At 46.6% G+C, this 71,611-nt stretch overlaps 1 protein-coding gene across 5 annotated transcripts; it reads right to left on the bottom strand.

Annotated features, from left to right (window-relative positions):
• Window positions 1-12,048: 12,048 nt before the first annotated feature.
• Window positions 12,049-57,299, bottom strand: ST6GAL1 (ST6 beta-galactoside alpha-2,6-sialyltransferase 1). Of its 5 annotated transcripts, none has more exons than XM_066556884.1 (8): window positions 57,197-57,299; window positions 42,430-42,596; window positions 27,773-27,898; window positions 25,993-26,658; window positions 22,379-22,476; window positions 17,473-17,574; window positions 16,099-16,273; window positions 12,049-13,488 (listed from the first exon to the last, which is right to left on the bottom strand). In XM_066556884.1, exons 4-8 carry the CDS (start codon window positions 26,615-26,617, stop codon window positions 13,247-13,249), a joined length of 1,242 nt encoding a protein of 413 aa, XP_066412981.1. In that variant the 5' UTR covers window positions 26,618-26,658; window positions 27,773-27,898; window positions 42,430-42,596; window positions 57,197-57,299; the 3' UTR covers window positions 12,049-13,246. The 5 variants fall into 5 exon arrangements, with proteins under 5 accessions (XP_066412981.1, XP_066412982.1, XP_066412985.1 ...); XM_066556885.1 differs by having other exon boundaries at window positions 57,153-57,230; XM_066556888.1 differs by lacking the exon at window positions 57,197-57,299 and adding an exon at window positions 57,113-57,179.
• Between the last annotated feature and the right edge of the window lie 14,312 nt (window positions 57,300-71,611).

Here is a 71,611-nt window from a genome sequence, read left to right as displayed (position 1 = left end):
TTTGCACCATCTATATGTTTTAGGAATCCTTGAAACAGCTTTTTCTATTTTGAAGGACAAACAGCCAAGTATCTTCATTTTTTTTCCAAAACCAGGGCAGAGTGATCTTAAGCTATCCAGTTCAACAAACCCTTCTTTTGCAAGTTGCTGTTGGTCTGCAAATTGGAGCACTGAGATGCCTTCAGCAATCCCCATCCTGTCCTGAGCAGTGCAGCACGGAGAAGGCAAGGCTGATTTAAAACCTGGTGCCCCAAGAGCCAGATTTTACCAGGGCAGGTGAGGGGGAGAAGCCCTGGGCAGCTCCCCTGTGCTGGGGGAAGCTGTTCCCACTTGCACACTGTAAAACTCCTTGGGGTGAATCAGCCATCACCCTGCCCTATTGCCATCCCAAACATTCAGCCTGTTTCCATGCTCCTCTCAGGAAGCTGAGCCCCAGGCACACCTCAGACATGGCACTGCTCCCCTTCAGCAAATTTCAGTCTGCACTGCTCATTGCTGCTCCTCCCAGCAAAGAGCAATGGTGGATAAATTAATTTGTAATTGGAAGGGTGACTCAGAGCTGAGCAGAGACATTCAGTCCTGGGAGGATAAATATTAATAACTCTGCCTTCCAGGAAGTATGTCAGAAAATTATAATTAGAAAAAAAAGGTGCAAGAGGGTGTCGCTTTGATTTTTTAAGATTTTCTAAGCCTTCTGATGTGGATATTCTTGTAACAAACTTTTTCACACACTTTTTGTAAATAACTCATTGTTTTGCATTTTTTTATAGAAGAAGAGAAAGGTGATAGAGTGTTAGTCTGCCTAGTGTCATTGGAGAGGTAGCACTGTCACCCTCCAATCTACTGCCACTCTTAGAAAACTATAAATGTTGGAGTCAGAAAATAAACTTTTTTTCCCTCACTTTGAGAACAGCAGTGTGTGCTTGTGTTCTTTCCTGTCCTATAGCCACAAGAGGGGAAAAGCCATGTGCACATACTTAAATGATTGAGATAGAAAGGTAGAGATTTTTTCTCAATTTATTGAAAACAGAGGCACGAGTGTCCTGACCCTGTACAAGAGAGAATCCCATGGAGGAGGGAGCTCTCCTGCCCTGAGAGCCTGCTGGCAGCTGGAGCCACGTCCCTGCTGCCCCAGCAGCTCCCTGCCCAGAGGCAGCGCAGTCCCTGCTCTCCCTTCTCCTCTGCAAGTCCCCAGGAGATGGCAGAATCCAGCACTTGTGGCTTTTCCTCACCATCCATGGTCCAGCTCACCCAGCACTGCAGCCCTGAGCTGGCTTCACTCACCCCAAGGAATCCAGGGACAGGAGCACTTCAGAAATTGAACATAAACTAATGAACTGGGCATAGGAAACTCCCCAAACTTGGACAACTGCTGTTCTGAGGTGACAATAAATTGTTTCACGTGAGAAAAATACAAGGCTCCCGGTATTTTTCCTCAAACAATTCAATTTTAAATACTCAATTCCTTAGCTTTGTCATGAGACAGTTGAAATTGTGCAAGTTTTTATAACTTGTACCAAAGGCTGTTTTAATTTGTGTACTTTACTGTGGGAAGGATCTACTGCAGCTGGAGGGAGGAGGTTGTGATTTTATCCTGTTTGATATATTCAAGCCCTTTTTTTTTCCTGAGTTCTTTCTTTCCAGCCAGGTATCTAAAAGAATCAGACTACCAGTCTTGAGAGAGAAACTGAGGAATAGCTGTGGCAGCAGACATCACAAAGCTGGGCTTAGACTACACTTAGAGTGGCTTTAACAAGCTCAAATACAACAAAACTAAACAGGCAAAGAGCGGCAGTGAAGGCACTGAGCAACCCATGACAACCTGCATGGACTGGAAGCACCGGCCCTGGGAACTCAATTAAGGCAGGCAAAGTTCATTAAACAGCAGCTGAATGAATGAAACTCGATTTTATTTACACACAGCCTTCAGCTGAAGCGTGAGGATCCCTGCTGGTTACACCTGCTCGCATTTTGAAGCACATGCAAATGTCTCCACTTCCCAAATTCCAAACTGTGCCCCATCCTCAAAACTGTTGGGTTAAAAAAAATCCTAAAAATATTTTAAAAAATAGCCTTTAGCTAAACTTTTCTTATACAATCATAAACAAAATCGTTTTTCCTGTAACACAAAAACTGCATTGAAAAAAACCCAATAACTTAAAACTAAAAAAGTACAATAATGTTATACTAAAAAGTGCATAAACAAAAACAAATTAAAAATAATAGTATCCTCTGTCTTCAGTAAAAAAAAAAAATCTCTGTTCTCAAAACCCCTCAGCCCCAAAAAATAAATTTAAAAAAAACCTAGTGTCCCGAAAATAGAAAACTGTTACTTTTTTAAAACTAAACAAAACATCCTTAAAAAAACCCTAAAAACAACTCTAATCCATGCACAATAATAAAAACACTAGACATAAAAAAAAAAATCACAATAACAAATGTTCTCCAAACAGTACCACATAACATAAAACCACAAAAAAATTTCAATTGTATTTCCTAAAAGAACCTATAATAAAAAAAACCTCCTCTCTTCTTAATAAACTAAAAGTCAATTATCTAAAAAGTAATAACTAAATTAAAAATCTAAAATTCTATTTTGTGTAATAGTAGAAATTAAAAAAAATTTTAAAAAAATTTCATTTTAAGTTCTGTATATTCCTTTTTTCCTATCATAAGTTCATAAAATTCTTTCCTTTATTCCTAAACTAAAACCTACTTTACTCTATTTCTAATCACATCTCATAACAAACATTTAAAAAAATATCTTTTCATAAAAACACTAATATTACACCAATATCAAACTATAACATTTTTGGTTATTAATTTTCCAGTATTTTTTCCAATACTGGAAAAGCCTGGAATGCTTCTATTTTGTGTAATAGTAAAAATTTTTTTAAAAATATTTTTAAAATTTCATTTTAAGTTGTGTATATTCCTTTTTTCATATTATAAGTTAATAAAGTTCTTTCCTTTATTTCTAAACTAAAACCTATTTTACTTCTAACCACAACAAACATTTAAAAAAATATTTTTTCATAAAAACACTAACATTACACCAACATCAAACCATAACATTTTTGATTATCAATTTTCCAGTATTTTTTCCAATACTGGAAAAGCCAGGAATGCTTCTATTTTGTGTAATAGTAAAAATTTTTAAAAAATATTTGAAAAATTTCATTCTAAGTTGTGTATATTCCTTTTTTTGTATTATAAGTTAATAAAGTTCTTTCCTTTATTTCTAAACTAAAACCTATTTTACTTCTAACCACAACAAACATTTAAAAATATTTTTTCATAAAAACACTAACATTACACCAACATCAAACCATAACATTTTTGGCTATTAATTTTCCAGTATTTTTTCCAATACTGGAAAAGCCAGGAATGCTTCTATTTTGTGTAATAGTAAAAATTTTTAAAAAATATTTGAAAATTTTCATTCTAAGTTGTGTATATTCCTTTTTTTGTATTATAAGTTAATAAAGTTCTTTCCTTTATTTCTAAACTAAAACCTATTTTACTTCTAACCACAACAAACATTTAAAAATATTTTTTCATAAAAACACTAACATTACACCAACATCAAACCATAACATTTTTGGCTATTAATTTTCCAGTATTTTTTCCAATACTGGAAAAGCCAGGAATGCTTCTATTTTGTGTAATAGTAAAAATTTTTAAAAAATATTTGAAAATTTTCATTCTAAGTTGTGTATATTCCTTTTTTTGTATTATAAGTTAATAAAGTTCTTTCCTTTATTTCTAAACTAAAACCTATTTTACTTCTAACCACAACAAACATTTAAAGAAATATATTTTCATAAAAACACTAACATTACACCAACATCAAACCATAACATTTTTGGTTATTAATTTTCCAGTATTTTTTTCCAATACTGGAAAAGCCAGGAATGCCCCTTGCTGCCACTCTTGCTCACACAGCCCTGCTTCACTCTGCGGTTTTGTGCTTCTTCCCCTGCTGTGTACACATCCACATCCCCTGGAAAGCCAGCAGGGTCCCAGGAGTGCACCAAGAGCTCCAATCCCACTGAGCTTGCAGAGCTCTGGCACAGGGGGAAGGATTCCAGCCCTGCAGCACCAAGCCCCTCCCTGCAGGCTCCTCACCCAAAAACCCCAGGGAGATGCTCCAGTTGTGCACCAGGCAAGGACCTGGTCACATCTGCAGATGCAAAGTTGCTGGGGCATTGCAGGATTTCTTATGTGTGCCTGTGAGTTGGTTCAGTAAAGGAGCTTAAAATATTTATAATGCAGCAAAATCCCATTGACTCAGGCCACTCGTGACTGCCGAGTGGGAAGGTGCCTGTCAAGTGCTTTGCCATATTTACCATATGCTGCTGGGAAGGTCGGTCTGGGGCTTTTGTTTTGTTTTTTAAATACAATTTCCTGAAATCAATTGCACAACTTTTCCCATTCTCACCCAACATGCCATTTCCTGGTTATTTTCCCTGAGGATTAGTAAGTTTTGTAATTGTTTGGCCATGAACAAGTGTCAAGTGCTGCTCTTGGTAGAATAATCACCTTCTGACTAGAAAGGAAGAGCTGGTTTTAAGAGCTGTGTTCCTGGAAACACTGCACTCAGTTCTGCCAGATCATTATCTTTATGAATCAAAGCAAAAGGTCCATTAGCAAACAAACAGAGAGGAAATTTTTAACTTGACCAGGTCAGACAGATGTCACCAACTCTGTGTTTTCATAAGCACTGCAATTCTCAGGCTTGCACTGAGCAGTCACTGGAGGCTTATTCCTGCTTGAAAGGAAAATGTAAAGTGTTTCTGGCATTTGCTGATCCATGGAAGAGCTTTGAAGTGCAACTTCATCACAACTGAAAACCTCAAGCAAGATACCAGGTGTTCCCAAGGGCTTTGGGGAGTTGGGAGGGATTAAGCTAAACTTTGCAGTCCAGGGATTTTGTAACAAAACACTTGGCACAAAACCAGCTGTATCCACCTCCATTTGTACCAGGGATGCAAAAACTCTGCCCTTGGAGTGTCCTTGTGCTGAAAGCAGCGTGGTGCTAAGCTCCCACACACACTTGGTACAATGCTGGTGTCTCCTCCTCGGTTCTGTAAAATTCCTTCACGGCTGCATCCCTCTCCTCACCCTCAATCAGCTTCTTGCTGCCTTACACCCTCAGCTGCAGCACAGCACGAGGCTGAACTTTGCTGTGTTTATTGTTTTTTCTCTAAGCAGCTCCCCTGTAAGAATCCCCCCTACACACACAGTGACAGCTGGGCACAGAGGGAATTTGAGCCTGCTGACAAATCTCACTTTGCAGAAAAACAAAGCATGACTTCAGGTGATGGGATAGCTCAGCTGCTTTTAATCTGTGTATCAGCTTTTCCAAAGATGCTTTACTGCTTACACTGGCAGATTAGTGAATAAAAGCACCCATGTCATGCTGAGGCTATGGAAATATCAAGCACAGCTCTACAGAAACCATCTGCTCCCAGGAAGGGGTGGATAGAGAACAGGGATGGGATCACACCACAGGTACACAAGGCTTGCAGAAAGAAGCACAGAGGTTTCATAAAGAACAAACCCACAGCCATCACTGCCCCTTTCCAGCCCTTGGAGAATTTTTGGGGCAGGGGAAGGTGCAGTGGGGGGGACACAGCTGCATGGAGCAGGAATCTGGGTGCCAGCGTGGCCATTGCAACACAAGCTTTGTTTTAATATTAATAGTTATTCAAGAGAACTGAAGATTAACCAAGCTTAAAACTATTTCCTGCACTGTTCATTTTATGGCAAACAGTGGTAAAAATAGCTGATTTCTTGACACACCACTTCCTTGTTCACACATACCAGCAGGGCTACTCATTTGCTATTTTTTCCATTCTCTGCCATATATGACAGTGCTGCATTATAGCACCATCATTATATTTCTTTATTAACTAAAAGTGTACAGTTAAGCTGGAGTCAATCAGAATTCCTTCAGGGCACAGGTTTACGTGTCTAGAGGCAGGAAGGCATCAGGCCAGGGACAGGGATGAAACTCTCACCATGAAGCCTGGAGCAGCACAGCCTCACCAAGGCCCAGCTTCCAGCCAGGTGTCCCCCCAGAGCCACTGACACTCACTTATTCTCCCTTGGTTTGCATTGCCCATGACAAGGGCTGAGATCTGCAGAGACCTCCCTCCTTCCTTGGAGGACACAGCAGGGAGGAGATGGTTCCATTGCTCTGTCACCAGGAAAAGTTTCTGAGTTGCATGCTAGTGACAAACACAGAGGTTGGCATTGCTGCAGGGCAGGTCTGCCCAGAGCCCCCCACCTCACCCCAGTGTCCCAGCAGTGACAAGTCCATCCAGCAATGACTGTGTGGGCTCAGTTTAGGCAAACATATCCACTTTAGGGCTCTTCTTTTGCATCCCTCACCAGTAGGGCAGTCAGATGGCAGAGTGCAAAGCACCACTGCCAGCTACAGCTGTGTCACCTCCATCTGGGGGTGGAATGGCCCAGAGCAGGAGGCCCTGTGCCCACCCTGGGACACCTCAGACCTCCACACAAGATCAGCAGAGAAGCTCAGAGGCACCAGCTCAGCTGTGGGGTGAGCTCAAAGACAGCTCAGGCTCTCTCAGAGAGCTCAGCCCTCAAAGCCAGCTCAGCAAGGCTGCAGTGGTTTGGACATGATGGGGCATTTACAGCACCTCCAGAACCCAGCTGGACACAGGAGCTCAGGCTGCTGCCAGGATACACAACTTACCCACACATTTACCCTGTGCCAAAGCCAAATCTGCATCTCATAGTCTCAGTCACTCACCAATCTCCCTACACAAACAAGGTCTAGAACTGGAAGCAGGAAAGAAAAACAAATAAGAGACTGCATATCTTATTTATGCAAATTATAACTCTTATTAAAAATAAGAAAAGAGTTTATCTAACCTATGGGTCACAACTAACTTGGTCAGAGTCAAATTATCTGCCATGACAGTTCAACAAGATTAAATTGCTTCTTGTCAAAACTGCTTTGAGCATCTCAGTTTTAACAAAACAATTTTTTTGTTGTTTCTCATAAATTCTTTGGCTTCAGTCCTGGTTCACACATCCCGTAAAAACAGCCTTAAATTGGCACCTGGGACAAGACAGCATCTTCCAAATTCCCTATAAAACCCTGTTCCCCTAGCAAGAAACTGCTCTGCACTTTGTCCCAGGCACTGGAGGTCCAGCCTTAACCATTTGCTCAGCCTTTTTCCTAAATTCCAGTGCAAACCCCCCTCTCACACACTTACTTAAGGACTGTGTGCCTTTAATGTATCTTTGGTAAATCAAAAAATAATCAAGTAGGATAATGTCTGTGAAGATACCCATGGATAAAACAGGCAGCTGAGAGGGGAGACAGATTCTCAATTCATGAAAATGATTTATAGCTTCCTTGATGGGAGGACACTTCAGTGCCTTATCCCAGTTAAAGATCAGCTTCTGTTTTTTGGGAGTATTTTATGTGGTAATGCAGCCATCTGGCTTTTCTGAATGGGTGTGGAACACTCAGCTGAGCAGGAGAAAACTAAGGAAGTTCCCTCTCTGTATACTTGTTAAAATTAGTGTTTATGTAATACTTCAGGCACCAGAAATAACAGTGATTTTGTAATATACAAACTACACACTGAGCCTGCAATTCTGTTTTCCTATTTTAATGCTGCTGGATATACCTGAAACTGGCTTTTAATGAAATACAGCCTACTTTCACACATATTAGTAATTTTTATTTTCTTTTGGGAAATGAAATGAGTGCTGCAAATGCTGGTATCACTTCCACCATAATTCCACCTGCCTTTCATTTGTCTTTAACTCCCAGAGAAAGCCTCAGCCATTCCCCATTTTGACAAGTCACATTTCTAGACCTGAAACGACCCAGGGCATTTCAGTGTGGCATTCACATTCTCTGATAAAATCCCTTCACCCAGGATTTCTCTCCTGGGAAGCTGAGAGGCCTCAGAGAAAAGGAAAACAATTCTGATCTCATTTGCTTCTCCTGTGCTGTGCTGATGTGGAATGTGTTTGGAGATTGGTTACCCACAGGTGATTGTTCCATTGGATTCTGCTGGGAGTTGTTTTCACTCTTTGCCCAATCAGGGCCAAGCTGTGTCGGGGCTCTGGAAAGAGTCAGGAGTTTTCATGATTATCTTTTTAGCATTCTGTAAGTGTCCTTTCTGTATTCTTTAGTATAATGTAAAATTCTTTAATATAGTATAGTATCATAAAGTAATAAATGAGCCTTCTGAGAACATGGAGTCAGTCAGCTGCATCATTCCTGCCTTCATTGGGACATTCCCAGCAAATACAATAATTCAGCATCACCAGAGTGGTACAAGGTAAGCACCCATGGAGGGCTCTGTGTGAACTGCTGGGGGTTGGAACAGGAGATAACCCCAGCAGAGCTGTCCTGGAGCAGGATTAGCAAAGTTTGGCAGATTTAATCCCCTTGTTACAAGGACCCTTTTGTTTGTCACAGGTTAGAACCAGTGCTGGCCATGGAAGCACCTCGCTGTTGTTTTTGTAAAGGATGCCAGGGCCAGGCAGGAAAAGCACCGTGAGGTATTTGCAGGAATGGAAATAAAGACATTCCAAGTTGGTTTTGTTCCCATAGGCACAGCTTTCCATGCACACTGACATCCAAAACCAGCAGCACATTCAGACCTGGATGGAAACAGCAAGCCAAGCTCACTGGGGTTTGGGAAGTGTCTGTTTCTGCTCCAAGAGATCCAACTTCTGCCAGAAGTCACTCACTCCAAACCACTTTCAGTCCACTCCCTCTGCTCCTGCCCTTCTCTGGCTTTAAGAGACTTCTTTGGAACAAATTGCATTAAACAAACACTTTTTCAAACTATCTCTCATGCCTGATTTTCCCTGCTCATCTTCCATTCTGCTTTTGCAAACATCCATGTATCTTCCTAAAACATATCTTGAACTGAGGAATTTTTCATTTTTTCAAATACTCATTGCTTAATTTTTCTCCCTAATTTTTTCTCCCTAAATCAGTCTTCTTCATTGTACACCAAACACAAGTTAGTGGTAGAGCACTAAGCTTCACATCCAGCTGGCTGTCAAAAGATGCAATTTAAATTAACTGCTCCCTTTAGCACACATGAAGCTACAAGCTAACTGTAACCAAATGAACACACAGATGCAAACCCTTGCAAAACTTGGAGACAAATCCCTGCAGAGGTGACATCCTGGAGGATGAGGAGCAGCAGGAGCCACCTACTTACAGAGGGAAGGATTTCCCTACAGAGAGAAGGATTTCCCTACAGAGAGAAGGATTTCACAGGACCTGGGTGGAAGATGAGAGGTGCCAAGGCTGGCCCCTGGAAGGGCTCCTTCCCCTCTCAGTGGAAGGGAGGAAGGTGCTATGTTAGCAACCTTCTAGAACAATCCCCTGAAAGAAGCCTTGCACACCACTGCCACAACAGCCCAGAAGTTGTGCATGACAGGATCTGAGCATTAGACAGCAGATCCCCTCCAGCGCTCCTGTGCATCGAGGCCACTTTCCAGAGCTTTCACAAGGCAAGGCTGTTTAGCAGCTCACTGAGCTTAGGTCCAAAGGAGAAGCAGCAGTTTGCTTAGAGCTGAGAGAGACACACTTTCACCTTCATCTGCACTTCCAAAACCAAGCTAGAATTAAGCACATCCTCTTCCTTTCAAGTTCTGTCTTCAGAAAGGATCTGTAGCTCCTTCTGAAGTGGGGCACAGTAACAGTTGCCTCCTCAAGCCAGGTCTCATAAACTCTTGGAGGTCCATTACTCACCCAAGATAGCTCAGCTACCTTTGGAGGCATAAAATCAGCAGGATGGCTTCTACTGCAGTGTTGGAAACAAAAAGGTTTAATAAAAGGCAGAATAACAAACTCTTTGCAGGCAAAAACTAATCCAGGTGTAAGAGGTTCTTTCTCCTGGTAATACACCTCACAAAAGCCTTTAGTTTCTTTGTTCTCTTCTTTTCTAGTAAATTGCTTAGGCAGGACTTTTTGGCTCCTGTCCAATTGACCATCCTTAAGTTTGAGGTGAAGTCCCCCAGGTCCTATGAGGTGTCTTTTTACCCTTGAGGAGAGAAACTTCTGGGCTTCTCTCCTTTTTAAGGGGACAAAGGCCAATTTTATCACTCCCTCAACAGGGGCCGCATTCCTATAGGGCACAAACTCAGCTGGGTCTCAGCATTTCCCAGGGAGCTCAGGAGCTGCAGAGGATGCCCTGCTGAAGCAGGTAACCCCACAAACTCCAATCTTCACCTCTCCTATCAATGCACAGGGAGAGGAACAAGGTATGCACACCAATTATCTGCTCCAAAGTGAAGCCTGATGCTTCCATACTGTGCCTTGTGTCATCACCTGCTGAAAGTGCTGCAGATTCCCTGCCAGGTTGGTACAATTCACAAGTGAAATCAGACACCCACAGCTCTGGGCAGGAGTGCCAGACTTCACAGAGAGGAGGAGGATGAGCCATCATGCCTGTGCCCACACCTTCAGCTGCCTGCAAGCACAGGAACAAAGGCTGGGGCAGCTCCTGTTTCTTTTCAGGGAGTGCCACCATGTATCTCTTTAACCATCACTGCTGATTTACTGTGGGTTGTCAGATTTTCCCACTCACCCACTCCATTCTTCTCAGGGCACCTAGGATGGGTGTGTTGACTCAGGTGCATACAGTTTGAATTTCTGGGACTTTTCTCCTCTTTTCTTCAGTGAAAGCAAACCACAAAAACCCACAGGCAGCTTTGTCAGCCCAGACAATGAAAAATCTTCAATGACAACCAAGTCCAGTGTTCCCCTGCCAGTAACATCCTGTCATTCCTTCCACCTCACCCAAACACTTCCTCCATGTCCAGCCATGAACTGCTGACAGTGGCACTCACCTCCTCTGGCCAGATAATCTCTTCCCACCCATGTCCCTGCCTCTCTAAAAAAGCAAAGCCAAAGAGGAGTAAATGGAAATATTTTCCAGCTTTCCCATACAGTTACAGAGCATCCTTCCCAGTCCTTAGTCCTTCAGTGGCTAACAGTGTTGCCCTTTCCCCCTTTCTACATGGACAGAAAGCTGTTCACTCTGGAAGTGGTGAAGACTGCAGGAGAACAAGACTTTTGTTACCATCTAGCTGTTACTGCCCACTAAACTATAACTGGCTCTTTTAAATACCAGATTTGTCATCACTTACACTTTATACTAGATTTCAATCTAGGCAAACAAAAAAAAAGGGAAAAAAGAGGGTTATCACTGGCTTATTTTATGCTCTGTCATAATTCCTGTAAAACTCTGTTTAGACTGTAAATGAATCAAATGGAATGTTGGATGTAGCTAAAACTGTTAGCATAACATTTGAAATTCCATGCTCAGTGCAAGACTACTGGCCCTAAGTAACTGAGGGTTGTGAGAGATCTGGGGAATCTGTTGGACATTTTGTCTCCTTGCAGGAGCCCTGCAGGGGAGCAGGTGGGTTTGGGAGCCCAGGTGAGCAGCAGGCAGACTGTGCTTCCATCCATCCATTACACAGCCTGAGCCAGGGAGGGTGCCTGGGCTGGTCTGCACAGTGGGGGAGTTGGGGGAAAATAATATTGTGAGAATTAACAGATGAAACAGCCTAGGAAAAAAGTCAGAAGCTATTTGAATCTCAACTAAACACACAGTAAGAAGGCAAATTGTTGTGGCAGATACCTCCTTGATGTAAGGAACAGAGAGGTAGGGCTGTCAAAACCCAAGAGTGGAGATGGGAGAGGATTACTGTGGCTCTCCCAAGCAACCCCTCATGGCTTTTCCACTGTAAGCTCCCTCTGCCCCTGGCAGTGCAAAGGAATGGTTTCCAAGCTGCCTTCCTTGCATTCCATAGTGGAACGTGGTGCTCCTGAGCAGTGGTGCAAGGACCTGGACCTTTGTACCTGTATGAAGTTTGTGAACACTGCCAAGAGATGGGTGTGCAGAAAGGCAGCCCCGAGCTGGAGGAGCAGCAGGGCTGAATGGGCAGGGAGCAGCTGTGCCTGCAGTGGCACAAATCCCCAGGACCATGGGACAAGACATTTAACACTCACCAAAACCAGGCCAATGACTTCACAGGATTTATTCAAAACAGGAGAAAGCTTTCTTGACAGACCTGATGAAACACACGAGTACAGAAGACAGAAGGTGTTCTCACCAACACCCTGAGATTGCAGAGCTTTCCCTTCCACCTTGCTCCACAGGAGTCCCTGGAGCAGAAGCAGCTGCCCTTCTCAGCTCTGCCTGTGTTTCAGCATGAGAAGCAGAGCATGCTCTCCCTCCCCACCACTCCTGAAGCATGGAAGTGGCAAACCTGCTCCCCACCTATGCAGAAAAGCACACAGCAGTCAAGAGATCCCCTGTGTTGGCCTGCAGAGGGCTGGAACTCATCTAGCAGCAGCTCTGTGGTGTTTGTATTAATGGGTACAGCAAGTAATTCAACAATTGCAAAGGTAGAGAGCAGAGAGCTGGAAAAAGGCACCGACTTCCAGTGTGTTCTCCCATTTGTGCCTTGGAGCATCTTCCCAAAACCTTTCTGATCATAAGGGTTCTTCTGTACCAAGCCCAGCACTGTACTGGAAAAGTAAATGATTACTAAAATTTATTTTAAATTATTAAAAAAGAAAGAATAAAAAGTCTTGCAAGATTCACTGAATTATGAATTGCTTTCCTCTTCCTTTGCCAAAAATGTCACCTGAGTGGTTTCAGAAGTCTTACAATTTGCAAGGAAGTTCACAGACTGTTTATAAAATCAAATATTTTGGATTAGAAGTGTCACTTATCATTACACAGCTTGACAGCATTTCCATAAATCATCCCTAATCTGAAGAGCCCCTGACTATGGGAACAAATATTAAACAATTTTTCATGTTTCCCAATGGCCCGGGTTTTTGGCTGTCACAATCCCTTTGAAGCAAACCGAACTATGTTCACTGTATGATCCTGACTTGTGCAATCTCTGCTTAGAAAGCCTCTCCTGTGCCTCCCCTACCCTGTCATCAGCTGAGATGAAGCCAGAGGTGTCCACGTGCTGCAAGAGCCTGGCTCCACTGAGAGTCCATTTATTGCAGTGACTCATGCAGCTCAGTGGCTGTACCACAAAGAGCCTTACAGCTCAGAGCTGGTCAACAAAGTCCTAAGAGCAAGCCTTGCTACGTGGAAGAGCTGTCAAAACACACCAGTGCTTAGACCTAACAAATCTGACAACCCTGATTTAAAAAGTGCTTTGAAAGTCAAGGAAAACTAAACCCAGTAAAACCAATCTGTCAGCACTGCACTTTGCGGAAGCCAGGCAGGGTGACTTTGCCATGAGTGTAGATGTCCTCATCCGTGCCCTGGTTCATGTGCTTCACCAGGTTCTTCTCAAACAGGAGGGGGTGGTAGGCTCCCATGGTGCAGGCGTGGTCGTGGAACTTCTGGTAGTAGTGGCAGATGTCTGTCTGCCGCTTGGAAGGGAGGAACTCGTACACGTCCACCTGGTCACACAGCGTCATCATGAGCACAATGCCTGGGGGGACAGAGAGCAGCACCCCAGTCACACCTGAGACAGCAAGAAACACTCCAGAGGGACAGGCAGCTCCAAGGGGAAGGGTTTCTGTTATTAACCCCAGTCACACCAGAGACAGCAAGAAACACTCCAGAGGGACAGGCAGCTCCAAGGGGAAGGGTTTCTGTTATTAACCCCAGTCACACCAGAGACAGCAAGAAACACACCAGAGGGACAGGCAGCCAGCAGGGAGCAGGCAGCTGCAAGTGTCCTAGGTTGACTATATGATGATTTTATCCCCAGTTGTCTGCTCTGTTTATGCTGAATAATACGTTTTGCACCTTTAGGACTTGTTCCAGAGAGTGAAGGGGGGAGAGAAGAAGCAGCAGTTTGTTTTCTGCACTCACTCCTCCACATTCCTGCTCCTGGACTGTGCTGTCTGTGGATGGACAGACAGCAGGACAGAGCTCTCCTTTGCTTTAGTTAGTTGTAGCTTGCTGAGGCAAAGAAGTTCCCTGGACTGTGGTTTTTTCCCTTTTCTTTGGAGCTGTTCAAACCTGCTCTGGACTGAACACCCAGCAGAGCACAGGCAGCTCCACCTGTGGCCACCGGGCTGGGCCTGGCCTGTGACATTTCCAGCACTGAGGGACTGATCAGAGACTGAGTGAGCTGAGCTGCAACCTGGGGAGGGACTTCCTCAGTTTGTCATCTCTTTTGGAGCAACAAGGGGTTTTATTGTTTGATATTGTTTAGGTTTTATTGTTTAATAAACAGGTTTTTTCCACTTTTCTCCAAGGAGGTATTTTCTCCCAAACTGGTTGGTGGGAAGGGCCGATTGAATCTGCTTTCCTAGAGGAGCCCCTTTGGGGGTTCTCTGCAAAATTTGCTCTGAACCAGGACAAAGGGGAAGGGTTTCCATTATTAACATTCAGAGCACAGGGGCAGGGAACAAGTCTGGCCAGACAGGGCTCTTTTCTGAAGCCCTCCCTTGCCAAGTGTATGATCAAGATGATTTCAGCTGATTGTTTACACTGACAGCCATGCCAAAAGGACAATTTTTAAGAGTGCTACCATTATCTGTGACCTTCATGGAAACCTGGGTGTCTGCCAAGCGTGCACTGCAATTAGCTGATCCGAACAGCCCATCTCAAACCTGCCTGGATAAGCAGAGATGAGACCTTCACATTTGTCCCAGCTGCCTCTCGTGAGTGCAGGGAACATGGAAGGGCCTGTGCTGGGAGATGCTCAGAGACTGAGCAGCCTCTGCTCTTCAGGCTCCTGGAGCAGAGCAGTGCTGCCCTCCTGTGTCTTGTCACCCGAGGACATCACACCAGGCAGTGCTGGGCACAGCCAGATCGGATGGAAGCCACAGTTACCAGCTACTTTTCTTCTAAGTGCAAGAAATAGCAAGAATACAGCAGAGAAACTGAATCAGTGTGTAACATCACAGAAAATTCATGCAGTATCTGAGACAGCAGGGACCATGAGGAACTGTAAGACATTAAAAGAACCTAAAGTAGATTTTGAACATGTCTTCATCCACCTTTTCAAATGAAAAATTTCCATCACACTCAGGACTTCCAGGGAACACAGAGGTGGAAACTGGAACTCATCTATGCCCTTGAATTTGGCAAGGTGATTTGCTTTACAAAGCAAAAAGCAAGAGGATTTGGCCCAAAGCTAAGCCCTGGAGGAACTGCTGTTTACATATGTGTCTTCAAGCCCATAACTCCAGTTAACAATTCTGCTGCTGAAGTCACTGACTGTGCTGTTACACAGCTGCTCTACACACATCCAAGCAATGATGCAGTGATTTAATAGGTGCTGGGCCTGGCAAAATCATGAAGCAGCTCTGTTTACACAGAGACAGAAAATGCCTCTGCCCCAGCAGTGATGAACAGAGGTGGGAGCAGACAAAGGGTGGAAAGCACAGCAGTTGGACAGTCTGTGGCAAACAAGACTCTACATCTATGCTGTGATTTCAAATACATGGCAGCTTCCCCAGAGGTTCACTCCTTTTCATTCAGCTGGTCATGAGAGCTGCTCTCCACCAAGCAGGAAAATGTTTGCAACAGCAGAATGTAAAAAGGAGTTGCTTTGCTGAGGAGAGCATATCACTGACCTTTTCAGGGCAACTATTCAGTCTGACCTTCCACAGACCCCCAGTAAGTCTTTATACACATACACACATGTATATTTATATATAAATAATATATGGAAAAGAAACAGGCACACCCTTAGAATTAATTTACAGTAATCAGATTTATTTGCCTGAGCAGATCTGAGCCTGCAGGAAACACATCCTTCCTCTTGCACCCTGTGGGAAGTGCTCTGGCACTAGAAGCTACAAATCCTAGAGACTGTCCCAGTGTTGCAGCCTGCTCTCCTGTTTCCACCTGGAACTGGGCCATGTTTGTGACTGCTGTTTCAGAGGGGTGCTGAAACCACTTACTTTAACACAACTGAGCTGCTGCTCTCAAGACAGGAAGCTTAAATTTTGGCACAGGACAAATACTGTAAAAACAACTCTGATAAGCACCATAAATTTGCAGGCAGGAACTCTCCAAGAAGGCATCTTGGAGAGTTCCTGCCTGCAAACTGAACCAGAAGTTTAGAGGGCAATTATCTTACCAAGCATTCCTGATGATGGTGGATTAGGCTGAATATGCTCCAGGGAATTCTCCTGCAGAATGTCCCAGAGTTGCCACTGCATTTTGGGATTCAGGATGTAGAAGGGCTGCTCTGGATGTGCTCTACGATACGCCTTATAGCTTTCAAAAAAGTTGTAATCTGGTTTTCTGTACCACTGCAAAACAGAAACAGGAGGTCAGATTCTTTATTTCTGGCCCACTCTACTGTAAGCAACAGGAAACAAGGATGAGTGAACCTGCTGCTGCTGGGGAAGAAGATCCTGCCACACCCTCAACTCACTGTCCCCCTGGGTCACTGTGGTGAGCTGACTCAGTAAACAGAGCAGGGAAACCCCAAATCTCAATGAATGGTAATTCAATTTTGTAATTTCATTTTGCGCTCCCCAACAGCAGACAATGTTGAAAACTCTGCCTTAAATGTTCCAGACCCAGACCCTTCTCCACATTGCAATACCAAGCAGCATATTCTGCAGGTAAGTGCTCCCAGCTCAGCTTCTTGAACCAGGCTGAGCTGATTTGCACCCTTAAATTTCCCCTTTCAGTAAAAACTAGGAATGGTTTACATTTTCCTAAAGTCATTTTGAGATTTTTTTTCCCAATGTTAGAAATAGCCCATCCTGGTTTTACTGACTCTTAAACATGCTGTCCATGGCCCCTTATGCCTCCTGGAGCTGTGGGACCAGGCACAGAAATAAATATCAGTAAGGAAATATGAAATGGAGACCAAAGAAAGAATGCAAAGACCTCTCAGTTACAGCCAGAATTTAAAATAAAAGTAAAGAATGGACTATTCACTCCTACCTGCTTTCACTGTGAGCCTCCAGAGCTCATCATATATCAAACAATGCTTTTTTGTACTCAAAAATCAAAAGTGAATTGCCAAGGGGATTGCACACCCACAGGTGAAAGCTGACACAGACCTTCAGAGGGTTTCCCAATCCATTCATAATGCATCAAGTATATCCCATGGCTGACTGCTACTTGAAATATCCAAGCATCAACCACCAGCAAATCTTAGATTAACTGTCAGAGAGAGGAAATCATCCTGTAATGAGACACCTGCTGCAGCCAGCAGTGACCTCCTCCCTGTGCCATCAGCCCATGGGAAAGTAAAGGTGGTGACCCATTATTCTTGGCCTGAGGCCCTTCACAGGGATCAGAAGCAGGCAAGAGTTTTCTTAGGAGCACTCAGCCATGGGGTGCTCACAAAAGTACACACAGATATATCCATAAAACAAAAAGGCAAACAAGAAAGGCCTTGGAATGAGTGATTGCACATTAGGAGGAAGTGGTTTAACAGAAGCACTTCAAAGCATGTGAATCTGATTTTATTTACAAAAAACCTCAGCCTTACCTCATGAATTTCTGCATGATATGGTGCTGGATCCCAGACAATTAAGATTCCAGTGTTATATAATGGTTCTCTCAGGAACTGCTGCTCTTCAACAGTTACAAGCTTGGAAAACAACAACAGATACATTGACATGCAGTATACTATCAGAATTAGCAGGCAGCCAAGCAATAAAACACCTGAAAATGGCCAGAGCCACCCCACTGCTGGTCACTGAGCATGGCTCCCTGTGTGCAGCAAGGACACAGCCCCAGCAATGCCCTTCCAACACCCAAGCCAGTCCTGCCTAGCAGCAAAGGACTTGGTGGAGAGTCACAGGAGAAGCTGCCATAATGCTTCCCAAGGTTTCCCATCCATCCATCCATCCATCCATCCATCCATCCATCCATCCATCCATCCATCCATCCATCCATCCATCCATCCATCCATCCATCCATCCATCTCCAGTAACACACCAAGGACAGGAGCTGCAGAGTGACCCAGGCTGTGTGAGGACCCCAGCACAACAGCAGCTGCTGCCAGTCCAGGCAGAGCCTAATGCAAATCCACTGTTGGATCCATCAAGAGCCTTCATTTTACCCAAAAAAGGCCTGCAGGTGGGTGGTTTCCCCCAGCAACAGGAACCCTGGCAGCCAGTGCTCAGCCTGCTGAGACCATCAGTGCAAGAGATGAGAGACTACAGCATCCCCAGCCAATCCTGCCTCATGCCAAGCCCCTCATTGCCTCTGTAGAGCAGGGAGGGGATGGCTCAGGCAGGGGAGGTTGGAATCTCTTGAGAGCAGCAATGAGAAGGAAAGCTTCAAACAGAGTTCTCTCTATACATAGAGAGACACAACCACCACTGCTTGGGACACCCAAGGGCAACCCAGGTTTGCAGCAGAAAGAAAACAATCCTAATCAAACAATTCATCTCCTGTCCTCCCCACCCACCCAAAGCCATAACCTGTATGGGCACAGCTCATAAACACTGAAATCATAAATCATACAAATGAACTTCCATTTGTCCTGATTTTCTCCACAGATCTAATTATGAGCTAGCCAATTAGTCCTTGAGCATCCTGGCTGCCTCAGCAGCTGGCTGCCTGCATGGCTGTCCCCAATAACCAGAGTACAAGGATGCTGCAGCCAGCCCAGATGGGAATTATTCCAAAAGCAAAAAGTTTCCTCACATCTGTTTTTAACTCTATAGGATTAGGCCTTGGCCTTGACCACATGCACTGCCTGGTTTAATTTCCTTACAGTAGCTAAGCTATCTAGGTCACTGACAGCTGGAGTGTGCAGTGCTGCAGGTGTGGACACCAGGGGCAAAAAGGGGCACAGCAGCTGGCACCAGCCATCCCCTCAGCTGGCCACAGGTGGGATGGAGCACGTGCACTTTATTTCCATTGTTTCCTTAGCCATGCGTGTTGGCAAAGGTACTCGAACCCTGAGAGAGCTGTGACAGGCACAAAAGCAAAGGGACAAGAAACCAGGTGGGCAGCACCTCCACAGCCACTGTTGGCTGTGTGCTCCCACACACTGGAGCTGGCTCTGGGCACTCCCTGCTAGCTATCAGTCACTGAACCTGTCTGCTGAAGGGATCTGGCTCCCCATTTACCCTCAGTGTCCATTTGGTGTTGAATAGTGACTGATTCTTTCTAAGTAGTAAAATTATTTAAATTACTACATGTCTTGCCCAGATTTTTGATCCTAATTAGTCAAGTGATCTACTGGTTTTCTGGTTCCTTCTGGTTACCAGCTCCCTGTGTAACAGGATCTTGGTAATACAGTCCCTATCCTCTTAGTACATTTACTGGCCACATCACAATGATTTCCTTCTTTCCTGCTAGCAGCAGTCAACGTCCTGCAATGTAAACATGCTCTCCTTTCCCACCACAGCCTTCCTCCATTCCACTGATGTGCTATCTCCTTTCTCTTCCTCCCTGCAGACTGTCAGTGCCAATAACAGCAAAGGCAGCCAAAGCAGAGAGTGCTCTCTGTGACAGCAAGAAGCCAGCCCAGGAGAACTGGAAACAAGGGCTGGGAAGAACAAGGTGCTGCGGCCCTTGGTCAGCTCTGCAGAAAGGAGCTGTGTCCTCCAGCATGACATTGGCACCCCCTCACGTGTACTTCTGCCCTTGTTTTTGCAAGATGTGACTGCTTTCCCAGGGCAAATCAATGCTTTGTGTCAGACTGCAGGAAAACATGCCATTCAAAAAGCAGCAGTACAGATGAACCAGTCAAGGCCTGAGAAAATAAATGAGGCAATATTAAATAAATTCTTTATTTAGAACAACTATGAAGCTTGTGGGCCTGCAAGCATATTCTCAGATCTGGAGTTCCCAAATTTCTTGCCTTCCTGTCAGTACCAATCCATTAATCTTTCCCTATGCACACAGATGTACAAGATACTCCACTCTACTCTTAAACACTGCCCCCATGCATGCCCTAGAGACTGGCCAGAAAATTAGAGAAAATTATCTTAAAATAATTATTAAGAAACTCAGGGCCACTGGCTATGTGTGCCAAAGGGATATTACTCAATACAGACCAGCTTTGACAGATCAGATTTAGGAGATCCCATTTCCTTCACTTTGGCAGCAGACTGAGGTTGATCAGCAGTGAGAGCCAAAATAAAAGCAGCCAAGCCCCAAACCCATCCCTTTTCTCAGTTACAACACAAGAAAAGCCAGCCCAGAACAAGAACAAATTAGAGCTTGTCCAGTACCTGATGTTTGTAAGAGCTCTGGGCAAGGCAAGATAAGGCACAGCTCCTGCAGAAAGCTAAAAGGATAATGTGATCAGGCCACCCCACTAACAAGAAGGTTTAACTGATGTCACCAAGACTGAAAACAGCACTGAACCATTCAAAGTGCAAATAAAAACATGTAAAAACCCAGGCTTCCAATCCAATGGTGTCTGAAGTTAAAGTGCAGTCAGAGCTGCTCATTTCAGAAACCCCAGATGAGAGACTCCTGCACTACACACATGGAAAACATCTTTTTCCCTGGTCAGCAGCCAGATCAATGCTGCCTTTTGAGTCAACTTCAGCCTCTAAAAACTGCAGCAATATTGTTCTCCCTGCAAGTGAAGTTTCCTGAGCTGGGGTCTCCACTCAGAGGGAACATCAGCCATGACTGCAGGCTGATCTCATGGAGAACAGAAGCACTGGAATGACGTGGCTGTAACTCCACTTGGTCCAAAGCAGGAGAATCCACACGGAGAGTCCTATCATAGCTGTACAAGCACACAGTTACCCTCCTCCCTGAGCAGATAACACTGACAGCACATAGGTCATGCACTGTAAGCTTGGCCATGAGCACATCCTCCAAAGAAAGTTTACTTAAGTGATAACACCTATCTGACATCAGAAAAATACACAGAGACAGGAAAGATTAAAAAAAAAAAAAGAAAAAAAAAAGAAAAATGTCAAACAGGGCACAGGATTCAGCAGCCAGATCTGTCTGCTCAAACCAGACTGGTTCAGAAAGAACAAACTGTCACCCTTCTGACTGGGGGTTTAATGCACAGGAACTGAGATGCAGCAAGCAACAGCAAGAGCACAGCAGCAAGTGAAGAGTGGCCCAAGAGCTGAAAGAGGTAGCAAAAACATTCACACAAGAAGCAAGAATATCTTTTAAAAGACACACAAAATGAAGGAGGCAAGCTGGTTACACATCAGCTCTGTCTTCTTGCCTTTGAAGAGGATGGACAACCTCCTGCTGCTGTTTTGAGAAACTTCAAACCTTGTTACACAGCAGCATCCATGCACTCCTCACACAGAGGCAGGTGAGAAAACTCCAGGCCTACAAATCTTACCTTTGGGGTAAGGAAAAGGAACTGCCTTTTTGGTTCAGGCTTACAAAAGCTACACTTCAGCCACTCATCTCTCCCTCACTCAGTTCCCTCAGCCTTCATGTGCCTACAACCTCCTCCTCCTCTTCCTCTCGTGGGGTGAGGAGATGCTTGTACTCAGTGCTGCACCAGGTCCTTTAACCAAGTGACTCCTGGCCTGTTCAGTCCTCCTCCATTCTCTCACCAGCACATCCTACTGTGATTTCCTCTTTTCTCTGCATGTCTACACTTGAAGATTCCTCCCCCCAGAAAGGACAACCATGAAGGGTGACGGGTCTGTGGAGGAAAGGTGCAAACACTCTGAGATGTGCCTACAAGAGCAAGGTCTCACTCTGTTGCTGGACAAGTGGCAGACTGACTCTGCTAATGCACTGTGGCACAGGGCTCTAACCCTGGAGAGTTTGGCCAAAGAAAATCAGCAAAGGGACACCTTGGTACCTACATGGAGCTCTCAAAGGCAGGGAAGATGTACCTCTGTGAGCAAGGCCTTGCATTAAAGGCACTTTTTGCCATGCTCGGCAATGAGGTCCTGGACCCACCAGAGCCCATCCCTCTCCTGGCTGTACACAGGCTACAGATTTACAGGTGGGTCTTTTGTAAAGTGCCTTCAGCCACGTAGCAACCCTGGTTAATGTGTTACCTACAGAGTCTGCAGCCTTTCTGGGCAGTGAAGAAACACTGTTCTTTTATTCAAAGCCACATCAACGTTCTTCATACCCATCTCTGGGGCAGGCACACCTCTCCTTGCTGACCTGCACTGGCAGAGCTGTTCCTGCCTCTCACTCCAAAGACACAGCAACAGCATGGAGCTGGCCTTCTTGTGCCTACACAGAGCCTTTGAGCAAAGACAAAACACAGAGTACCTTGGGCCTGCTGGAAATCACAAGTGCCAGTAGCCAGTGCCACTGCAGTCACCTCAGATTTACCAACTGTCCCCATTCCAAGGAGAGCCATCCCCATCCTACAGCCATGTGCTAGAATCAGATGGACAGCCCTGTTCTTCCCAGCTCCCAGACAGTGCAGCTACACAGCTCTGCCATGCTTGGCCTGCTTGGGGCGCCCTCCTCAGACCTACCTGGGAATTGACAAGTCGAATTGTTGTCTTCTGGCCCACATCATCCTGGAAGCCCCGGACAGGAGCCCCGTTGAAGCGCAGGACGGCGTCGTGGCTGTCTGAAAGCCAAACACAGGGAAAAGCTGGGAGCCAGCAACTGGCTTAGAGTGATAGCACAAACAAGTGCCATTATTCACCTGCACTTCTAATACAGGCTGGTTAATCCCTGGCTTTCAACCTAACATCCAGAAGTAGCAAGTCAGACTCTTTGGAGGAAGGTGGGGTCAAAGTTTATGATCAATACACTTTTAAAAATCTACTTTTTTAAACTACAACCAACTGCCAGGTTGAGAGCACAACCCTAGCATTTGTTCTCCCTCTTCCTCCTTCCAAACACTTTACCAGGAGATAGACCAACACACAATTAGTTTACCACATGGCTGACTGCAAACCAAGAAACTAGGAAGCAGTAGCAAGCCAGCATCCTCTCTTTCAGCCTGGGGCTTGACCAGCCCCAGAAACATGTACAGCAACCACAGTGGAAAGCCAAGCTGTCCTCAGCCTGCCAGCATGCCTCCCACTGCTGTGCCTTCAAGAGACACAGCTTCTTACAAGCCTTGGGATTCACTGCATTTTCCTCTGCTGGCATCATCTCTTAAGATAGCACAGCACTCCTCCAGCACCCTCCTCTGCCTTGGCACAGCCAGCCAGGCCACTGTAACATCCTGGAGTCAGGCTGCTGCTGTGACACCAAGGGGGGCTGTGCTTGTCAGCCTGGCTCCTCTCTGCCTTGTGGCTGCATTTGGGTAGGAAAGGTTCCCTGTGATCAGAGGGGCTGAGGTAAGAAGCAGGATGAACTTTCCTGCATTCACACTGAGCCCACATGACTGCAACACACAGCACCTGCAGCAGGGTCTGCAAGTGGGAACTGCCAAGCTCCAGGGCAGAAGGACCCACCTGGTCCAAACTGGGTCTTTTTGAGATCATTTTCTTGAAAATGGGAGTGTTCTAACAGGCAATGCTGGAGGATCAGTAATCCCTGGCAGCAAAGACTGATTTCTCAATTTTATTCTCCTGGACAAGTGGGACTTCTTAAGAGCCCTTCCAAAGCACCATCCAAAAACCAAGGAAGGTGATGTTTCTGGAAAAAAGTGTCTCCATGCTGAGAAGTGGTTTCCACTACAGACCCTTAGCTCCATATCCTGCCTTGCACTAAGGCAATCCAGGGTTATGATTGCCCCATCTATAACTTCAGCCAGACACCAAGCATTCCTATGCCCCAAGTTTGAACATTAAAGGGTGTTTAGTGACTGCTCAGGCAGAGTAGCTGGCTCTCTGTCCCCAGGTGCTTGTGCTATACTCAGTATCTCTAACATCAGATTTTTCAGTGGCAATTTATATCCTTCAGTAATACCAAGAGCCCAGTAAAAGGTGGTTATTTACAACCCTGTGCTGCTCTGCCAGCCTCCTTTGCTTTACCTAATTGCTCATTTGCTATCTTAACATGATTAGACAGAACAAATATTTCATGGAGTTATTACTCAGCAATCAGTTGTGCTCATTTACACAAATACTTCATTTGAAGCTTCATTTAGTACCTTTTAGACAACTTCCTCCAACACCACCATAACATTTCCTACATGGAAAAAGCAGGGAAAACTGTACAGAAGTGCACTGAATGCTCCTAAATTCTTAATACTCCCCCTGCCTAGCTCAAGGCTGCAAGTGCTCAAACTTGGCAGAGGCACCAGCAGAGTTAACTGCTTGAGCAGAAGGGTGAAAGTTTGTGACCCAGACACAAGAAACACAGGGCAGGGACAGCAGCAGGGGTTAATGGCATTTGCCTCGGGCACACTACACAGTGACCTGCCCAGCATCCATCCCTTGTGATCTGGAACAAACCAGTGCTTCAGTGTGGGGAGGGCTCAGAGAGTGGCTGTGGGAACAATGACAGGGCTTTGCCAGTCTGACATCTGTGCCAAAGCACAGCCCATCCCACTTGGCTGCTCCCATACCCAATGCAGAGGTGCAGGGACTGCATTCCATCCCTCCAGAACATCAGCTCCCAGTCCTGTGAGGGTCTCCTTCCAGAGGAACAAGCACTGGCAGCAATGCCCAACACAGGCAGCCCTGGGCACAAGGCACCTGAGCTGGGGAGGCTGTTCAACAGAAGGTCACTTCTGTGCAAACCTGCGGCTCTGAGCTCCAAGAGGCCCCCAAACAACCTAGACAGGTGCTTGGAGGAAAAGGAAGAACTGCTTTCCCAAGTCTAGACCCAGCTCACTTCAAACACTCCTAAGAGGCAGAAACAATTACACCAACCAACTCCCACCTGCAATTTGTACCAGGAGGCAATGCTGTTCTTCACTGCATATTTCATAGCCTTTTAACACACTTCCAACTGCTCAACCTCACTCTAGCTCCTGCTCACCTGCCTGTGGACACAGAGGAGGCTGGGGGAGAACTTCTGAGCAAGTACTCAACGCTGTCTCCCATGAGGGACTATGATTCTGACAGCTTTGCCAAAGTTGTCCATGAATGATGCATTAAAATCTATCCATCTACCTGTTTCAGAAGATGAAGGCTACTTACAGCTTAGTGCAGGCCAAAGGGATCTGAGCCAACAAACAACTTATGAATACACCAAAGCCTGCAAACAATTTCCACTTGAGAGAAAACTCCCAGACCTTAAAAGTTCTCCTTCAGTGAAGCTACAGTTCAGCAAAGTGTGAACCTTAACTGAGCTCCAAACACCAAAAAATGAAGCAAGCTGAGGGAGCTGCAGGCTCTGGAGAATTTTCTGCCTGGTACAAAATCCTGAGTTAACTGAAGAGTTTCCCAAGCAGGCTGCTTTTGTAAAGACACAAAACACTTTGGCATCAAAACATGTTTCTTTATAATTCACAGTAAAAGACCAAAGCTTCAGCAGTTATTAATTAATGCTTTAATTCAGGTAAGTATGGTCAGATGAGACTTCAAAGCATCACCAAACTTTGTCCTAAGAGATAAATCCCTGTAAAGCCTTTTCATGGTCTTCTGGGCCACTCAAATTCAGCCAGCTGCCTTATGGCTCAGAATGAAGCAGTACCACTTTTGGAAAGCCCTGAGCAAGAACTACAGAATCACTGAGGCTGGAAGGGACCTCTGAAGATTGTCTGTGCCCAGCCCTCAGCTCAACACACACTGCTCAAGGCTATGTCCAAAGGGTTTTTCCCCTTTACCATTTTCTTCTCTGAAAATATCTTCCAATGTGAATTTTTTCTAACTGTGCCATAAGCATTACACAACCCACCCCAAGCCCTCTCAAGAAACAAACACCTGAGAAACCAAGACTGCTCTCTGGTATTCAATATTCATGTGACCCTCCAGTGATGCCAACGGGATCACAAAAATCACAAGAACTTGCTAGAATAGAGCTACCTATTACTCCCATCTCCAGCTAGGCTGAAATATTCACTGACTTTAGAAGTTTAACATTTCCACTTGTTTTAAACACCCTTTGTTTTAAACACCTATTCCATTCTAGGTTTTCTAAAAAAGAGATTTATCAGTAAGAGCAGGACAGCAGGTTACTTCTACTCAGCCCAAGTTATAAACAATGCTATTTGCCTTCATGCAAACTGGAAGATACCAACCTATCTCTTGTCCCAAGCGAGAGGATTTCAGAGAGCCTGCTGAGGACACCACAGCACAGCGACCCAGCTGTCCCACTGCTTCACTGAGGCTCTTCCCTGGCAGGTACTGCAGCCACTCAGAGGTACCAAAAGGCCCATCTGACCTCTGGATCATGGTCACATTGACTCTGTCCCGCAGCTGGCACAGCAGCTTCTCTGGGCTGAGCTTAGCATTCCTCTTCCCACTGTAAGTCACATTGTACTTGTTCATGGCCAGGTAGTTTTTCCTGACCTTCTGCAGCCTGGGTATGAGATTTCTGGATGAGCTGTCCTTATCCCATACCTTCCCAAAGGCTGCTTTCTTGGACTTTTCAGCTGTTTCAGAGGTGCTGCCTTTTGCTTTGTTTTGGGTACCAAGCCACATTTTGGATACCTGCCCCAGTTCACTGGCTGCTTCATGGAAAAGGCCTTGTGATTTAACAGTGTTCCATTTCTCCAAGCTCCTGTGCCCCTGCAAATCATCATTCCTGGTCTTCAAAGGATCATAGTAGCTTCTTCTGGTTTCTCTCCACAGGCAAACTGTCAGTGCTACCAGGACCACCACAAGGACACACATGAACTTTTTCAACACATTGATGTGAACCATAGTGCACGGTGCATCCCCAGATGGGACACTGGAAGCTGGCCCTGGGAAAAGGAAACAGCTCAGTCAGGGCTGCAGGCACAGGTAAAATCATGGAGATCTGTATGCAGTGGAGGGGAGAGAGACAACATCAGGGTAATGCTAAAATTTCAGGCTGTTCAAAGATCTCATTTCAAAGTCTACCACCTCAAACACCAAAAAAAAAGACCTGAGCTGGCTATCAGCCATCACATGCTATGTAATGGTGACCTGAGGCCACTGCCACTCAAACCTTTTTTCTACTCCCTTCCACAAGGGACAGCCAAATTTAACACTGCCAGTATCATACCAGCAAGCAGGGTAAGTCTCTGCATTGCTTTGCTTCATCTCCCATCCCTGACAGTCAATATCCAAATGCCAACAAATGCACTTCCAGAAGTGAGTTTTTGCTTGACCACAGGCTTTACCACTAATGAAGAACATGATAAAGCATAGAACTGGAAAGAAAAAAAAAAAAAAAGCTCTGAGTTCATGAGCACCAGGAGCTTCCCCAGCCTGGTACTTTGGAGACTTTGCAGGGAACTGCTGCAAGTCTGCAGTGGGCTGAGTGCACTGTCAACATCAAACCTCACTGAATACCTGTGGGAAGCCAATTAAGCCCCAGTACTTTTGGGACATATAATTTGGGACATGTTTGGGCTCATAAATGCACTTGGATGAACATTACTCCGGGTAAGTTACCTCTGGAGAAAGCAAAGCCAGATGCAGTTGTACAGCACTGCCTGTCCTCCTCTGCACTGCCTCACACTAGCAGATACCTCCAGCTCCCATCATGTCAGAAAAGTGGGAATCCAATAGGATGACTGCCCAAAAAGCAGCTCAAACTAGGCTGACTTATTGGAGGAAGGGGGGGCTGGTGTATAAAATATACCCTGATGCATAAACCCCTCACAAGCAGCACACAGGACAGCAGCTGCTCATTTCCCTACATGGCTGCTCCAGACATGTCCAAAAGCACAGGAATAGTAAGGAGGCTGCAGCTGTCCTCAGGAGACAAACACATGCAGGTCACAGCTGTTCCCAGAGAGGCACAAGCAGCAACTTCCTCCCTGAGTAACCTGCAGAAAGCAAACCCTGCAATGCTGGGCTGCTGAGAGGTTACTGAGCTGCAAACACTACCTGGGGATAAAGCAGCAGCTCTCCAACTCAAGTCATTTTTGGCTGTTGGCAGATTTTCCTCCGAGGGCTTAAGCAGGATATCCCAAAACAACAGTTCTGTGATGTGCTGAAGAGTTCAAGAAATACCTGCAAAAAAGAAGGGGAAAAAAAGAAAAACATATTAAGGAAAACCTGAAAGTTCTAGAGATGAGCAAGTATTGCCTCAGATAAACCCTATGGTCCCAAAGAAGCTGTTACCAAGGGCTGGAAGGACAGCAGCAAACACATTAAACACCACATAAGCATTTTAAATGTCTAAATGCCCACTCAAAATGGACATCTTTGTCTGAAATCTGCTCCCAGCCAGAGCAGACTCACAGGCTGCCTGCTCTCTGGTCCCAACAGAGCAACCAGATCCACCCTGAGCACTGGATACACCCAAAATACAGCAAGGAAATGCCCTGATGCTGGTAGTTCACACAACCAACAGGGGAAAAGAAAAAGCTGCTTTTCCCAGGGAACTATCTCACTGCCTATCCTTGAGTAATTCAGGCACTCCTGCAGAGAAGACTCCCTGCTCTTTTGGAACAAGATACGTGGAAAGCTGATTTAAAAAACATATCTTAATCCATAAGTCTTCAGAAAATAGATAAATGTGGTTTAGACTTTACAGTTTCACTCTGCCAAGGAAATGCAGCAAGAGAAAGGGAGATTTGACAGTAGTAGCTGAGAAATCAAGAAAGCAGCTTGCTTTTACAGGAAGTCTGAGTCAATACAATGACACATGACTTAATTACAAATGCTTTCCTTTACAAGACTAAATACTAAATTATTAAAGCATCCTAATGCTGAAAACTTAGATTTTAACTTTATTAAGGAACAAAATTATTTTTCATAGAGCACTCCACAATGAAAAAGCAAATATTGCTGTGTTCCAGTTCTTAAACAACAGCAACAAAAAGATCTAAGAAACACAAGTAGTTCCAGCTTTTATTGAAGTCATTTGCTCTGCCTTGACAGACTGTATAAATTTTCCTTTCCTTAAGTACAAATGCACTAGAAGGGCACACTGAAGTGTTTTTGACCCAGCAGAAGTCCAGCAGTCTGTAGAGGTGGGGCAGCAGGAGGGGATGCAGAGCACCCCATGCTCTGTTCTGTGAGGAGTAAAGCTCCCCATGCTGTTCATGGCTCCTGTCCTGCTGTGGCCTCTCAGCCTCTCCCTGCTGCCTCCTGCCACCCCCTCTGCAGCTGGGACCCCACAGGGACAGTGCACCCGGGGCCTGTCACAGAGAGCAAAAGGCACCATGTGGAGGCAGCTGCCTGCACAGCCATGTGTGATGGGGAAAGCAGGGCTGAGTGCCTCCACACCGCCAGGCTCTGCTGGCAGAGCACACACAGCGAACTTCACTCGGGAGAGCACGGCCCTGTTCGGCACGGCCCAGCAGCTCCCAGCCACAGCTCGTGAGAGATTTCAGCTCTAGTGATTAGCAGCTCATTAGGTGATTTCAGCTCTTGGCTCGCTAAGTGCCTTTGGCAGACGCAGGGGGAGAGAGGAGAAGCCTGTGTGAGGTTCCACAGAGGTGTCCTTGACTGGTCTTCTGCGAAGGTCTCAGGGACAGCATCTTCTAACAAACTGGGCAAAAGTAGCTCGTTACACAGGGCACAGGGGTTTTAGGGACTGTCCTATAGTAAGGGTCAAAGGAAAGGGACCTATAGTCTTACAGAGACATAAGCAAGGGTCCAATGGCAGGGAGAGGGGCTTCTAAGGTCCAGTCATCATGACTTGGCCTTTCCTATCTTAAGCTGCTGAGCGCCATGGTGGCCTTGCAGGCCCTCTGTGCCTGCTAACACACACAGCAAAGCTTTCCCAACCCAGAGGAACACCAAAGCAGAGCTCTCCAGTGTCAGCTTAGTGCCAAACTGAGACACCTCCCTGTGAGCTTCACACAGCCCCAGCCTGACTTTATCCACGCTGGATCCCTTTACAAGCGGCAAGGATCTGACTTCCAGAAACTTCTTCCCCCTTTCTGTGCAGGGGGGACAGAGGCTCAGCACTGCTGGGAGTGCCCAGCAGCCTTCCAGCTCTGCAGAGCAGAGCTCCTTGCTCCAGGCCTGAAGGACTCTGCCCTGCTTTTGACTTGAAAAACATCTCCTGAGGAGCTCCCAGGTGGAGGTGACAGCAGGCACATCTCAGTAACCATCAGCTTTTGCTTCTCACACTTGAATCATCTAGAAGGGTGGCAGGTTCATTACAGTGGAACAACTTTACAGCTCTCTGCAAGCTCCTGCTGAGACACTCCCTGTGGTGGTGCACAGCTCAGGATGCCCAGCAAGTCACAACAACTCCTCTCCTTCCCAGGCCACTCAAGGGCACCTGGAGAGCTCATCTTCTGCACAAATGATCCCCACCTCTGACTGCACACGCCACTGCAATGTGAACAGTTAGTTTGCTTTGATTTTATAGCTGGCAAAATAGGCTCTGCAAACATGTTTTAGCAGAGCCACAACATTTCAAGATACCTTCTGTTCCCCATGGATACTTTGCAATTCAGCTTAATTATTACTACAACTTCACATGATAGGATTTTATTTTATTTGCGCAAGCAGTGGCCTAAGAAGGGGTCCCTCTCAAGCATTCTGATACCAAACCTCTGTTGTGGAGAAGAGAAGAATCTGCTCTTCCTGGCAAAGTAGGATAGCCCACAAGTGGCTGCTTGTGTGCACTTCTGTCTGGCAGTGGTCAGTACAAAGGTACTTTTCCAAAGGTGTTGGAAGCTTGCCATATACACAAAACACAAGGTATGAGGAAAGAAAGGTCAAAAAAAAAAAAAATCCCCCAAACCTAGAAAAATACAAATAAAACTAATTAAACAAATAGCTGCCTCCTTGAAACCCAGAACCTGACACAGCTGAGACTTAAACAAATAGCTGCCACCCTGAAATCCAGAACCTGTGACAGCTGTAGTGTACAGCACTGGCTGGCATGTTAAGCCCACACAGCAAGTCCTCTGAGGATAAATTAATCCTGTGCAGAGAACAAGTGAGGGACGTGATATCTTCAAGGCAGTCACATTCTGTCCACACACTCTTAAACTTTATTGTCCAATTATCTCACTGCTCTCAGGTCTTAAACCAGCAAAGTACACAAGAGTGTGAAAATCCTGCTTCTCTGGTGTCCCAGAGGCTGCTGTCTGCCTAGGGAGGGACAGCCAACAATGGCACAGCAGAGAACATCCAGCAATCCTGATTTCCACATCCCACAGCAGATTTACCCTAAAAATGAGGTGAGGATATTTGTTAGCAAACAGCCCATACCTGTTTCCTATTGCGCCCAACAGCCGGTACACAGACAAACCACACGAGTATGGACAAAGGTATGAATATGTTTCTTCCAGGAAATGCACACAGCTTCCCCAAAGTTGTGTCATCAGCTGTACCGATGCCCATCCTCTGCACATTTGTTAAATTGGCTCTTGAAACCGCTCACATTTCCCTAAGAGCCTGAGGCAATGAACTCTGCATGCAGCTGCACACAGGCACAGACAACCCCGCCTCTCTCGCTTTTCCAGCCTCACTGTCCCACTCGTTCCAGCTCCTCCTTGCTCAGCACCTTTTCCACCCCTCAGATACTCTTGGTCAGGCTCCCAGCGCCATCAGCAGGGCGTGACCGTCCCTCGGGGCAGGCACCCCCGCTGAACACGCTCCCGCCACATGGCCCAGCAGCAACACAACAATGGGGCTGATTTGTTCTCCTTGTGAAACTTCCTTCCTTTATTTCCCCTCCTGACCACTTCTGAGCCCTGATCTCTACGCAATCTGCAATGCCCTTCAGGTTATTTTGCAAGCTGCTCCTGGAGCAGGAATAAACCCACCTGAAAGAGCATTCTCTTCCCACTGCTAGCAGAAGCTTCCCTTGCCCCTGTGCTGCCCCAGGGTCAGCAGAGCCCTCTGCAGCTGCTCAGGGCTTCCCCTGCTTCCAGCAGCCCCTCTGGTGACAAAGGCAGCCAAGCTCAGAACTCAGCCCCTTCCTCCTCTCCTCTGCAGATCCCTGATCAGATTCACCAGTAGGGATCCCAGAAAATCCCTGAGAGCCTTCTGTGATGCTGTGAAACCTGACCTCTTGCTTTCCTACCTCCTAGGCAGCACTAACCCAGGACAGGAACCCTCTCAGCCCACGACAGCTTACGGTGGCCTTTTCTGAGGTTTGGTGAGCAATCTCACCAAAACCTTGAAAATTCAAGGTTTCCCTCTCTCCATGTTCACAACCTTCTGAAAATGACAGAACAGTGTAACCATGTTCACAGGGGTCCGAGCATGAGGGAAGAGACAAGGATCTGACTCCATGTTTCAGAAGGCTTGATTTATTATTTTATTATATATATTACATTAAAACTATACTAAAAGAATAGAAGAAAGGATTTCATCAGAAGGCTGGCTAAGAATAGCAAAAGAAGGAATGATAACAAAGGCTTGTGGCTCAGAGCCAGCTGACTGTGATTGGCCATTAATTAGAAACAACCCCATGAGCCCAATCCCAGCTGCACCTGTTGCATTCCACAGCAGCAGATAACCATTGGTTACATTTTGTTCCTGAGGCCTTTCAGCTTCTCAGGAGGAAACATCCTAAGGAAAGGATTTTTCATAAAAGATGCCTGTGACAGAAGAGGAAATATGTAGATAGATTTGAAATGTGACCCTTCTGCAAAAACATGATGATCATTAGGTCTTACATATTCTACAGGTGTCATTTTAATTACATTTACTGGTCTGAAGCAATGGATCCTACCACAGTCCCTCAAACATAACCATGGTAAATAAAACCTCTAATTTAATTTAAATCCCTTGGGGATTATAGGATATGCAGGAATCACATCCACCTGGTCTACCACGCTTCTCCTTGATCCTGCCATTCATACATCAACATAATTCAGCTGCAGTTTTCTTCTCTCTGATGGATGCACAAAAGCTTTTCACTTTGGCAAGTTGTTCCTCAATCTTTTTTTTTAGATAATGTGATAAGTATTTCAAATTTAAACTCAGAGCATTTACATTTCTTTGCAGATTTCCTTCATTTTGGCATATCCATCTGCAGCCACAATTGTGCTGTGCCTGCCCATAAAGTAGGAAAGCTTTGTTACCAACTTTTGCTGATGTATTCTTGAATGTTTTTATGCTGCCCTATATGAAGGTTTTATATTTAACTTCACCTTCCTATTCTTTTTTTGATACATTCTCAGTGTTAACCCTTTCCTCCACCCAACACCCACTGTAAAGCATCTCTGAAAACAGCAGTGGCTGGTACCAGAGGGTGAATGAGTTCCCATGTGTGTAGAAAAGAAGAAAGACATGGAAATGTATGGCTTGAATTCTTCTGTTCAAAACAGCATACTTAAGGAAGCCTAAGATGAGAAAAAAAATGTGGATTCAAAAAGTAACCTCAAAACTGTATCTGCTCTTAAAATCCCCTATTCCTGTCCTGAGGGAAAAAGTATTTATCAGGACCCTAAATAGTAATAAACAAACTATGCTCATGCCATTTTGCAAATGAAGAAGCTACACTTTCCACGTGCTGGATACAGCAGGGGAAAGGTGATAAAACACTTTCCAAGCTCAAGGTCTGTCCCTCTGGAGCCAAGTTTAGTCCAGCCTGGTAATTCAACTGTGTGTATCATGATTTTGTAAATACATAAACAGGGAAGGTTTGCTTCTAGCAATTCTTGTTTTTTTTCCAAAATATCACTGTGCTGTGAAAATAAAACATCTGTTGAGCCATACATTTAGGCGTTTCCAATGCCACCAAACAGAACAAAACAGAAAGGAAAATGAGGAAACTTTACATAGAGATGTGAAGGAAAAAAAAAAGCATTTTACATGAGAAACAAGGTTAAATTTTAGGTGACACATTGAGGAGCTATACAGGTCACCTGTAATGAAATAAATCATTTAGTTAGCCCTGCCTGCATTAAAAACCTCTGTGTGTGCCATTGAAAATATGCTGCTGTCACAGCTGAAAAAAAATCCTCCCAAGAGAACAGGAGAGATTCTGGGGGGAGGCACAGGGGTAAGTTCAAGTATGTGCTTCATTTCAGTTTTACATGTCAACAAACATTGGGATTTAATAGAAGTCAGAAGCCTTTATTTCTGACTGTGTCAGCCCTTTATTCTTGCTCTTTTCTACATGCCATGTTGGTTTTGGAGGGTGCTGTGCCTAGCACTCTGCCTCCCCTTCAGCCCTCATTAAAAGGCAGCAGCTTTTTTAGATATAATAATTATATACTAAGTATTTTATATAGCTCTAGTACCTTAACCATGGTATACATATATTCGAGTTTTACCATAAAAGTATTTTAAATAATAATAATAAAAAATTAATAAAAATTAATAAAAAATAATAAAAAATTAATAAAAATTAATAAAAATTAATAAAAATAATAAAAATATTAGTAAATAATAATAATAATAATAATAATAATAATAATAATAATAATAATAATAATAATAATAATAATAATAATAATAATAATAATAGTTAAAACTGCTTTCTGAGCCACAGGACACCACTTAAATCCAGGATACCAGATTTATCAGCACTTCATCTAATTAAAGGTTTATGTTTTAGTCTTGCTATAGAGGGTGCTTTTAGTGGCTAATAAATGGATTCCAGTTATGAAATATACTGAGCCAAATAAAGAGTGAATGTAGTGGACCATGCTTAGCATCCTCTTTGCTGGGTTACTCACCCATGCCCATGGGGGTCTCACTCAGCAAGATACCTGGAGACCTCTCTTAGCAACAAACCTTTTCCATTTCTAAAACTGCAATTTCACCTTCAGTTGGAGAGAAAAGTACATGCATGAACAGCACCAACTCCTGAAAATGCTGCTTTTTCTTCTGCACCCAGAGCCCCAGTGTCAGAGCTTTACAAGTGAGGATTTCATCAGTAGGCAGCTTTATCACAGCCATTCCCATATTGAAGCTAACAGCAAAAATCCCTCTACCCTGCCCAGCTTTAAAGAGCAGGATGCAATTGCTGATTTGTGGCTATTTACTTTACATGGAACATTACACCTTCAATCCTTCCCCCCAAGCACGTGTTCCTCTATGACATTCATCCTTCAGAATGAACAGGGATGCTCTTTTATTTGAAATTAACAGTGTGTGGCAGGTCAGCACTAACACCTCTGCAAACATCACTGCGTGCCAAGACATGAAACTGCTGTTCCATGGCACCAGGACAATAAATTCCCTGTGTGCCAGCTGCAGACACTACCCCTGAGGATAACACATCTGACACCAGCCCTTTGCAGGTGGGGACATCTTTATGAGTCAAGGACAATGCAGGAACTCTTTACAACTTGCTCAAAGAAGTCTAATTCAATCTAACTTCAGACCCAGGCTTTCACTAAGTGAAATCAACTTGCTCAAGTCTGGCTCTACCAATGCTGGTTTTCAGTCCAATAGCACTACCAAGATTTATTCTTCTCTACACATCCAGAGTTCATTCCTGCTGGGGAAGGCAGGGCTGGCACTTAACAAACAGCAGTGTTCTACCACACCAACTTCACTGGAAGAAGGAAGCAGTGTGAGTTCTCACCATTGACTTCAGAAAGCCCTAGTCAAACTATTTTATGTGAAGCAAAACACTTCCTGTGTTACATTTAAAATAAATTGGTTTTCACTAAGAAATCTGCATTTTAGAATGCAAAGACACCTACAGCTGTGAAGACTGTTTATCAAAAAGTATCAGGTGGTAAAAAAAAAAAAGGCAGGACCTGAGAGACAGGCAACTAGAGGCAATTAAAAGAGCATTAGAAAGGACACCTACTAGAACCTAGTAAAGGAAATAACTACCAGAGAATTTGTAAAAACAAACATGTAACAAGCAGGTCAATTATTTATCCAGCAAAAATCAAAGCAGTTACTTTCCATGCAAGGAACTTGAGGCATGGGGGGACAAATGGAAACTTCAAAATTAGAGGTAATTATTTTGTCTCTGATAAGAAAAGAGGCAGGAAAAAAACCCATGTTTTTCCACAAATCAAAATCTATTTGTTTTAGTCTCCATAACCACAGCAATTGGAAAGCTTAATTGATACCACTTCTGCCTCACATCACCATTTCCACTGGTTCAAGTGAGACTGAAAGAACCAGAGGAAAGCCAGGTGTAACTCCACTCAAGTTGTTGAGCAAGCCCAGGTCCAAGCTCAGAGTCAGGCTGCAGCAGAGCAGCCAAGGCAGCAGACACACAGCAATCAGTGTACCCCACGATCCTGGGGGCCATTTGTTGTTGAAGCAGCAGCCAGGCTCTCAAAAGTCAGAGAACCTGCAGCAGCAGATGTCAAATATCTCCTGCCAAAGCACATCAAGTCATCCTCCTCACACGGAGCTCTTGGTGTGGCTGAACTTCAGTAATACCAGCAAGTGCTGCCCTGTTTTTCAAACACATTTGTCTGGGAACACTGTGCCCCTGTATCAGCTTTTCAAATATATCTACTGTCATTAAGCCCACAAAAATATTGCCAGGGAAGCAACCTTGCCTAAATACAATTCAATTTTATAAATCATAGGCAATACAAATGCATAGCACAAAATTAGATGCCTAGACATATTCAAAGACATTTAAAGAGTTTAAGACACTCCTCCACCCTCAAAGTTTCATGTACCTATTTAGAAGAACAGGAAACATTAATGCAACCTTCCTGAGAAAGCCTGCATTTGAAACCTCTTTGCTATTTTCTTCCCTCAGCATCCTCCCAGATGCTTAGGAAAGAAAAGCAGGTTCAGCAGTACCTCCTACCCAAACCCAAGATTATGGCCTCCACTTAAGGATCCAGCATGGAGAACACTTAGCAGGAACAAACAGGTGCCTCTCTGATGTGCAATCCCCACTCTTTGGTGGGATGGAGGACTGGCAAAGCCTAGCACCACCTGGAGCTGTAAGCACCCAAAAAGAGCATGCCACCCATCTGGCAGCTCCATGGTGCACACACATCACAGCCAAAGAATTCCCTTTTTTCTTCCCCACTTACATACCCTGACAGCATCCCAGCGACAGATCAGTGCTGCTATGGGCATGGCATGAATTGGTCTGAAACATAACAAGTCTACACAGTTGCTGGAGGGAGGCAAACACCATGCTTGAAACACATGTAAAGCTTACTGGGGTTCTGAGAGGCCAGGAAGGCAATGAAGGCCATTTTAATGTCTTTTATCACCTCCTCCCAGTGTTTCTAGCCTGCTTTCTTCTCCACCAGAAAACCAGGTGTGAAGCCTGGAAAGCACTACCCAGCTCCTGCTCCCAAACACATCACCCACTTCCTACAGTCAGCACTTCAGAACCAAGTCTGGCAGCAGAGCTTTCAGATGACAAGTGGATGGACCCACCAAGGATCTGAACCACTCCCCCACCCCCTGAAGCAGGCAGCTTTCTGCCCTCTGGTATTTAAGACATTTTATGTACGTGGGACTCAGAGATCCAGACAGATAACTCCAACAAAAATAGAAGTTACTCCCTAAAGCAGTAAAGGAGGCAGCAGATAACTGGCTCTCATACTGCCTTTAGTACAACACATTTCTGTGGTCTCAGCAATAGGCAGCAAGACTTAAAAAAGCCCTCTGAGCCTCCCAGAGCAATGAAAGGTCCTGATCTTCTCCTACAACCAGGCAGCCCTTTGCTGGAAGGATGGATGTGATATGCAAGGAAGGAGGGATGGGAGGAGGATGTTGCTGCCAAGGGCTGGACTCCTGCCCACCAGCCAGTTCCTTCTGGCCACCCAGTGCCACCTGGCCACAGAGACACCAGACTTCCTCCTTGAGAAAGGGAACTCTCCCCAGACACAGAAGTCAGGCATCTGTCATGCCTGGAATGGATGCACCCCAGTGCAGACCAGGAGGCTGCAGAAACCCAGCAGAGGTTTTCCACGTGCTGGTGGCGGCTGCCAGCTGCTGGGGTGACTCCCAGGACGCTCTGGGGGGACACCATGCCTAACAGCTTTAGAGCAGGAGCTGCTGGGTGTTTCCAACAGCAGTGATCTCACTCAGGGCCACAACATCCCACAGTGTTCCAGACCGGGAGAGGATCTGATGGCATCTCTTGCACAAGGCCATTTCTCCTTGCTGCTGAACATCCAATCCAAGCTCAAACTGGAAAAGTACTGGGCATAAAGTTCACTGAACATTAAACTGTTTGATCTGGCTCAACCAAGTTTCAGGTTAAAAGTTATTCATTAATTTTATTTAAACAAATCCTGCTAAGAGACAAGTTTTTAGGCACTTCAGATGGGAAGCTCACATGGGAGCTGATCTCAGGTAACCCTTCATCTTCCCTTTCCTTCCTCTTCCTGCCAAAAGGATCCTTCAGAGCAAAGTACCTCACTCTCCTCTCCACAAACTCCCCTCCAGGTTAACAGGATGGGAACTTGCCTGCTACCATACTGCATTTTAAGCTTACACAGGTATCTGAAGTCCTGGATGAAAAAATCCTGGATATCTCCTGACAAGAGGCATACAATTTTTTCCCCCTCCTCATGCTGTCATGCTGTATCCCCTGAGGCTAAACTGACAGAGAATCCTCAAGCCCTGGGTATGCTGGTTAGAATAACTCCTCGTGTAAGGAGAACCACAGCACTTTAATATTAAAGCAAAGAAAAACAGCAGAGCAGCCTGGCAAAGTTGTCATAAACTATTTTAGGAGTTTTAATTTGCATTTCACTGGTCTTCTTATGGTTTTGGTTTTTTTTTTTTTTTTTTTGGTTTGGGGCTTTTTTCTAATTATTTTTGAAGAACCAGGCCAATTCAGCTAAAGTGGTTCTATGCCAGTGAAACATATACTCTCTCTTGGATTTGGAATGAATATATGTTCTACTTATATATTTATATATTTACATATATAGCCTTCTCTATTTTTGAGTTAAGAAATAATGCATTCATAATACAGTGACATTTCAGAAATAAAAGCTTTTCCATAAGCTGTCCAACACACATATAGGCCAGAGTTGTGTGTTGTCAAGGGAAATTACTTTCACATGGCATTAGCTCTGAATTTTTCTTCCTCACTCTGAAGTAACAAGTATAGAAATCACTAGTTAAAATGCATCAGCCTGATGAATATTTTCTGAAGTCTGCTAGAAGAGCAATTTAAGGGTATTTTCTCCAAAGTACAAGGCTAAAAATTGTAAACCAGCCCTAGTTCATAGGTTCTTTATCTTGTCTGGATCTCTGTACAGCATTATCTGGAGGCATCTCAAACAGGGGAAGCATCAGTGCTTGCAGCAAACCTCCCATGCTATTTTTGGGACGTCTTTAAAAGCTGACTGAACATCAGAGCTCTTTCAGAGATCTCGGCAGATTACGGTCTAAAGAGGTGAAAAATCATTTGCGTGAGAGCGGGGGAGCAGAGCAGAAATTCCCCACACACTCATCTGGAGGCGCCGGCTCCTCCAGAGCCTTGGACGTGGCCACGGCGCTGCTGCTGCTGCTGCTGCCGGGGCAGATGAAAGCCCCGGGCTCTGCTCTGCCCGGCCCCGCTCCCCGCCCGGCCCCCGGCCCCGCTCGGCCCCGGGCCCCGCTCCCCGCCCGGCCCCGGGCCCCGCTCCCCGCCCGGCCCCGGGCCCCGCTCCCCGCCCGGCCCCGGGCCCCGCTCCCCGCCCGGCCCCGGGCCCCGCTCCCCGCCCGGCCCCGGGCCCCGCTCCCCGCCCGGCCCCGGGCCCCGCTCCCCGCCCGGCCCCGGGCCCCGCTCCCCGCCCGGCCCCGGGCCCCGCTCCCCGGAGGCGCTAGCCACGAGAAACTGGGTGCTTTCCTACTGTCTGCATCTCCAGGACTCTCTTCTTCCTCCTGGGAAATCTTCTCCTAAGGCCCCTCACATCCCTTCCAGCATCCACACAGCACAAGGGGATGCCCTAATTTCTGTGGCCTTTCCCCACAGTGCAGCCAGAATCTGCCTTCCTGCCTTGGTGAGATCCTATCTCCACCCTCCACTAACCTTCCTTCTTGGAAGTCCCTCTCCCTTTTCTTCAGTTTTGGTCAGTTTTTCCCCCACCTCTCCCAGATCCACTGCATGCAGTGCCTGTTCTGGGCTCACAGCCTCTGCTCACCCATGCATTTCAGAGCTCGTGCACAAGTCCCACACAATGCTTCAAGTGCAGAGTGTCTGAGATGAGTGTCACCTGCCACAGCACTGACCTCACAGACAGGACAGGCCACGAGTACACAGAAAGAGAGTGAACACCAGTGTGGAGAGAGGTCCCAGAGCCACATACACCAACACCCAGCTCCTGACAGAGCTGCCCAAAACTGGAGGGACTCCTCTAAAGCACACATGAAACTGCAGTCAAACCAAGCAGATGGGCTCTCAGTGCACTTCAGCACATGTGGAATTAACTATGCTGTTAATCTTACCCAATACCATTCCATGTGCATCATTCCATTATCCTGAAGGGAAACTATTTCAGTGCTTGGTCAAAGGCTTTGTTGCTGGTGTCCACTTGCCTGGAACCCACCTTGGAAAGCCACTCCTAAAGCTGGACACAACACACCAAAGCACATCCCATCCTCTCCTCTGCCCATCTGTGTCCAACACACAACAAACCCTCTGCTCCAACAGGCAGGCTCTGCCCCTTTCTAAAGCAGGAGGGGGTCAGAGGCTCCCACACAGCCACAGGGAGCACTGGGGCATGAAGGGGGGTGTGTGCCTATTTTTCGTTTTACTTCCCTATTTCAAAGGAAAGTCCCTTTTCCACTTCAGATATTAACATATAAAACAATGTAACTGCTGAGAAGAGGCTGGACAGAGACACAGATTATTACAGACCAAATATATCACTTTGCTGGTTTTCAAATATCCATCTCCTCCAGCAGCCTTGCCATCTTGCAAGCCAGGCCTAACCAGGCCTCTCTAGTCTGAAATCAGACTTAGTAACAGCTGGGTTTGACTGTTTGACAAGGAAGACTTTTGAGCATTTCAAAAGGGGCTCAAGATTTAGTTCTGGCCCAAACAGAAGGTGACTCCTGAGTGCTACCAATGCTCATTAAGAGAAGGAATATCTCCACACAAAAAGTGTGCCTGAGCTTGAAAAGTCAGCTTGGCCTTGGGTTTCAGCCATCCCAACAGCAGGCACCCAATCCAGGCCAGCAGTCCCAGCCCCTGCTCCCTCTATCTGAGCATGCAAACGCACTTGGAACGTGCCCTGTGCTGCCACAGGCTCACAGAGGATTGCTGCCATGCTCCCATGAGACCCAACCACCTCACCAGCTCACCTGGCACCACATCTCAAGTCATATCTTTCCAGCGAGCAGACTTCCACAGAAGAACAAGGAACAAAACCAGAACTAAAGAACTCTCTGTTTCTGTACAACAACCAAAACGAGAAGTTTTGCAGTGGAGGATTGGCTGACCTACTTCTTTAATCCTGTATTGTCCACCCAAATCCCACCTAACCAGAAATCAAGCTGTCTCCAGCTTAGTTTTCTTCTTTCCCCATGAAAAGAACAGCTGCCAGAGATACCCAAGACAAAGGGCTATGCTTTTTCTTTTCTACTCACCTACCTCCAGCAGAGCATTCCCACTCCTGCCAATGCTCCCCAGGCTCCACACTGCTCTGTCTTGACCTCTGTGCAGATTTTGGCTGCTCTCTGCCCTCTTTGGGATGAGAAGTCCAGCAGGCCCTAGGCAAGCAGCCTGCTGGAACTCCACCACCCTTGCCCAAGTGTTACGGTTTGCAATGCTAAAGGTAACACAACACTGGGACAGAAAAGTGTTGCTCAGCCAGAAAGTAAGAAAGGGTGGTGCATTTTCCATATTGAAGATCAGGTTTTAAGTGGAGGAGAGGGCATTAGCATGTTTCCAGCAGAGGAGGAGGTAAGGAGGAACAGCTGGCACTCTTGATGCCAGCAAGTTAAATATTTAGAGAAGCAGCTATACAATGAGGTCCTCCCAAACCTTCTTCACATATGAAGAGAGCCATAAACCCAATACTTACATTTGCAGCTGCTTCTAAAAGTGTTTCCTATCAAGTTAGTTTTTCCATGCACGAGAGAAAAAGGGAGGTCCCAGCATCAGCAACAGTCACTGCAATGGCTCACATGATGCTCATCATCCTCGAGGGCAGGAGCCAAAGGACTGCAGTGCTGTGATAAGGAGCAGGCCAGTGGGGTACAGTGATAGGAGAACTACTGGCACCACCAGCAGCAGCACTTCAGGCACGATCAGCAGAGGTCAGCTGTGTAAGTAGGCAGCTAATTACTCTACCCTAGAGCCAAAGGCCAAAATGTCAATGTCCCCAAAGGGCTTCCAGGGAAAGCTTTACCAAAATGAGCCCCAGTACACATCTCATTCATTTTATGCAAGTCAGAATAAACACTGGCTATCAGACTCCTATCTCTCTGGCACGCTACCAATACGTGGCAGCTTCTACAAGGGCTCCCACAAGAAGCAGAATAAATGTCTTATTTTGCTTTAAAAGAGAGATATAGGATAGTTGCTAAGGGAGTATCAGGGAACCCTCCCTGTTTTCTTTATCTATCTTTCTTTTACTATCCCTCCAGATAGTTACATGAGATAGCCCCAGTGCAAACAGCTGTGCCTCAATGTATGTGGCCTTGTCACGCTGACAGCAGCCCTGCTCTTGCTGCAGACATGTGGAAATGATAAAAGGGGTAGGGAAAAAAAGATTGGTCATCACCTTCATCTCCAGGTTGCTTTGCTATCCACAGAGGTTCCTGTCAACCCCTTCCAGGCAGCAGCAGATTGCCAGGTAAGAGCTCTAGGAGATGCCACCACGGGCAGCACATCTGTGCTCTCCGTGCAACTCTTCATGCTCCCATGTCCCTTTTCATTGAGTTCTCTAGCCTAGGAAAGAAATTAGGGTGAAGATGTTAGACAACCACATCAGACTGATCAGAAACCACTGGACAGGAGACTACAACTACCAGCCAAGACCACACAGCAAATCAGCAGTGGCACAGAAACACCCAGAGCATGCAGATAGTGCTGTGTCCACACCATGTGTCCTGGATAAGGCCAACAGTCGAGCTGCTGACACCTTGGAACATTACTTGAGTAAAACACCACACAGAGCCTTGTTTTGAAGGCAAAATCTTCTGGTGAACACCTGCTGGCTGCAGAACTCACCAGAATCTAATGGCAGGAGCCAGGGCAAGCTGGTAATGCTGACATCAGGGAAGAAGAACTCGCCCTTAGTGCTGGAGCTACAGGTCCCTAAGGAGATCTTAAGAATGCAGCCTGTACAAAAACATGGGCAAAGCTCTTCAAGGATCCCTCTCCCATTGAACCCTCCACAGCAAAACCTACTGCTACTCTGGCACAACAGAGCAGGGATGCACTGCAATTACCTGGTGACCCTTGCTGAAAACACAAAAGAGCCTTTACAGAGTTTATATTCCTAACCTCTCCCCTACTTCTGAAAGAAACTCTGTGTAACTGCAGCACATGTCCTAAAATCCTCTTAACTAAGATATTAATCACAAGACTGTTTAGCAAGCAAGAGCACACGGTCCACTTGATGAAACACTGCCTCCCATAATTATTCTGCCCTGGGCATGTTTCCAGTGTATGGGCATGGCCTGGCATATGCTCCACTGAGAGTCCAGCAGCTCAGCTTTCTGCTCTCAGTAGGGACCCCAAGCACTCACAGCTTAGTAAGAGGTTCCAATATGTCCATATCCCAAATTCCTGCCAGCTGGAACCATCCAAGGGACCCTAACCCACAGCAGCACACCATGGCAGGGAAAGCAAAGCAGTGGGGAAAAGGCAAGCTTAGGCTTTACACATTTTGCGTGGTGAAGAAAAGGAGGAAGATGGGGAAAAGAGAGGTAAAAAGCAAGAAAGGAGGAATATATTAAAAAGAGGGGTGCTGCCCATGCAAAGAGACATTGGCACACAATGCCTCACCTCAAACACTGAGGTCCCACCAGCACAGGCTGGTGAAGTTTCCCACCAAGTGAGAGAGAGTGAAGCGAGAATGATACTTGAGGGTCAAGTCAAAAGGGAAAAACCAGAAACAGCTACGTGCTAGACTGAAAAATAACATTCTAACCTTCTTGGTGTCTGCCAGCCTGCAGCTGGTGGGACCTGAGCAGTACCTCAGCATAGCTGCATCTTGGAGAAGCACTTCACTGAGCAAGAAGTGAGGGAATTTGCACAGGCAGACCCCCAGGACAGCTGTGAGGCAGCCCAGGAAGGCTGGATGAGTAATGGTGAGCCAGAGCCCCAGCACTTTCACATGCCAGGCTAGGGAGTCCCCAGTCTGCAAGCTCAGCAGGACCCCCTTGCTGCAGGCTGTGTTCACACCAGCCTTTGTGGCCGGCAGAAAGGGTGCATTTAAGTGAGGAAAATGATGCAAAGGGGAGATAAAAGGGATGGAGAGAAGCACAGACAACTGAACAAGGCCAGCACACTGGTTATCCAGCCAGGCAGCAGTTCTTCAGGGGCAGCAGTTTTCAAAACATACAACAATCAACCCTGGCTACCTGCTCCCTGCTGAAGTTTTGCCTTTATAGATGAATGGAAAGTGAGCCCAGAGATGCCACCAGAGGCAATGCAACTTCTGCTGTGGCAGAGCCTGGGCAGCCACAGAGCTGTAAGAGGAAGCACAGCAGCCAGGCTGGGGCCACGGGAGCTTCCCAGCCATCCACCCACTCCTTCCTGCTAACAGGGCAAAATGCTCAAAAATATTCACCAGCATCTCTGGGAGGCAAAAGGATCAAGGGGACACATGCCCCTGAGCAAAGCAGGACAGCCAGAGTGCCAGCTCAGGAGCACCTCTGAGAGCCCAGCACCTGCCAGATGTGCACAGAGCCTGTGCTGGGTGCTGAGAGCCACCAGCTGCAGCGTGGGCAGTGTCCCTTGGCAGAGCTTGAGTTCTCAGCACGAGTTCTGAAAGCCATGAGCACGAGAGGGATCAGATCTCCTTGCCTTCTGGTCAAAAGAGAATTTGAGGAATTCATCAACACAACATTTCTATGTGGCAAGTTTAACCATCATGAATACAAGCAGATAATTACTAAAAGAGGCAAAAGGTTGAAAGATTACAAGGTAAAGTAGGGGCCTAAAATTACCCCCAGATTTAGAACAATGTAAAAGTCTTCATTAATTAATCATTAATTCTTCTTCCCTCCTAAGACAGAGGATCTATATGGAACGATCCTGGAGAGTGCTGTAAATTAAGTACCAGCCCAGAGTTTGTCTGCCTGAAGGCATTTCATACACTCTAGTAACATCCAGGCTCCAATGTGACAGGTCTGTGCACTAACAGCCAGTCATCACCAGACTGTGGGACCAGGAGGAGGAGGAGGCAACAGCCTCCTCTGTCATTCAGCATCCCTCCCACTGGCAGTCAACAGAGACTTATGACTTATCTTTTTTCTAGGAGTGAGGAATTATTCCTCCTTCCCACCTTCCCAGCTACAGCTTAAGCAATAGCCTGATGGATGCTTTGGCAGAGGAAAACATCCTGCTGTCTGTCGTCTTGTAAAAGAAATTGTGTTTGTTTACTGCTCCCTTGTTAATGCTGATTCATCCAAAGCTAGAAAAAAAAGAGTTGCCACCACAACTCTTGCAGAATGCAATAAGCAAAGCCCTGCCTGTCAGGTTAATCACAGTCAAATGGAAAATCATTAAAGCCTCTGCAGAGCAGAGCACCAGCCAGGAATGCCCCCAAGCCCCACAGCACAGAGGCTCAGATGGGGGCCAGCATGGCTGGGGGGGCAGGGACACAAACAATGCCACCACTGGCAGGGACAGCAGTACCCTCTGGTCACATCGGTCAGAGGAGAAAACGTGAGGAGCCAGGATGGAGCAGGGCTACCAGATACAGGGGAGCAGGATGTGAAACCAGACAACATCACAGAGCAGAGGTGGAATGGGATGCTGAGGAGCTTCACACCAGGACTGGTCCATGAAGACCACCAAGGCAAGGACTGGAAGGCAGGCTGGGAACAAGCCTGAAGCACTGACTGGAGCAAATAAATACCTAAATACCTGCTTCTCAGGTCACTGACAGAGCCCATGGCTCCTTGCCCTGGTGGCTGGTGTCTGACACCCAGCCAACAAATCCTGTCTGCAATCCCTAGCCTCCCACCAAGGCTCCACAGGGAGGACAATGTTCCATTGTCCATGTTTCATCCCCATGTCCGGGATGATTCAGGCAGGATAAGCCTGCGTGGTGGACAGCCCAGCTCCCTCCCCTCTCCATAAAATACACAAAAAAGACCTAATCCTGCCCCTCATTTTGTCACAGTATACTCCTCTCACTCAGCAGAAGCACTCACTGAATGACAGTGCTGAAATAATGTTTTACCTGGGTGGGTTTTTCCAGCAGATTTTTTTTAAGGTGTAGTATATAAGGTACAAAAGCCAGATAAAGTCTCAGGAAAGGCAAACCATAGTTGACACAAAGTGATTCCTGCTTTGCTTCTTTTACAGCTGCTATGAAATGAAACAAACCTTAAAATAAACTTCTCACATCCTTAGTTGCCAGACCCTGGCAGAAGGACAGAGCCATGATCAGCTCTGCACATGGGCTGAGCTCTCAGCCACAGAACTGCACTTCATGGACATCAGAAATTGAGGGAATTCCTGGCAGCTTCCCCAAAGAGCACCCAGAACTGGCTGAGCACCCTGTGCGTGCCTCAGCGCCCCTTTTACAGAGCTGCTTTGCCACAAGCACACCGTGAACTGCAGCTGCTCACACATTTATTGGACAACTCATGTTTCTGTTCCTGGGGCAGGGCTGAAGCACACAAGTAAAGCACAACCTCAGAGCTGCAAAAAGGAAAATGAAACCCCACCTAACAAGTACAAATACAGATCAATGATGCTTGGTGAGCAAGGCAGCCTCAAGCCAAGCAGCAGCTGTGGAACCATGCAATCAGAACCTGCAGTGCACAGAGGTCAGATTTGGGCTCTGTAACTTCAATAGTGTCCTGCCTTCTGAGAGCCTGGCTTTGCAATCAGAACCTGCAGTGCACAGAGGTCAGATTTGGGCTCTATAACTTCAATAGTGTCCTGCCTTCTGAGAGCCTGGCTTTGCAATCAGAACCTGCAGTGCACAGAGGTCAGATTTGGGCTCTGTAACTTCAATAGTGTCCTGCCTTCTGAGAGCCTGGCTTTGCAACCCCTTCTGTATGTCCAGAGAAAACACAGAAGTCCTTCCACTTTCATTAAAGACCTATTCTCTTTTATTAAAGCAAGTTCTAGGACAAGTCAAGGGCTACTGCACAGCACTGGCAGTTAATTCTGTAAGTTGGCAGTTTGTGCTTAAACAGAAGAATGATTATCATCTCAGAGGAATTGGCTCTGTGCAAACACTGTCACTTCAGCAGCACCACAGAAGAGCAAGACACCCCAAACCATCCCTTCTGCAGAAGAGAGGCTTGGGAACCAAGAACACAGAGAGCAGCAAAGGCACTCGGGCAGCGCCTTAGTCAGGGATCTGAGACTGATGTGATCACTGCTGCCAGACCTCAGCCTCTGCTACCCAGAACAGGGGCAGGAATTGAAAACCCAGTTACTGATTGCTAGGCTGGCCACAGGCCTGGGGAAACACCGAGCCAATTACCAGGACATTACTGGGATACCCTAGAGAGGAAATCCCTCGCAGCTGCACTTTGCTCCCAGGAACAGAGAACCTCACCCGTTGCCAGGCAAGCTGAAGCAGGACTTGGTGTTCCCCATCCTCCAGGACAAGATGCAGCACAAGGGACACTGCCAAGCCCCACAGCCACAGCTGAAGCAGGAGCCATGCCACGGCCATGGAGAAAGATGACCTGTGCAAGTTATGGCTGAGCCAAGCTCTCACCCCGCCACAGCCTCGTGCCAGCAATGCCCCAGCAGGATCCTTTCCCCACACCTACCAACCCTCTCACTGCTTTCCCCAGGTACTGCAGTACCAACATTTCCATTTCAAACCCATCTTGCTCAAGATGAACTGGACTTCCTTGAGCCTCCTCCCCAAACCAGAGACAAAGAATCTCTTTCTCCAGTGAGCAACACCAACTTAGCTTCTCCACAGGCCTTTTCTAAGGGGGTAGTTTTTGCAGCTCATTTGCTCTGAACCATTACACCTACTTTTTGACACAAACACACAGCTTGTAGTCTCCTGGTAACTGGCTATAAAAAAAATTCATTAGAGCTACTGATAACACCAACAGCTAAATTCAGTTTTGTGAAAAATAATACGTGCAACTACAGAGAAAAGAGGCAGAATGTATTTGGACATTTGGAGAGTGGGTAGGGGTTTTCACAGTGGTATTTTTGGTTTTGGCTTGGGATTTTTTTTTTTTTTAGAAGAGTTTGTTTTCATGAAACCTAAGAGAAAAAACCAAGGATGTGGGAGAGCTAAAAGATGCTCAAGAACCAGAGAGACCAAAAGCTAAGAGATGGCTGCTTAGGAATCTGGCAGGAGCTGAAGGGGGCTACAAGGAGCAATACCAGAAGGATGAGAAGGCTTCTAGGAGCATGTGGTTAGCCAGGAATTTGGCCACAGGAAATGCTCCAAAACTACTTCAAGATTGTAAGACACAGCATTAAAACACTCCTCTGGGGCAATCTCAGAGGAGGGGAAGCAGGATATGAACACCTTCTCACACAGCCTGAGTTCTTCACTTCAGAAAAACAGCCAGTGCTGGAAAAAGCAAGCCACAAACACAGCCTGTGGTTACTGAAACCCTGGCAGGTGGGCTTAGGGCAGCCACGGTGGTTCACACTCTCCAAAAGTCACCACCACCATCCTGCAGTCTCCAGCACCGGCTGGCCGAGAACAGCACAAGCACTCGGGGGAACGTGGGGGGGCTAGCAACACACCCACAGCTGCTCCCCCCACTTACTGGGAGCCCTGCCTGGCGTTTGTTTTCCTCCCGATGAGGGAGCTGCAGCAACCAGGGGAAATCCACGCGGGTAGAATGCGGGAAGGAAGAGCAGAGATGTTCTGCCAGCAGCGAGGCTGGAGGAGCTCAGCCCCGATCCGCTCCCGGCCGAGGTGCTGAGCTGGGCTCTCCCACACGGGCGGCCGGAGGCTCGGCTGAGCCGGGACACGCAGCGGGGACACGCAGCCGGGACACGCAGCGGGGACACGCAGCCGGGACACGCAGCCGGGACACGCAGCCGGGACACGCAGCCGGGACACGCAGCCGGGACACGCAGCCGGCCCCCTCCTGCCCCCAGCCCCGGAGGCAGACTCCCCACTCGGGAGGGTGTTTCTGCCCTTGGTTCCCACCCACGTGCGGCAGGACACGACCTTCACGTCTCAGGCCTCACAGATGTGAGGGTGCACAGATGTTTAGGTGCCCCATTAAGCATCTGCAGCATCACCTGCAGGGTTTGACTTGCCGAGCTCACCCAGCATAAAACCTCAGCTCAGCGGTCACAAAGGAGAAGCAGGGGGGAAAAAAGGCATTTCTGCAATACCTCAAATAAGCAAGGCTACCAGAGTGTTGTATGCATGAAGACAGATGGGAAAAATCAAACCAAACTAGTGCCAGAAATTAATTTTAAAAGTAGGAGTTAATATGCATTGCTGACCTTGGTACACTCCCACATCTGTAGCCATGGTAAGGAAAAATCAAACCAAATTAGTGCCAGAAATTAATTTTAAAAGTAGGAGTTAATATGCATTGCTGACCTTGGTACACTCCCACATCTGTAGCCATGGTAAGGAAAAATCAAACCAAATTAGTGCCAGAAATTAATTTTAAAAGTAGGAGTTAATATGCATTGCTGACCTTGGTACACTCCCACATCTGTAGCCATGGTAAGGTTAAATTTCCTTCATTTCCATTCACTTCCAGCATGAACTAAGCTAATTTTAATTAAGAGGGTCCAGGCTGAAACTTAGCACCATTTCTGACATCAAATTTTCTAACCATTCCTTAATTAACCTCTCTGAATTTTTCTCCTTAGATTGCAAGCATATGATTATCTGTCTAATTAAACAATTCATCCATGAATAGCTAATAAATAGTTACCCAACTGCACTCCCCTAATAACAAGGCAAGCTTCTTAACCTTGGAACATGTAGCTCATTTGAAAGAGAGATATTTTGCAAAGTGATTTACAAAGTGGTAAGAAGTTTTCAAAATTGGCAGTGGAAAGGGAGAGGGGAGTGATATCACATTTGAAAACTAATTTTACTGTTACCCCAGGTGCAGACTTTAAGGAGTTCACGTCAATTTTTTTAAAAACACACTTCAAACCACTTTTGAAATTGCTGAGCCACATCCACAGAACCTAAAATAATTGCCACTGCACACCCACACTATGTTATAAAAAAAATAAAATACAAGTAACAACTGCTCTGAAAATCATCAGATAAATCTCCAGAAAGCTCCATGGCATCCACAGGGTTCCCCCAGCTTTGTGCTCTGCCCAGCCCCCTGGTAAAGCAGCAGCCTGGCAGCGGTCCCTGCTCACAGCACCTGGAGCGCTGCCAGCTCAAGGCTCCATCACCTTTTCGTAGCACTCAATCCACGGGCAGCTGCTCAGCCTGCAGCAGTCACAACAGTTGTTCTTTAAACAAGCATTAAATTAAATCTAAAGAGCCCAAAACTGCCAGCGATCCCTCACTTTGTCCCATCAGCAGAAAGTCTGACTGACCCATCACACAGGGCATTCCAGCCACTGCTCTTCCTTCCCGTCTGCCTGGGGACTCCCGTGTCTCTAAAAATACCCCTTCATGTCACAGGCACTAGCAACACTTATTTCTACCAATTCCATTTTTGCCTTTGGCAATCCCCCCGTCCAACTGCAGCCTGCCCCTGCAGCATTTGTTGGAAGCAAGTCATAACACATCCCTTCCTGGGCAGGAGGTGTCCCTCCACAATGGGTTCTGTTCAGAAAGGTGCAAGGCAGCTCCCCAGGCAGCCACAGACTTTACAAAATAAACATTATCAAGCTCTGGAACGAATTTGTTAACCAGCCACTCTGATGATCTTCCCAAGAAAGCAGCACTCTCATGGACATAAGCATTTGTGAAAAGTGGATTGCTGTTAATAAGAAACAAGCTTCATATTCACAGACACCATCATCTGGATGACAGCTAAACCCATCCAGCACCTTCCAGACTCTCATAAAACATAAAGTATTCATCAGACCTGCCTGTGAAATACCAGCCCAGAGGAGCCAGAACACAACTTTTCCATCTTTGCTACATTTCTGCTAATGGACCTCACTCAAAGTGTCCAACTCCCTGACAATTATTTACACTGAAGCTCTGCTGGAGAAGGACAAATATAAATCTATATAAAAATGTGAACAACCCAAAAATATAAAGTAACATAGAATCATCATAGCAGGTTTTGGGTTGGAAGAGACCTTAAAGATCATCTTGTCCCACCCGCTGCCATGGGCAGGGACACCTTGCACTATCCCAGGTTGCTCCAAGCCCCATCCAGCCTGGCCTGGGACACTTCAGGGATGGGGCACCCACAGCTTCTCTGGGGACCCTGTGCCAGGGCCTCACCACCCTCACAGGGAGGAAATTTTCCTAATATCCAATCTGAAGTTACTCTCTGGCAGTTTGAAGCTATTCCTCCTTGTCCTGTCCCTCCAGGCTCTTGGAAAAAGTCACTCTCCCCCTTTCCTGCAGGCTCCCTTCAGGCACTGGAAGGGCACAGTGAGCTCACCCTGATCCCTCCTCCAGGCTCAACAATCCCAATTCTCTCAGCCTTCCCTCACAGGAGCGGTTCTCCATCCCTCTAACAATCCTGGTGGCCTCTTCTGGACTTGCTCCAAGAGGCCAATGTCCTTCCTGTGCTGGGGACCCCCGACCAGGCGGGTGCAGCCCTCCAGATGGGGTCTCATGAGAGCAACAGTGAGATTTTATCCAAACGATTACAATCTTGTACATCTAAATTTTTAATTTCTTTAAGACCCCTTGCAAGCACAGAGAATAGCAGGAAAACAGGGCACAAAGATAACCAAGAAATAACACAGTGATAATCTATCCCTGGACAAAAGTAAAATCTTGTATTTAGGAAGAACTAAACTGTGAGCAAAGGAGATAAGAACAAAAACCAACCAAATAAATAAACTTTCACTCAACTTAGTTAACAAAGGATCACACCCAAATTTTCAGTCTTGCAAGGCAATGCAGCTCACAGCATGAAGGTATTTTCTCTGAGAAGTTTTTATTAATTTATTCATTTAAGATATAAACTAATTGCTTCTGAAATGCTCTGTGCCTTCAGAAGAGAGCAGCTCAGACAACAGAGCTCTGCTTGCAGCCTCTCCTAAAGATTCTGCCTTACAAACAAATTTAGAACAAAAAAGTCATTACTCTGATGCTGTACATTAAATGTTATTTCAAGGTAAAAGCAGGTCCTTGAGATAACCAGGGGAAAACCAGGACCAGATGTCTTGTAGCCCACAGGAGATCCATTTGAGAAAGCTGTCATTGCTGCACAACTGCCATGGCATTTTCTATTGTCATTCCATCCCAGTGAGGGTTATCATCCCACTGTCCCCATACCTTTGGGACTCTGCTGGCACACACTGGGCATTTGCAGAAAATCCAGTGAACACAGTCAGGTTGATTGGAACCCCTCTGATTTCCTAATCAGCACACACTGTACCACAAAGACACAAAGGGCAAGCTGCAATGCATATTAAAAAATTAATCACTGCTGTCAACAACTCTTTTTCTGTAAAATTTTACAGCTGAAAGTCCAAACTGCTGCAGCCACTGTAAGCAGAGTGGATGCAATATTAAAGAAGGGAGCATTAGCTTGTTTCCAGCTCCCACCAGCCCCAGCAGTCCCGGGCACAAGCTGGGCTCTGTGACAAACATGCCTGTGAGTGCCCAGGGATCAGTGTGGGATGTACAGACAGACAGACAGACAGGCATCCTGTGCTGGGGGCATTGGGGTTCTCCACAGCCTCAGCACTGAGGTACCAGGAGCAGCTTTGCTCAGCTCATTTTCAGTAGCTGCCAGCTCCCAGAGCTAACACACATCAGGAGCACACAGAAACAGCACAGGCCGGCACAGAGCTCCCTTCTGCCTGTACAGACAAACCATCCCCAGGCACAGGAGTCTGGGGCACGAGGCACAAAAGCAAAGGCCTCCCTGAAGTTCAGCATACTGCTGTAAGAAATTGAGCTACTATGTGCAATGTTTCCAATCTCACAAACAGACCTTTTTTATTTTAGCTATTTATAGAAAGAGAAACTGCAAGATGCTGTGCTGCAGCTTTCCACACCAACCTCTGCTTGAGAACAGAGGTTGTGGTAACTTGTGAATAACACACCACAAGCAAAGCCTGAAGACCACCAGATGACTTAGTGGCAGAGCTCTTCATTTCAGAGACACTCCAAGCCAAGCATCCCAGGAAAATGCATGACCTTCCAAATGCTGCAGAGGGACCAGCAAACATCAGCTAAGCAAAGGCACCTCTTGGAACCTGCTGGGACAAAAAATTACAAGGCAGGCTTCCTCTATTCTGTTTTCACAGAAGAGCTCCTGGACACCTAGAGAGTGAAATTCTGCTCCATACCCAAGATGTGCATGTGAACATGCTGCAGTACACACACTCCACCCAGAAGGGCCCTCACCATGGCCCATGCTACTGGTACGTGCTGGGAAGCACACACACACACACCAGTACATGGATTTCTCATTGCTTCCCAGCATCCTTCAAAGCAAAGACTCTGCCCTGCAGAGCTGGAATCATAATGACAGGTAGAAATGGGCTTAAGTGCTGCCTTAAATCAGCCAAGTCACTGCTCTGCAGACACTGTTCTGGACTCTCCTTTTCATCATCCTTCACCTCGTTGCTCTGGGAATCGGCAGGAAAACTCATCTGCAAGTGGAGCCAGCAGATGTGCATTCATATTCAGTGCCACCAGTGACCCACAGGGAGGGACTTTACAGAAGCTTTGGGTTCACAGCTCACCAAAGGCTGAGCTACAGCACACATTCAGAAAGGCAATAAACCTTCATTTTTACTTACAACATGTACGTTTTTCCAAGGTTTTTAATCACACAAGTGATTAGAGGATCTGATAACAATGATCCCTGCTGGCTCGACATCTAAGAGCACTTTATACAGAAAGCATCTCATTTCATCTAGTTTTTTTGGGGTTTTTTTATCAGCACAATTATAATTAAAAGAACATTGAAAGGAACCACTTGTATTTCACACTTCATTGACAAGTTATCCAGTCAAGCAGCACAGACTTCAAGCAGATCTGAAGCCACCAGGAATGTCCTTCAAACACAAACATGTCTGGCCACTGGGCCACCTCACACTGGGAAGCAAAGCCTGTCCTTGGTGAAGCAGTTACAGTGAAAGCTGTAATATGTAGGTCAGCCTTCTAAGAAGGGCTGTGACTAAGACAAAGTATCAGATTGATTCATAATGCTCTCTGATTGCTAATCCTGTGCAGAATTGTGATTTACATCCCTCTTCCAAAATCTGAGAGCTACAGAAAGGTCTGGATACTTTGAAAAAGATCATCAAAACAATTCTGTCAGGCCTATTACAGTGATCTTTACAAATGTTGAGTAGAGCACAGGAAAATGACATTTTCACTGGTGGCTGTGCACACCACTGAAGCTCTCCTGTGGAAAGGGCTGAGGATCACGACTGCAGCAGCACTTCTGCCCTTCCACAGACTGCCAGTGCAACAGGGTAAGGGTGCAAGGAGAAGCCCTGGTGGTCAAAGAACTCGAGTTCAATCATGTCCTTGAGCTCAATCATGTCCTCCACATCAGTCAGCCTGGGAGCAAAGGCCAACACAACCTGGCCCATGACCATCCGTGGCTGGCTTCCCCAGCCCAGAGCAGGACAGCAGCTGGGTGAGACTGTGCTGTGGCTGAGGCGTTGGGGACACACCCCTGGGTGCAGGGCTGCCTGTCCCCTGCCAGAGGACATGAACCTCTGAGTGCACAGCAATCAGCCCCTCTGAGCACTGTCTCAAGGACAGCTAAGACACAGAGCATTACTGCATCTGCTCTGCCCTTTGTTAGAGCACCCCTGCCCGCCTCATACTGGCACCTCTAATTCCTCTCATGTATTCCCAGCTCTGCAGGAGAGGACTCTGCCAGCAGTCACTGCAAAACAAGGTTTAAGTACTCACCTATTTTGTCCCTAGAAAACTAGGTCTCCATGAACAATGAAACACCTGCATTTCCACTCTTTGGTTTTAACCAAGGTACAGAGCACACAAACAGCAGCCACCAGAGTGGGCAGCCTGCTCAAAGCCACATCAACAAACATTTTTGTGTCCAGGAATTAGGTAGATATGATCAGATATCCCTCTTTTCTGAAACCTAACCTCACGTTTGCTGCCCGCAGAAGACACATACACACTCAGCTGAGTGCTGCAGCTCCGGTGATAATGGGGCAGCTCACTGATGTGAGCATCTCCATTTTCAGGCCATGCACCACTTTTGCCAGAGGACCCCACAGTGTTCCCACTACAGCCACAAAACACAGCTCCTTCCACTGTATTTAGCTTAGCTAAGAGAAGCACCCATGAAATGAGAGAAGAAAAGCAGAGGATAGAGTTCTCTGGAGCCAAGCTGCAGCCTTGCACAGCTGCCCTGTCCCCAGCACCAACAGAGCACACACCTTGGCACTACAGAGCTGCTCATCCCTGCAGCACCATCACCAAACCCATTTGCTGAACCAGAAGAAAATGATGATTTGTCTCGACTCAGCAGCTGCATCACCTCCAGAGCAGTGGGTGATGCCCAGGTGAGGTGAGCAGGTGCCCAGAGCAGACCTGGGGATGGGCTGCCTGCCCCCTGACATCCATCCCCACGTGGGCTCACGCCAAGCCCCCAGGCCCTCACAAGAACTGCAGCTAACAGGAAAAGTCTGCCTCATTAGACACTCTTGGCCTCTGTCCCAGGGGCCTTTTGGGGAAGATTTTTCCTGCTAATATTCTTCCTCCTGGGGAAGATTTAGCATCACTCATATCTCTATGAGTGCCTCAGGCATTTGGAGCTCCACCTAAATCTTCCCTGATGCAGTGACCCAGGGCACTATGATGAAACAGGAGGGATGAGTGTTTGAGTGTTTGTATTTTGCCCTGGACACCAGGAGATGAGAAGGACTTTCCAAGATGCACTACCAAGGTCAGCACAATACTCAGTTTTTGCAGCAAAAGCCAAGGACAGAAAGCTGTCCCTCTCCCCCTCAGTAACCCACCTTATGCACACTTACCCCATTCTGCTGGGGTCTCCTTCCACTGACTCCCCTCTGAAAGCAGGAGGATGCAAGGAGCAGCCTTGCATCACAGCATTCCCATTTATTTAAAGCTATCCCAGCTCAGAAAAAGTATTCCAGGTTAGCTAGCAGTGTTTAGGCAAGTGCAGTCATAAAGTGAGTGTGCCACTAAAGGAGGAGTCACACAGAGAGAGTTAGACTCATTCCTCACACATTAATAGGCAGCTCTGGTTTCTCACTCCCTCACAGCCAAGAAAATCTCCTGCTACATCCAGCTGCTCTGCCATGGCACCTTTCCCCTTGCAGATATTTCTGTTTTGACACTGTCAGTGATTAGATCCAGTTGCAGCAAGCAGATATGGAAACAGGATAAAGCAGCAGCAGCTCCCACCCCTTCAGCCCCTGGTCTCCATTCATTGCCCTGATTTACCGGGGGCTCATAAATGCAGGAACAGAGATTTGCCCTGAAAGACTAGTACACGGCAGCACAAAAAAAAAACCACGCTACACATTATTTATTCTCTCTGCAGCCTGACCTGCTGTGCGCTAGTAGAGACGAATGCAGCTACTTCTAAAATTACTCACAGATTAAATCCCTTGCTAGGACTGGCGGGTTCCTGCGGGCTGACCCAGGCCAGCAGGGATCTGTCAAATTCAGCAAGGGTGAGCACAAGCCGGAGGCAGGCAGGGGCCGGGGTCTGTCCGCCTCATCCCCCGCCCACCCTCTCTGCTCGGAGCCGCCACCGGGCGGGCTCCGCAGCCACCGGGGACTTCTGTGCTGCCAAAGCGCCGGCGAGCGCCGAGAGCAGGGGGGACAGGCAGCCCGGGCAGCCGCCGCCATACACATCTGCCGCTCTTAGAAGTTTATACTGATGGGTTACAAGCACAAATAATAAGAAATAACAAAAGTTACTCCTCAGCGGAGCTGGCGCTTGTCCGCCCCACACTGCCCGCCGGAGCCCACTCACACCCGGCAGCCGCCTCACGCCACAGCCGGGACCCCCGAGGGCGGCGGGACCGGGCAGGCGGGGCACGGCCCTTCCCATCCTCCCGCGGCACCTGCGACCTCAGCCTCACCCACCGCCGACCCTCGGTGGCTCCTTCACCGCCAGCCCCGTCCCGCTGCCCCGCAGTCGCTCACCGCTAGCCCAGCCCGGTCCCGCTGCCCCGCAGTCGCTCACCGCTAGCCCAGCCCGGTCCCGCTGCCCCGCAGTCGCTCACCGCCAGCCCAGCCCCGCAGGCACCATGGATCCTCAGGCACTCACCGCCAGCCCCGCCTCGCCGACCCGCGGCCGGCCCCTCACTCACAGCCGCCGCCCGCCTTTGTTGCCGCCGCGGCCGAGGCATTTAAGGCGCTGAGGCGGGGGGAGGCGGGGGCCGCCGCGCGGGGGAGGCGCCGCCGCCAGCCCGGCGGGCACGGGGCATCCTCCTCGCCCTCCTCATCCTCCGCCCCTCACGGCACAGCTGCGGGGAGGAGGAGGAGCGGCTGCCCGGGAGCGACAGCCCCGAGCCCAGCCCGGCCCGGGGAGCGGCGGGTGGCAGCCCCAGCCGAGGGGGTGGCTCGGTGCCGCACACGGCGGGACAAAGTGCCGCACACCCTGCAGCACCCTCGGTGCGAGCCCCGCGCCGGCCCTGCCCGCCTGCCTGGAGAGCTCTGTGTGGAAAGGCACAAAAAACGATCGTGCCCCGTCACGGACACGGCAGAGCCCCGCGCTGGCAGAGCTGCCATCTAACTCCATCACTGTGGGCTCGTTTCGAGTTTGCACTGCAGATACATCAATAGTTCATTAGCGAGCCGCCGGCAGCTGCCCCCAGCACCTATTTCAGTGCTGCCCAGGAGAGCCCTCGGGGCCATGGCTCCTTCAGGGCACCCCTGCACCCCCAGGGATGCCCAAAGCGTGGAAAATGGGGCACATGGCTACTGCCTGCCTGCCTGCAGCTGGCTACCGCCTTAAACTGCTTCTGGCCTCTTCTCTGCCAAGCAAAAGCACAAGCAGGGAACACTGCGTGCAATTCGTTTTGCCAAACTATGTACTAATCAGGGTCCAGGCAAGGCAACCTGATTATTGTGATCATAAAAGCTCAGACTCTGAGCCATACAAGCCAGAACAAATGCCCTGCTTAAATCAGTGCCAGTCCCCATTGGGGCTGCAGGACACGCTACCACTGTGCTTATCCCGGCTGCTGTGCTTCCAGTGCTAACTGGAAAGAGCGAGCAAACTGTTTCTGGGGTTCACCCACGTTTTTCCAACTTGAAAGGAGTCAGTATCTGGTGTGGGGTTATGTCCTAAAAGTTTGTGTCCAAAATCAGCATCTCACTGTGCATTACTCCCACCTTGCCTGCAGATGATGTTCCCTCACACAATGTACCTCTCTGCTCTGACTGGACAGAGTGAGGTCTTCACAGGGGCTTTCCATCAGAGAACATGAAATACCTGCAAGGATACATAAAGAATTACAAAATAAACCCTCAGAAAATAAATAGCCCCCAGAGCTGTTGCAGCATTCAGGTTCACATTGCAATGCCGTGCACTGCCCAGGTACTCCCCTTACGGCTGGTACCTGTCTGAGCCAGGTGCTGGAGGGAGAGCTGACAGGGGAGAATTGTGGCTTTCATGTCTCCTGGTGCCTCTCCCTGGCTGCTGAGGGGCTGGATGGGATCTTCCCTGCAAGCTGTTTGATGCACTGCCCGGGAGAATCAGGGAGGCAGAGCCTGCTTGCCTGGACAAGGTGCAGGACTCAGGTCTTGGGTGGGTTTGCACACCCTGTGCCCTTCAGAACCCTTGGCTGAGAGTGCTGCTCTTGGAGCATGAGCGCTGAGGCTGGGGGTTCACAGAAGGCAGACACTTTCCTGGACAGGCAAAGTGGTTTAGGGCATTTCCTGGCCTTTAAAAGCTAGTTAAGGTTTACATATGTGCTGAACCCAAAGGCAGATGAGTTCCTGTGGCTCTCTTGAGTAGGGACATAAGTGAGATGGGCAGCTGGCCAGCCCACACTTACCACTAATTGGGGTATGTTTACGTGGATGTTTACTCAGAAAGGTCTTAGCCTGGGCTAAGAACCTTCACTCAGCATCTTCTCAGTTCTTTTGTACTTAAACCGTGTGGAGGCAGGTACCTGCTGTCAGTGCAAGGGGCTGCACAAAAGCCCCCTGCTCTCCCCTTCAGGTCAGCAACACACAGGGCCTGCTTTCTGTCTCTTCCCTCTACCCCCTCTCCTCTTGCACAAGTCCCCTTCTCACTGTTCCTTGACTCCATCTCAGATTCCCCTTGTGCTGTGCTGCTTGCAGGAAGAAGCAGAATTTAACAATTTCACCTGCCTGGATGGTACAGAACTCCCCAAACCACTGTAACACTTCCCCAACACACACACACACACACACACAAACTGCTCACTCCCTCCCTTCTTGCTGTAATGAGGTTTCAGACCACGAGGGTACCTGAACAGGGACCACCCATGGTGGAGACAGCCCTTCCTCTACCTTTGGAAACTCTTACAAAGTCTGCAGATAACCAAAAGCAATGTGCTGGAGCCCAGGAGCCTCTGGGGGTGAACCTCACCCACTCACCTTGCCATGCCCCCAGGCAAGCAGCAGCAGGAGACCACAGGGGGAGTGAGGGAGAGCATCCAAATTCCAGAGGGCTGTGCTGAGCTGTGCTAGGCTTTTCTGGCTTATGACTCCTACCTTCCAGCAGAGCTTCCTTCTGGAGAACAAAGCTGGCATCAGCATCTTCGTCCAAGTAATTTTTTCCTACGCTGCAGAATGAGCAGTTCAGGGAAAAGTAATGGGAGTCATAGTCAGCCCCGTGGATTTGTCACCCTGAAGAGATGGGCAGAGTCAGAAGAAGAACAGCCTATAAAGGTGGCTCTTGTCCTGTCCCAGCCACATCCTAGGCCAGCTCAGGGATTCCTGCACCACCCCCAGCATTGGCAGCTGCTGTGTCCCAGCACTACTGATTTTCTGGGCTATATTTGTGTGACTTCCAGTCATGACTGAATCAGTGGGGAAGGAGCACGCTTACCTGTGCAGTGCTGGAAACATCACAGAGCAGCACTCCGCTGCTCAATGAAGTGATTAATATTTATGCTCTGGGCCTGCTAATATTAGAAGGTCGAGAACAATAGATAATGCTTTTATGGGGCTTTTAAATGGAATCTTCCTCAAAGACTCCTTCCTTTACTGAGAGGCCCCTAAAGGTGGGTTTGAGTGGCTTTTACATGAAAAAATATTTTGCATCTTCAATTTCTTAGCTCTTTGCTTAAAGCTCTAATAGCTTTATGATAAAAAGGTGCCACCTCCCTGATTGCCTGACCTGACTGTCCTTGAACTGCAGGGAAACCACACATGCTGGGCAGAGCAGTTGCAGGGAAGTCCCACCATGTTCAGGATGTGCATGGATACCTTCACCCTGTGCCATGGCAGAAATTTTCTCCAGAAGCTCCTGGCTTCTGCACAGTGAAATCAGCTAACAAAAAATACTGAAATTAATCTTAACACCCCACATTGTCCTTCCTTACTGCCAAAACCTGCATTCTTGACAGAGGTTTGTCTAACCTGGTCTTAAAAACATCTGTTGATGGAGATGTGCCAACCTGTATCTTTTCCAGTCCTTATTTATCCTGCAGTTGGAAAGTTTTTCTCAATGTCTTTTCCAAAATATTATTGTAATTTTCCCTTATCCCCAGTGGGAGGCTGATTTATTGCCTTACTCTGTGGTAGTCTTTTACACACTTAAAGGCTTAACTCATTTCCCAGTCCTCTTTCCTCAGGATTAACCAATGCCACTTCATTCCTCCTGCCCTCACAGGTCATGTTTCCAAGTCCTCCACTCTTCCTTGCTGCACATCTTTGGTCCTTCCCCAGTCAGGCTTTATCTTTTGACATCTGTCCTGAAGCCTGCCCTGCCCTGAGCAGAGGGAAAGGCTTGCATGGTGTGCACTGTAGCATTCACATTTTCTGATAAAATCCCTTCACCCAGGATTTCTCTCCTGGGAAGCTGAGAAACCTCAAAGAAAAGGAAAACAATTCTGATCTCATTTGCTTCTCCTGTGTTGTGCTCATGTGGAATGTGTTTGGAGATTGTTTACCCACAGGTGATTGTTCCATTGGATTCTGCTGGGAGTTGTTTTCACTCTTTGGCCAATCAGGGCCAAGCTGTGTCAGGGCTCTGGAAAGAGTCAGGAGTTTTCATTATTATCTTTTTAGCATTCTGTAAGTATCCTTTCTGTATTCTTTAGTATAGTATAGTATTCTTTAATATAATACAGTATTATAAAATAATAATTGAGCCTTCTGAGCACATGGAGTCAGATTCATCATTCCTGCCTTCGTGGGGGCATTCCCAGCAAATACAATAGTGCACAACTGCACTTCTGTTTGTATTCTTCATTTCATTTACTCTTCTCATAGTGGGGTTGTCGTTAGAGCTCATGTTCAGCCTGACCAAGGATTTTTTGGTAAGATCAGTGCCCTCCAGCCCCTGGCCAGGCTCCCCAGGCAGCAGCAGCAGCCAGACCCCTCCTCAGAGAGGGATGTTGTGCAGAGAGGAGCACTATGCCACTTGGCCCTCTTGCCTCCTGCACATGCTTTTCCTCCTGGCCCATTTAGGATCCTTGGACTCTTGCACAGGCAGGATGAGTATTGTTTTCTGAATTCCCGTGGGTGCACTCTGCAGGCAAAAGTAAAGAAAACAAGAGTTGGCCCCTGGTGTTTCATCCCTTGGCCTGCTCCAGCCTCCTGGGGCTGAGCAAGGCCACAGAGCCCATGATTCATTATGTCTGTGTTGTATTTCTCTCTTTGGTTGGGACGTTGCTATTCAATAAAAGTATGACACATTTCACTGTGGCAGAAACAGCACACCCCAGGCAGCAGGAGGAAGGGGAAGGGAGGCTGTATAATCCATGCTGGCACACACACAGTGTATGCATACACACTGCAACAATTAGGCAGGTTCAATTGTCTCAGATCTCACTTGCAGACGTTACACATGCAAGTCTACACACAGCCCAAGCTAAAACAGGCAGATCCCATCTTTTTGGCTGGAAAATTCTGTGTCACTGAGTTGCCTCCCATGGAAGAAAGCAATATCTCACTCTGAGCTAGGATCCTGCCTGCAAATGAATGGGTCACCACAAATCCCAGCAGTCTGTGGGCCACAGTTTCTTCTCCAATTCTACCAGCACAAGCACAGAGTTTTGGATGGCACAGCAGCTCATCATCCCTTCATCTGTCAGAGCAGGGAGAGGGGGCCAGACCCCGAGCTGGGATGTGGATCACCAGGGATGCCCTTGTGCTCAGCTCCCTGTCAGCACAGCCCAGGTTAACCTCTATGCACAGCAGCAGGTCAGGGCAGGGGGGAAAGGTGAGAGGTTGAGTACACAGCACACATTAAACACAGCAGTCACTCTTTGCTCTGCATTGACCAGGCCCTGGCAGGGGGCTGGATTCTTTACACAATCCAAGGCCTGGCAGGGTGCTGGAATCTTTGCAGAATGAGTGAAACCCAGTGTGGCAGGTCATGGCAGCTGGAGCTTTCTCAGGTGTGGTTTTTGGTCATGGGGACTGACCACATTGCTCCTCTGCCTCCGGGGCCCCACGCCCTGCTCTGGGCACAGCACAGCCCTATGTATGCTGCTTTATAACCTCCCAGGGCTGTGACTGTTATTTTATAGCAGTGAGGCAGAACAGCAAATGCAGACACAGGTAACCCAGCTCCACTCACCTCCCATCTCCTCCCACGCTGGCACTGGAGGAGTTTGCTCTGAAGCCAGATCATGATGCACAGCAACATGCCAATGAGAAAAATCACACCACTCCCTTTGCTGTTTACGTTCCAGTCAAGCTAAAAATAAACTGCAGGTAGAATTTTCTTTGTTTTCTTCACACCCATGAGAAAGAGAAGATCGAAGTCTCAACAATGAAGACCTAGAATGATTCCTGCAACCAACATCCATGATTATGTACAATGCTGATGTCTTCAGCCCTTTGAGACTGTGAAGTGGGGAAGAAAATGGCACTGGGAGTTACTTAGGCAAGAAAGGAACTCATATGCTTTTAAGCTTAGCAGAATCAGATTACAAGTGACGTTTTTTCCCTCAGCCCTGCACATTATCTTCATCACAGTTAGGAAAAAAAGGCAGCATGTTAGCCTTCCTACAAAGAAAATAAGGAAATCGTTTTCTGCAGATCATGGAGGTTACACAACATCAGCAGCTGTACTTTAGGCTCTTGAAATTATGTGGTGGTTTTTCTTGGGAATCATTTACAGAAGTGATACAAAGCTTCCAGCCACTGGAAAGCTTCTGTGAAAAACACATGTTAAAGACATAAGAAACCCAGGAACTTCCTCTTTCTCTTTGGGGCAGTGACAGGTGACCATCTGCAGGCCCCAGGTGAGATATTAACTCGTTCAGTGCTTCCATCCTCCCTCAAGTGAGAGAAGGAACAACAATGCAAACAATGTAGAGGAGCAACATGAAGAGACCGAGGTCAGTGACAGAGAAGTCAAGTCCCAGATGGGAGGGATGAGGAGATGTCTTGATCTTGGGGCTGAAATCCTCTTGTAAATCTATGGAGAAAGATGTAATTGATACATCACACTCTGTTTCCCTCTAGCACATGAAAGCCTGGAGAGATGAAGGATTCAAATCGATATCGAGCAAATGCCTCCATGCCAAAGTAAGCAGGTGATAAAGTAGTTGTGATGCTATGGGAAGTTTGAGCAGAGAAGGAGAGAAGAGTGATGAGAATCCTGTGCCCCTAGGAAGAAGATGATTTCAGAGATAGATAATGAGAACCTTTGTCTATGAACAGCTCATTTTTAAAACACTACCCCATAAGTTGACATGGCCCATAAACACACGTGTAGGAAAAGCTTGTGGAAAATGGGAGGGATTTCACAATAGCAGATTTCCCCAAGTGGCTTCTATTCATGAAGAGAGCCATGAGACAACTGTTTTCTTGTGCAGAATTCTCCATAACATTAACAAGAGGGACTTCTCTCCCTAAGTGTACTGAAGAAAGATTATTCTAGTGGTAAACTGACTGAAATTTTAGGTTTCAGTTCTTTACATTGTCATTGGGAAAGAAAAGATTGTAAGGACAGAAGAAGTGTCCTGAAGGTTTTGTTCTGATGCTTATTATTCTTTCTTTTAGTTACTGTTAATAATTTTTTCTTTATACCCTTTTAAAGTTTTGAGCTTGCTTTGCCTGTCTCCTGGTCCGACCTCACAGCAGGAAATGGGTGAGTGCATCCTAGTGAGTGCACTGGTGACTGGTCAGCACTGAAGCCACCACATATTGCCACAGAACCTGCTGTCCTCCAAAGACCAGTCTGTAGACTGGTTAAGTTCAGAATGTGTCACCATGATATTTTCTGAAAAATCCTCTTTGCCCAGGATTTTCTCCTGGGAAGCTCAGAAGCCTCAGAGAGGAATGAAAACAATAATTATCTGATTGCTGCTCCTGTGTTTTCTGCTTGGGAATGTGGCTTGGACATTGTATACCAACAGGTGAATGTTTGATTGGTTCTTTGTGAATTGTTTTTAATTAATGACCAATCACAGTCAGCTGTGTCACACTCTCTGAGTCAGTCATGGGTTTTTATTATTCATTCTTGTTAAGCTTCCTGATGTATCCTTTCTCTTTCTTTAGTATAGTTTTAATATAGTATTCTTTTAATATAATATCATAAAATAATAAATCAGCCTTCTGAGAACATGGAGTCAAATTCTCATCTCTCACCTCATCCTGGGGACCCTCACAAACACCACAAGACTGTAACTGAAACATCTTTAAATTCCCGCCTGCACATCTAAGGCAATGTCCTAATTGTGGGAGAAAGTCCAGTGTCACCTGCCCTGTGAGCCATAACCTGCAGAGGCAGCAGCAGGAGGCAGCTGGGATTTCCCAGGTGAAGCTGGTGCAGCCAGAAGGGGATGGGGAGCACGAGGAGGTTTTTAGTTCGTTTTTTCACTCACACATTTCCTGGAAGTCAGGCTGCTGCAGCCCCAGCACTGCTCTGGAAGAGGAGGAGGATGTCTTCCTTGGAGCACAGCCAACAGTCTGGGAGGTCAAGAGATGAGCAAGAGAAATTTCCTTGCACAAGAACAGAATTCCCCAGCCCAGGCTCTTGGGCAAGAGGAGCCCTTGTGCAGAGTCTCGTTTCTTTCCCTGGATGTTTGTTTTTTCAGGCTGGCAGGAAGAGTGCAGTTGACTGCAGCCAGTCCATGGTCAGTGTTCATTCCTGGGGGTCAGCAGAGGCCAGTGCCCATCCTTGAAAGATTTCCTGCCTGCAGAAGAGCTGCCCTTCCTCCTGCAGATGCAGAGTGCAGCTGTCACAGCCAAAACATGACCATCAGCTGTCCCCAGTCAGACTTTGGTTGAAGACAGTCCCAAAATTTTACTTACTTCATGGCAATCCAGCCTCTGGGTAGCTCTGGATTATCCCTCTTGTCCAGCTCTGAGAGTGGCAGTTTGCTTCTCTGCAAAGTCAGCCCACATCTGCCTGACTTTGCATTTCAGTGAAGAGCTTCCACAGCCTCTGGTCTCTCACTCTCTGGGGTCTCTGAAGTATTTGGGTTTGTGTTTTGGCACTTCTATTTTAATTTTTTTGGGGAGTGTAGGGGTGGGGAAAGGAGTGACTGGGGAGGCAACTGCCTTCCCCATGAATGTGAACTGCACAGTCCTGAAATAGTAACACACCAAACTCTCCTCTCCTCTCCTCTCCTCTCCTCTCCTCTCCTCTCCTCTCCTCTCCTCTCCTCTCCTCTCCTCTCCTCTCCTCTCCTCTCCTCTCCTCTCCTCTCCTCTCCTCTCCTCTCCTCTCCTCTCCTCTCCTCTCCTCTCCTCTCCTCTCCTCTCCTCTCCTCTCCTCTCCTCTCCTCTCCTCTCCCTCTCTTTACTGTAAACCATCACAGGTCACAGTGCCCTGAAGTTGGGCAGGGTATTTCTTTTGTTGTCCAGAGGAATATTTTGAGCCAGAAGTTGCTTTTACAAGAATATTATAATTTTGTCCCCTGTGAAATGCAGACAATCCACATGGCTCAAAAATCCAATGAGCTTGGTCTGGGGCTGGCTGAGTCATCCTGTTTGATTTTCAGCCTATAGTAATTAGGCTGTGCACAAAAAACCATTTCATTACAAGGCAGTCCAGAGTCAGACCCTGAAAAAAAATTCAGCCACTCTGGTCAGCACCTGCCATTAGTGGTAACAGAACATTTTAATGAAAACCAGAAACTCCAACATGAAAACCACTCAATTCAAAATGCTTTTATTGATGGAATTTAATAAAAATATTTTTCTTACATTTCTTAGGAAAAAAAAACTCCACCCAAAACAACCAGCAAAAGGTTTGTTCATTGGAAAAATAAACTCAAGAAAACATTTTTAGGTAGTTCTTATCAGGACATCCAACTCCTCAGAATCCTGGACAGATGAAACCTCTCCTACAGAGATGTTCCAGCCCAGGCCAGAATTAAGAAACAGCATGTCCAGACTCCCTGTTTCATACCCTATCTGTTGTATGTTTGTGTGGAGCTGCAGAATTAGGAGCTTGTCTGAGCTGAACTCAGCCCAGTAAGTCAAAGAAACCTTTAAAGATGCACCAAAACTCAGCACACACTGAACAGAGAAAGGTGGCCTCAGCAGAAACTCCCATTTCCAGTGTCCTCTGGGCTGGGGAGTGTTTTTGTACCCACCCTGTGACCCCAGCTTGTGCAGGGAGTGCTTTGGGTTGGGCCAGCGATTTTGGGCTGTGCTCACCAGAGGGTGCTGACAGCTCCTGCCTGGCCCTGGCAAACAGACAGGGTGTGAAACAGGGGCCTTGCACAGGCTGCATGCTCACTTCTGCAGGGTGCTCCCATCTGGCTGCTGGGGCTCTCTGACTCACTACAGCAGGGCTGACATTAAAGCATCTGTTAGGCAAAATCTGAGAAATTACTGCTTACCTTCCCTTTTAGTGAACTCGTGATAAGCCAGCTCATGTCCAAATACACACATCCCTGCCTGCTTCTACAACCACTGCATTATCCCCTCTTTCCTGTAAATCAGAACTGTACTTTCAACTGATGGAAGTGTAGCATTTCTTCCTGCAGTAATCAGCTACCTGATACTGAGCAACCCTGTGCTGGAAAGGGTAAGGCTTTCCACCACCCCTAGCAGGGAGGCAGCAGGATATTTTTGCCACGTGTCACTCACATTAAAAGTTTGCAATTTCCCCTTGGTTCTCCTGAAATAGTTTTTTTATCATATATGTACCTGCTCCTTAATACACTCTACACCTTCAGATGCTGAATTCCTCATCCTGAGGTATGCAAAATAAATAACTGCACTTTCAAGTCACAAATGTGGAAGTTCAGGGACAGATTTTAAAGCCCTTACCCCGTTGATCCACACTCCTGTGGGCAAGAAGCTCCACCCCATAGTCCCAGCAAGATGTTGCTTAACAAAACAATGTGCAGATTCTGCACTTTTAAGATTTTCAGAGAATTGTCTGGGGTAGTGAGAGGTATTTGGTTTCTCATTTTGTGAGATTTCATTGGAAATTCAAGTGTATTTCCTCCAAATTCTGGAGCCTCCTACTCAGGGAATTTTAAGATCAGCAAATAAAATTATTTCATGTTCAGTCTTGATGTTGGTTTCCTCAAGAAGTGCAAGAGGAAGTTATTGTAAGGGTGCTGTAAATGCTGATTACAGCATGTCCTGTGCCCATGCTTTGAATTCTTGTTTGAGAAAAGACAATAGGGGAGGCAAGGTATCCAACAGGATGCAGCTATCTGGTGTGCTGACTTTTCCAACTGTGTCCAAAATAGGCCTAAAAAGCGCTCACACAGCACCTACTTCAGCAGTGCCTGAAAAAGCACTTCCCAGGAATGACAATGCTTCTGAAGCTTGGTTGCATTGGTAGCATCACAGCAAAATTTACTCCATATGAGCCCTGATGTGACAAACTGGGAACTGGGACCATGCTCACCCTGAGCCCCACAGCTTCATGATTTAATAAAATATCCAGAATTTCTTCTGCTAGAGGAGGTTGGTAGTCAGGAAAGCTTGTCAGTCTACTGCTGTAATTTAATATCAAGATGCATTTTTGAGGGGATGATTTCCAAAATACTCTCAGGGGAAAAGTCTGTCACTGCTGCAGTGCCTGGCCACCACATGACTCCTGTGTGTCAGACCACTCCATGGCCACTGTCGCTTGTATGACCAGGATAATTAAAGTTTTCTGTCTTTAAAATTCACAGCATGCATGCTTGTTTTAGAGAAATTGTTGTCCTTCACCGTGCTTCTGATGGACTCACCCAGCAGTACTACTATAGGTGATTTCTGTTTTCTTGTTAAAAACAAAAAATGAGAGAGAGAAGATTGTTAAAAATGACCAGATAATACTGGCTTTGCATTTATGTATTAGCTTTTGCATGTTGTTATTGATTGTAAGTATTAAGATATGGTACAAATGATAACTTTTTTAGCTGCTTGTTAATAAAATATAATCCATCATCTTAAGTATGCCCTGTATTGCTCATAGAAATAGTAGTGTAATGAATATATATATGTATCACTTATAGAAATAGTGGTGTGATGAACAAACTGTATTATAGACTTAGCAAAATGTAAGTGTCACCGTGATATTTTCTGAAAAATCCCTTGGCCAGGATTTTTCTCCTGAGAAGCTGAGAAGCCTCAGAAAAGAAATGTAAACAATAATTATCTGATTGCTTGGGATGTGGTCTGGAGGTTGCTCACCATCAGGTGCATCTTTGATTGGTTCTATGTGAATTGTTTTTAATTAATGACCAATCCCAGTCTGGCTGTGTCAGACTCTGGTCTGTCACAGGTTTTTATTATTCATTCTTGTCTGGCATTCTGATGTCTCCTTTCTCTTTCTTTAGTATAGTTTTAGTATATAATATAATGTAATGTAATATAATATAACATAATGTAATGTAATATAATATAACATAACATTATAATATAATATAATATAATATAATATAATATAATATAATATAATATAATATAATATAATATAATATAATATAATATAATATAATATAATATAATATAATATAATATAATATAATATAATATAATATAAATCATATCATATCATAATAAATCACCCTTCTGAGAACTTGGAATCAAATTCTCATCTCTCACCTCGTCCTGGGGACCCAACACCATCACAATACATAAGGTGTGAAAAGGATTTTGTGTAATTAAGAGAACAGTGTAAAGCCAGCCATGGACTGACCTCTCCAAGTGATAACAGTGACACAAGACAGAGCACCAGAGAAGACTCAGAGAAGAGCTCATTAACTCCTCTTATCAGAAAAGTGTGAAACAATGGGGATGAAACCATGGGAAGGAATAAAATTTATTGACTTGATCTCAGGAGGTCATGCAGATGAGTCAGGATGAGAAACCTAAACACAAGGAGTCCTAGCAACACCAAAAGCTCTCAGGAATGTTTAAATAATGTATAATCTAATGAATATGCATGTAACCCCAGCAATGGAACAGTATATAGAGAACATGATTTTAAGTATTTTGCTGTGCTCTTTGGCCACTCATCAAAAGCACCCCAGCACTGGAAATATTGTCCTTTTTTATATTATTATCAAACTTTTAGAAATTCTAAGGCGTGAACTCTGTTTTTCACAAAGTGCAAAATAAGAATGAAAAGCAGCACATCCAGATAGATTTTTAGCCCTGCTGTGGGAAGTGTGGCTCCACTCATGCTGTGCACATGGTGCAGGACAGAGCCAGCACTTCCTTGTGAAACTTCAGCAGTGTAACTTGTCCAAGTTGATGCCTTAAGTTTTAACTTTCATATTTTTCAGATTCTGTACTGCATTGGTGTGTGACTCTGAGCTTCATATGAAGTGTCAGCAGTTCTCCTCACAGCTCAGTCACACAGAACAATCCTTTTCCAGCCCAGAACCAAGGACACCATCACAGCTTCAGGCCCAAAAAGTACAAACAGCAAATTGAGGACAGCAAACTGGGAGGATGGGACTGCATAACCTGGGCCTGTAATTGGACAATTAACCCCAACATGGAAATGGACCAAAACTTATAAAAGTGTGAAAACTTGACCCTGGATCCATCTTGGGTGTAGGCCTGGCCGGGCTCTTGTACTGCCCAAGGTGTATCCTTTGAAGGCCTTTGAATAAATCCCTACTTTATTCCTTTATCACTGTCCAGCCTCTATTACAGGTAGCCTCTCAAGGCATCAAAGTAACCAAAATAAAATATTTGAACTCTAGGTTATACTAGAGTACTGTTATTCAATAGAGTATAACAATAGAATATTGTTATATTATTATTCAAAATAAAATATTTGAACTCTAGGTTATACAGGTTACACCTGTGGGCCAGGATCCAAAAAACCCTTCCCTCTTCCCACTGTCCTGCAAAGTGCAGGCTGTGCTGGCCAGGCCACTGTGCCCTGGTGCTGCCACATCCTTTGTGCTGGCGCAGGATTCAGGGGGCACAGCAGAGCCCTGGCTGCAGGGGGGTGCTGTGGAAAGCTGCTGATGGCAAACCCTGCCCTGCAGGATGCCCACCAGCACCAGGGCACTTCTGGTAGAGCACAGTACCCCAGAAAGCACCAGAATTACCCTGGGGACCTACAGCCCACTGGGAACATGCAGCTGAGGCAGGAGAGAAGGGATTTTATACTGCTGAAGGAAAACATGCAGGATTCTTCTCTGACCTTGAGATTTCAGATAAATAAAGAGTCAGGGCAAAGAAAGATGTCACTGGTTGATAAGGCATGTACAGGAATTTCAGGCAGTGATTTACACTGACTGCTACATTTAACTGCAAGACTACAGTCACAAGCTGAGCATTTGGGAGGCAGCACTCCTTCCCCCTAAGGCCACCCTGCCCGTGCCATTTGCTCTGGTTTGCTTTAGAAGTGTTTATGTGAGGATGTGGGGGTGCCTCCCAAGCATCCCCACAGAACCACCCTAACACCTCTCAGAATACTCAAGGAGCTGAGGTACAACCTTCCTGCCTTAGTGGGTACCTGTTCAAAGTGCCTGATCCAAAGAGGTGTCCAGCCCCCAGCCCTGATGTCCCTGGGCAGGAGGGTTGTGCTCAGAGCTGCTCAGAGCACACCCTGGATGCCCCCCAGCTGCACAGCACAGCTGCCTTGGAAGCAGCACCCCTCTGCTCCTGTGCCCTCACTGTGCCAGCTCAGCTCTGCCAGGCCCGTGGCAGGGTGAGGACGTGCCCTGTGTGCCCCTCAGCAGCTCTCACACCTCTTCAGACAGAGCAGGGATGGCCTGCTGCAGGAGGTTTAAATGCAGTGTGGAAAATAAAAAAAAACCAACAAACTCTTGGTACTGACTTAAAACTGTCACCTCCTTCGCAGGCTGATGAGGAATACAGAAATCTCCCACCCTGCACACGTCTGGGTGGTTGCTGCTGCTTTCACTGCAATTTCACTGCTTTCCCTCCTCACAAAACTAAGAGGGAACTTCCTAAAGTTGAGCAAAATGGCAAACAGTTTCCATTCCCTGCTCACTTCCTACCCTGTTTCCCTTTCCAGCTCCTGAAGCACAAATACCAGAGGAACTTCAGCCTGTTCTTAAAACAGTCTCTGTCTCACCCACTGTTTTCTGCAAGACTGACCCCAGTTACTTTGATTTTTTATAGTGCCAACAATAACCCC

The sequence above is a fragment of the Molothrus aeneus genome, chromosome 10, assembly GCF_037042795.1.
Source record: "Molothrus aeneus isolate 106 chromosome 10, BPBGC_Maene_1.0, whole genome shotgun sequence".
Lineage (NCBI taxonomy): Eukaryota > Metazoa > Chordata > Aves > Passeriformes > Icteridae > Molothrus > Molothrus aeneus.
Note: the sequence above shows the minus strand (reverse complement) of the source record. Positions and strands in the feature narration are given on the sequence as shown.

What these genes read in the sequence shown, in the direction of transcription:
- ST6GAL1 (XM_066556884.1), bottom strand. Translation starts at nt 26,617, where the DNA reads ATGGTTCACATCAATGTGTTGAAAAAGTTCATGTGTGTCCTTGTGGTG. An exon ending in TCGCTTGGGACAAGAGATAG is followed by an intron (nt 22,477 to 25,992) that starts GTTGGTATCTTC and finishes TTTGGCTTTCAG; the next exon opens with ACAGCCACGACGCCGTCCTG. An exon ending in ACCATCATCAGGAATGCTTG is followed by an intron (nt 13,489 to 16,098) that starts GTAAGATAATTG and finishes CTGTCCCCCCAG; the next exon opens with GCATTGTGCTCATGATGACG.